The sequence below is a fragment of the Eubalaena glacialis genome, chromosome X, assembly GCF_028564815.1.
Source record: "Eubalaena glacialis isolate mEubGla1 chromosome X, mEubGla1.1.hap2.+ XY, whole genome shotgun sequence".
NCBI classification, from domain to species: domain Eukaryota; kingdom Metazoa; phylum Chordata; class Mammalia; order Artiodactyla; family Balaenidae; genus Eubalaena; species Eubalaena glacialis.
In genome coordinates, this window is record NC_083736.1 from 95337081 (window position 1) to 95409169 (window position 72089).

The 72089-nt window shown below is 38.2% G+C and overlaps 3 protein-coding genes and 1 pseudogene across 4 annotated transcripts; 2 read left to right on the plus strand and 2 right to left on the minus strand.

Moving 5' to 3' along the window:
• Positions 1–1078: 1078 nt before the first annotated feature.
• LOC133081968 (nucleophosmin-like) lies at positions 1079–2279 on the minus strand (annotated as a pseudogene).
• Positions 2280–22599: 20320 nt separating this feature from the next.
• TCEAL7 (transcription elongation factor A like 7) lies at positions 22600–24258 on the minus strand. The gene is made up of 2 exons (XM_061179082.1): positions 24204–24258; positions 22600–23155 (listed from the first exon to the last, which is right to left on the minus strand). The coding sequence occupies exon 2, from the start codon at positions 23139–23141 to the stop codon at positions 22839–22841; it is 303 nt and encodes a 100-aa protein (XP_061035065.1). The 5' UTR covers positions 23142–23155; positions 24204–24258; the 3' UTR covers positions 22600–22838.
• Positions 24259–46704: 22446 nt separating this feature from the next.
• Positions 46705–48460, plus strand: LOC133082110 (protein BEX1). 2 transcript variants are annotated; one of them, XM_061178560.1, is made up of 3 exons: positions 46705–46777; positions 47418–47495; positions 47829–48460. In XM_061178560.1, the coding sequence occupies exon 3, from the start codon at positions 47834–47836 to the stop codon at positions 48218–48220; it is 387 nt and encodes a 128-aa protein (XP_061034543.1). In that variant the 5' UTR covers positions 46705–46777; positions 47418–47495; positions 47829–47833; the 3' UTR covers positions 48221–48460. The 2 variants fall into 2 exon arrangements, with proteins under 2 accessions (XP_061034543.1, XP_061034542.1); XM_061178559.1 differs by lacking the exon at positions 46705–46777 and adding an exon at positions 46855–47009.
• Positions 48461–68174: 19714 nt separating this feature from the next.
• Positions 68175–71062, plus strand: LOC133082312 (transcription elongation factor A protein-like 3). Its single transcript, XM_061178857.1, is given in 3 exon segments — positions 68175–68202; positions 70248–70680; positions 70683–71062. Coding segments are annotated over 2 exon segments (618 nt in total). The 5' UTR covers positions 68175–68202; positions 70248–70274; the 3' UTR covers positions 70895–71062.
• The last annotated feature ends 1027 nt before the right edge of the window (positions 71063–72089 follow it).

The window sequence follows — 72089 nt, forward strand, 5'->3', positions numbered from 1 at the left end:
TGGTGGTGCAGTGGTTAAGAATCCACCTGCCAACGCAGGGGACATGGGTTCAATTCCTGGTCTGGGAAGATCCCACATGCCGTGGAGCAACTAAGCCCGTGTGCCACAACTACTGAGCCGGTGCTCTAGAGCCCGTGAGCCACAACTACTGAGCCCACGCACTGCAACTACTGAAGCCCGCGTGCTCTAGGGCCCACGTGCCACAACTACTGAACCCGTGTGCTGCAATTACTGAAGCCCGCGCACCTAGAGCCCGTGCTCCGCAACGAGAAGTCACCACAATGAGAAGCCTGCACACCACAACAAAGAGTAGCCCTTGCTCACCACAACTAGAGAAAGCCTGCATGCAGCAACGAAGACCCAACACAGCCAAAATTAATTAATTAATTAATTAATTTTAAAAAAAGAACTAAGTACACATCCCCAGAAATTCCATTCACAGGAATTTTTTAAAAATAATAATACATGTAAAAAAGTATCCAACAAAGTAGGCCTTAAGGAAAGAAATATTACTAGGGATAGAGATATATTTTATAATGGTAACATAGTCAATATAATATGAAGGTACTAAAATTCTAAATCTGTATGCTTCTAGTAACATTGCTTCAAAATATACAATACAAAAATTATCAGAAATAAAGGGAGAAGTAGAGAAATCTAAAGTAAGTGTGGGACATGTAAATATACCTCAGTAAAAAATTGATAGAAGAATCAGAAAATAATATCAGTAGAAGTATTGAAGATTTAAGCAACTAGAATAACAAATTTGACCTAATTTACACACATAGACCAATACAACCTACAATTGCAGAATATAAATTCTTTTCAAGGCAAATGGGACATTTGCTAAAATTGACCTTCTACTAGGTCCATTAACCAAGTATCAATGAATTTCAAAGTATTGGAATAGTTCAGAATATGTTCTCTGATGACAGATGAATAATAAAGCTAAGAATTAATAACAAATAGATAACAACAAGAAAATCTCAAAGTGGAAATTAATCAGTACATTTCTCATGAGTAAAAACAGAAAATCAAATTTAGCATTATTTTTTTTCTTTTTTTTTTTTTTACTGTATTAAAATACTGAGTTTATTTCACATGTATATTTTTGTCTCCCCACCATTTCCATTTGTCTGACCACCACTACTACTATGTCCTATCATAACATTCCATACATACTTAAAACCAAGCAAAGGGTAGAGTTCCAACTTTAAAAACTAAACAGGCATTTTGGACAACACATTCTTGGCAATGGAACCTGGACAACATTTATCAGACACGGTAGGGAAAGTTCTCACTCTGCATTATAAAAAGGACAGCCAGATATCAACTGTTACAGAAATGAAATAAGACGGAAAAATTTAACAAACTGTTTAAACTATTTTCTTAAAGAGACCTCCTCCACTGCAGAGATCTTGAATAGCCTCCTGGTCAGTCATCCGGAAACAATTCTTCACATAATTGATGAATTTGGCTTCCACTTTAGGAAGGGAACCACCTTTTTCTATACTTGCTTGCATTTTTGCTTTAATGTCTTCTACAGAGCTAGGTCCTTTCGGTGTTTTAGGAGTTTTTTCCTGTTTTTTGAAGGATTCTTGACCTTTTGATCTTGGTGTTGATGGTTTTGAGTCTTTTCCATTCTGGTTTGATTTTTGTGCATTTTTGGCTGGAGTATCTCGTACTTATTTCTTTACTGGAGCTTTTTCTTCAGCTTCCTCATCATCAAAGTCATCATCATCATCATCTTCATCATCATCGTCGTCGTCATCGTCATCGTCATCATCATCATCTTCAGCAGCAGCAAGTTTCACTTTTTTCTGTGGAACCTTGCTACCACTTCCAGGGGCAGAACGCTTTCCAGATATACTTAGGAGTTTCACATCCTCCTCCTCTTCATCTTCTGACTCTGCATCTTCCTCCACAGCTACTAAGTGCTGTCCGCTAATATGCACAGGCCCTGAACCACACTTCAACTGTAAGACCACAGGTGGTGTTATTTCAAAGCCCCCAAGGGAAACCGTTGGCTGCACAGACATTTTCAAAGTTGCCAGTGTTACTTTAATTGGACTGCCTTCATAATTCATCGCCTCTGCTTCGACAATGTGCAATTCATCCTTTGCGCCAGCCCCTAAACTGACCATTCTTAAAGATAACTGGTGCTCATTTTCATCATTATCCACCTTAAAGTGATAATCTTTGTCGGCCTTTAGTTCACAACCAAAAAGATAGTTCTGGGGCCTCAGGGGGCTCATGTCCCTGTCCATCGAATCTTCCATGGGTTGGTGGCACGCACTTCGGTGGGAGAGAAAGTGGAAGGAGATAAAAGACTACCGTTCGAAGGAACAGTCGCACAGGACGGAATCAGACCAGGGAAAAAGCTAGCATTATTTTTAATTGAGTGATAATGAAAACACAGCATATGAAAACCTGTGGGATGCAGCTATCTGTGCTTAGTAAGAAATTCTATATCCTTAAATGCATATATTAGAAAAGAAGAAAGGCTGAAAAATATTGATGATCTAAGTTTGCTTGTCAATACATTTTGGAGAAAACACCAACAAAAATCTTAAGGCACAATTCTTAAGGCAGGAAATAAGAATAGAAACTAATGAAAGAGAAATGAAACACACAAAAGAAAGAAACAGACAAAATTTTAGTCTAGGTACATACTAATAAAATCAAAACCCTCTAACAAAATTGATCAAGATAAAAAGAGAAGACACAAAGTAAATGTCAGGGGTAAAAGAACAACAGTACATATTCTACAGATTTTAAAAAAGAGAATAAAAGGATAATATGAACAATTTCATACCATTAAATTTAAGAATTTAGATTAAGTGCATGAATTTATTAAAAAACAACTTACCAAAAGGGAAAAAAGAAGAAATAGAAAATCTGAACAGTCCCATATCTATTAAATGAATTGAATTGCAAGTGAAAATAATGCAATATATCCACTTCGGTGATGACAGCGGGAGGACCTATGAAGACCCACTTGAGAGCTAAATGAACAGAGCAGGAAAAAACTATAAAAACATTTAATGTCTCTAGAAATTGTCCTAAGGGAAAACAGCAAATGAAGAAACATTTATTTCAAAAAATCTACTAAAACTTGGTAAAAATAGCAAGGATTTCTGGCATTTGAATCAGGACCTGCTCCCTCCTTCCTTTCTGTCCCTAGCTCAGCTTAAAGGAAACTCTACTCTGGACAGGCGTGGCCAGGAAGGCAGGATTCCCTTTCCCCTCAGCTCCCAATCAAGGCTTATGATATCTTCACTGAGAGGGCAGGCCACCAGCATTTCTCATTCCCTCCAAATCAGAGTTGAAAGGCTAAGTTCTTGGTGAGTATGGCCAAGAGGTCATGGATTCCCTTCTTCTAACCAGTCACTACCCATAGGGCAAAGGCTCTACCCAACAGTGGCAGACCAAGAATATAGTGGTCCTGATTGCTCTCACTCCAGCTTGCTCTTAGAGCAGAGGTTCCAAGCTAGGAGAAACAAGCCAAAAAACCGAAGAGCCTACTGCCCTGCCTAGAGTAGCAGCTCAGAGTCTTTGCCCAGAGAAGGAAGCAGTCCTTAAAAACAGAGGGCTCCTAAGTTCTCCCCAAAAGGACTGGCTTAATGTGAAACATAGTCTGGGGAAGATCAAGCTTAAAGGTACTCTAGAAAACAATATCTTCCCTTAATTAAGAACAACAAGTTAAATCATAGGCCAGCTGGTACACCAGAGAGAATCAGGGAAAGAGTTAGTAAAGAAGAATCCATATATACAATGGAATATTACTCAGCCATAAAAAGGAACGAAATTGAGTCATTAGTTGAGATGTGGATGGATCTAGAGACTGTCATACAGAGTGAAGTAAGTCAGAAAGAGAAAAACAAATATCGTATATTAACGCATGTATGTGGAACCTAGAAAAATGGTACAGATGAACTGGGTTGCAGGGCAGAATTTGAGACACAGATGTAGAGAACAAACGTATGGACACCAAGGGGGGAAAACTGCGGTGGTGTGGGGATGGTGGTGTGCTGAATTGGGCGATTGGGATTGACATGTATACAGTGATGTGTATAAAATTGATGACTGATTAAAAAAAAAAAAAGAAGAATCTGCTGGGGGTCAGAATAAACATCAAAGACTGGCCTCAAAAACTACTCCTGACTGAATTTAATTTGATCAGACTGTTCAGCATATTATGCCCCAAGGCTTTGTTGAAAACAACAGAGCACTCAGTCTATAATTAGTGGAGCCTAACAGGCCAAGTGTAATACCAAATGAAGCAGACAGTTTAATACCGAGATTAAAGAAAGAGACAGTCAAAAAGAGTGTTGGTAAAAACCAACTGTAATCCTAGGATACCTGTGCATGTCCCCAAGTTTGCACCATCTGAGGAGTGACACCAGAAGGTTCACATAGTAGGGAAAATGGGCCAAGTCACAAGACAAATGAGTAAACAACAACCAAAGCAAGGAGTAGGAAAAAGGGGGAGGTGAATCAGTATCCAAAGATGTAAAAATAAATTAAACTATACAGATTTCAACAAAAATTACAATATATGCTGTCAAAGAAAAATTGCACTGGACAGAGTTAAATATCAAAGGAAGACATTTTTCTTGAGATTGAACTCAACTATAAATACAACAATGACAGCAGGGGATTTATAATCAAAATGTAGGGAGAGGGAGTCACTAGATTAAAAATTAACAAAAGTAACTTGATTAGATATCAAGAGTGAGGGGAAGAGGAACTTAATTGAATTTGAAGTATGGGAGGATTCTTGCTAAACTGGCTTAGCAGGATTCTTGCTAGAACTGGGCTCAGCAGGATTCTTTACTAAAACTGTTCTTGACAGCCCAGTCAAGAAAACTCAAAGGATCCCGATTAGACGCAAGAGGGAGGGGATATGGGGATATATGTATACGTATATCTCATTCACTTTGTGATACAGCAGAAACTAACACACCATTGTAAAGCAACTATACTCAAATAAAGATGTTAAAAAAAAAAGAAGGGAGTCCTTGTCGGTACAAAGAAACAGGCATATGAGACCCACATACAGGAAAGAGGACCAAAAAAGGTATAACACATACAGAAAGAAATGGTAGAAGCCCTTCCTTATCAGTAATTACTTGAAAGGTAAATGAATTAAACTCTCTAATCAAAGAGCAGAGATTGGCAGGATGGATAAAAACCATGATCTAACTATATGCTGTCTACAAGAGACTCACTTTAGGTTCAAAGACATATATAGATTGAAAAGATAGTAAAACATATTTCATGCAAATAATAACCAAAAGATAGCTGTATATCTATAGGATTATTAAACAAAATAGACTTTAAGATAAAAAAAGTTACAAGATACAAAGGACATTATATATTGATAAAAAGTTAAATTCATCAATAAGATATAAAAATTATAGGCATATATGTATGAAACAACAGAAGCCCAGAATATATGAAGCAAACATGACAGAATTGAAGGGAGAAATAGGCAGTTCTAGACTAATACTTGGAGACTTCAACACCCCAGTTTCAGTAATGGATATCACATCTAGACAAAAGACCAATAAGGTTAGAGGTCTTAAACAACTCTATAACTCTATAAACTAACTAGACCTAGCAAACATATAGAACATGACACACAACAACAGCAGAATAAACATTCTTCTTAAGTGCACATGGAACATACTCGAGGATAGGACTTCATTTAGGCCACAAAACAAGTCTCAATACATTTGAAAAGATTAGGGTAATACAAAGTATCTTCTCTGGCCACAATTCAATGTAAAAAGAACTCCTACAACTCAACAAGAAGACAAGCAAATTAAGAATGGTGAAAGGACTTGAATCTCCAAAGAAGATATAATAACGAGTGACCTATAAGCACATGAAAAGGTATTCAACATCATTTAACACAGCAAAATACAAAGTAAAAGTAAAATGAGATACCACTTCACACCCACTAGGATATCTATAATAATAAAAAAAAAGGAAAATAACAGGTCTTGGCAAGGATGTGGAGAATTGGAACACTTGAGCATTGCTGGTGGGAATGTAAAATAGTGAAGCTGCTATGGAAAACCTTTGGCAGTTCCTCAAAAAGTTAAACATAGAATTACCATATGACTCAGTAATTCCATTCTTAGGTATATCCCTAAGAAAATTGAAAACAAGGACACAAACATATACTTGTTCATGAATGTTCGTTGCAGCATTATTCACAACAGGTAAAAGGTGGAAACAATTCAAGTTCCCACCAAGAGATGAATGTGTAAACAAAATGTAGTATATGCATACTATTGAATATTATTCATCCATAAAATGAAGCTCTGAAGCATGCTAACAACATGGATGAATTTTCAAAACATCATGCTAAATGCAATAAGCCAGACACAAAAGGACAATATTGTATGATTCCACGAATATAAAATATTCTAAAATAGACAAGTTAGTTGAGCTGGACGGTAGATTGGGGATTACCAGGGATGGGGGGAAGGAGGGAAATGGGGAGTTATTGCTTAATGGGTACAGAGTTTCTGCTTTAATTGATGAAATAGTTTTAGAAATAGATAGGAGTGATGGTTGCACAACATTGTAAATGTAATTAATGCCACTGATTTGTACACTTAAAATGGTTTAAATGAAAAGTTTTATTTTATATATGTTTTACCAAAATAAAACCCAAAAACTACAGGGATGACATGATCTGAAAATCCGTTGTTACTATGTTGCTTCTCTCAGTATTCAACCTGTTGATTGAATTCTTATTAGGATTCACTTTCGGCCATTAGCTCTCTTAGGTGCTTTACTTAATTTGTGTTTATTTCTTAGAGAAAACTGAAGTAAACAGTGAACGTCAGTTTTAAATGAGACTAGAATAAGATTTTACTTGAAACAAAAATCAATTCTATTTCTATTTCGCATCAATGAGCACACTGAAAATAAAATTAAGAAAAAATCCATTTAAAATAGCATCAAAAAGAATAAAATATGTTGGAATAAATTTGAAAAAAGTGCAAACTTGTACTCTGAAAACTACAAAATATTTTTGAAAGAAATTTCAATACAATTTTTATCAAAATCCTGCTACCATTTTGTATAAATTGATAAACGATCCTAAAATTCATATGGAAATTAATGGGATCCCAAATAATGAAAACAGTCTTGAAAAAGACCAAAGCAGGAGAAGTCCACTTTATGATTTCAAAACTCTCTACAAAGCTACATAATCAAGACAATGTGATACTAGCATAAGGATAGACATAAAGATCTATGGGACAGAATTGAAGATCCAAACATAAACCCATATATTGATGGTCAATTGATTTTAGATAAGAGTGCCAGAGTGCCAAGACTATTCAATGGGGGGCGGGGGGAACAGTGTTTTTTTTTTTTTTTGAGGTGAGGTTTATTTATTTATTTATTTTTGACGGATGGATGTCCAGTTGTTCTAACACCATTTGCTGAAAGGACTATTCTTTCTTCATTCGCACCTTTGTCAAAAATCAATTGATCATATTTGTGTGGGACTATTTCTGGACTCTTTATTCTGTTTCAGTGATCTATTATCTTTCTCTTACCAATACCACACTGTCTTGATTACTGTAGCTTTGCATTAAGTCTTAAAATCACATAGTGTGATTTCTCCAACTTTTTTTCATAATTGTTTTGGCTATTCTAGTTCCTTTACCTTTCCATTTAAATTTTAGAATCAACTTGTCTATTTTTATTTAAAAAGTTCTTCTGGCATTTCGATTGGATTTGCATTTAATTTATAGATCAATTTGGAGAGAACTGACATCTTTACAATGTTTAGTCTTCCAATCTATGAATATAGTATGGGAACGGTCTTTTTAACAAACAGTGCTTGGAGAACAGATATCTAGAAGAATGAAGTTGGATACTTACCTCACACCATATATAAAATTTAGCTCAAAATAGACCGAAGACCTAAATGTAAAAGCCGAAACAATAAAACTCCTAGAAGAAAACAAAGATGTACATCTTTGTGACCTTGGACTAGGCAATAGTTCTTTAGATATGATCTCTAAAGCACAAGGATCAAATGAAAAAATAGGCAAACAGGACATCATCAAAATGAAACTTTTGTACTTCAAAGACAATCAGAATGTGAATAAACAACCCACTCATTTATAATAAAAAAAAACCTCCTATTCAACTAAAAACAGTAGGTAACTTCCTTAATGTGATAAATAGAACCTTAAATAATAATTAATAAACCTTCAACAACCCTGATACTTTAATGGTACAAAATGGAGGGTTTACCCCTTGATAGCATGGTGGAGACAAAGATTCCTTTCATCACTTCTACTAAAAAAATGCGTTGTAAGTCATAGCCTATACAGTAAGGTAAGAAAAAATGTTTAAGAATTGAAAAGGAAGAAATAAAGCTGTCATTATTTGCAGGCAACATGATTGTTATATACAAAATCCAAAAGAATCTACAGACATAATATATACATTAATAAGTAAATTTAGCAAGTAGCTGGGTGCAATGTCAATATTCAACATTGAATTGTATTTCTATGTATCATTAACAAACAATTAAAGAAACAAAAATTTACCATTTACAATTGTGTAAGAGAATATTAAATACTTGGGAGTAAATCTAACAAAGATGTGCAAGACCTCTACACAGTAAACTACAAAATATTATTGAGAGAACTTAATGAATACTTATGTAAATGAATACATAAATGCATAAATAGACAAAATGTGACAAACTCCTCAAATTGATGTATCCCAATGGAAATAACAATATTTACAAAACATCCAGCTATATCAAAAATAAAAAATAATCAAAGAAAACTTTGATCCTCTTTCCTAATCTATTTTTCATCTCTTATCACAAGTAGCTGATTTTGTCCATATTTCCTCAATTTAAATTTTTGAAAACAAAAATTTTATTTCACCAGCTTATCCCCAACCACACTTACAAAAAACGTTAGTCATTTTTATGTTTATTTTACTCATTTAAAAATATTTTATATTTCCTTGAACCAAAAACATCCTCAATTGTAAGCTGCATCACTTAATTTCAATACTCTTTTCAGGATAAACAATATAAGGGTAAACATTCCACGTAAAATACATTCCAACTTCAGAAATGCTAAAATATGAAAAACCTGCAAGCCTTAGAACTCATAAACAGAAGTTAATTATGTTCATTCTTTGAATACAATGTTCAAACAACAGTGAATAGTTTGATTTGTTTCTCTGTACCCTTTCTGTGTATTATTATAATTAATATTTTTGACATTATCTATAGGGTTTCACAACACTTATTTGCTCTTTCCATTCCTTTTCTTGTCTCCAGGACAACAGGGAGCTAGTACCTGAAAGACTTTATGGGACTAGAAATACTTCAACACAATTCAGTTGTTCATTATGGGAGGGCTATGTCACCAGTGAATGCCAGTCACCAATTTCCCTTCACTCTATCCCTACCCTCTTATTTCACTCTCCCCCCATCATCACATCACACATTTTTGTCTTTGCCAATCTGAGAGGTCAAAAGTGTTCTCTTCTCCTTGTGGCATTCATTTCCCTTTCTCTGTTTAACAGAAAGGGACTACAGTTTCCCTTATGGCTACTGGACATTGGCACAAGTTCTCTGACATATTTTTTTTCTTTCCTTTGCTCCCCAGGCATAGATCTCCTAAGTCCACTTCTTTCCTCAACATTCACTGATATTCATTTATCCTGTGTTTTGAAAATGCATGAAATTAATACAGAGCAGCGTGTCAAGATGGGATGAATAGACTTTAAGGAGGGATTTTTCTTTTTAATATTTTTTCTTTCTTTCCCCTTTTCCCATAAACTTCTCTTATTCTGATAATCAGAAAAGTTAATAAAGGTTTTTTTATTTGACAAAAGAAAACATTCAAGGTAGGAAAAAAATACGTTTCCTAAAGAAAATTATTTGTTTCAGTAGAAATACAACGTTACCTTTATTGCACTAATTTGTACCAAGTACAAAGTGTGTTTGTTTGGCTACATACATAATGAAAGTTTTCAGCGTTTTAAAATAGATGCTTCTGATCTGGAGCATGAGTATACTGTCCCCTTCACCCACACCCCACCCTAGTTCATTGGGCCTTTCAACCATCCTCCTATTCAAGGGGCCACAAAGACCAGAGTTTACCATTCTCTGATTACCAGGAAAGCTCTGTACTACCGCCTCTATCCTCGCTAGGCCTGCCTGTTCTCTGCCTTTATTCACAGTGCCCAGGTGGAAGCTGCCCTGGACCCTGTCTACTCTCTCCCACATGGATTATGCAGTCTGCTGCACCTTTCACCCCCAAATTACCATTTCTAGAGCCCTGGGAGGAGCCTAGGCTTACTGAAGTGTTGCTTCCTACCGGACCATCTTCCCAGTGGCCTCTCAACCAGACAGGTCATTTTCCAAGGAACTCTTACCTTCTGACCAGATTGATTAACCTAGACTGGGTACTCTCACTGGAGAAGTCTGTAGACTACCCAAAATTGCATCCAAGTTCCCTCTGAGTGTGTGTGTGTGTGTGTGCGCACGTGTGCACACATGTTATAAGCAGGGTTATATGCACTTTTGTAGGGAGGTCGTTCTAGTCAAAATATGTAGATATGAGGTCCATGGAGGTTATATAACATGCTTAAGTTCACACAGCTAAATGAAGAGTCAGATCTGGTATTTATATCCAGGTTGTTGGACTACATGGCATGTGGTCCTAGACATTAAGTTCTGTTGCCTCCCAAATGGTGTTTCTTAAGATCCTGTTATATTTTCACTTCTCTGTTTACAGTGTATCAAACAGCCCCACCTGGATATCCCATAGACATCTCAAACTCAATCTATCCAAATATGATCTTGCCATCTTCCCCTTGCCCTTATAACTTTCCTTACCTGATTCCTCCTCCTTTTCTCATGAACCCTATGGTGATTGGTGCCAACATACAAACAATAACTTCTCTCTCATCCCATACAATCAATCAATCCACAAGTCCTGGAGAATGTAACATTTGGGGGGATATGATTCCATTTGTGTATAATTTTTTTAAAGTAATATTAAAAAGCATTTTTTAAAAGAAAAATTTTAGGGCTTCCCTGGTGGCGCAGTGGTTGAGAATCTGCCTGCTAATGCAGGGGACACGGGTTCGAGCCCTGGTCTGGGAAGATCCCACATGCCACGGAACAACTGGGCCCGTGAGCCACAATTACTGAGCCTGCGCGTCTGGAGCCTGTGCTCCGCAACAAGAGAGGCCGCGATAGTGAGAGGCCCGCGCACCGCGATGAAGAGTGGCCCCCGCTTGCCACAACTAGAGAAAGCCCTCGCACAGAAACGAAGACCCAACACAGCCATAAATAAATAAATAAATAAATAATTAAAAAGAATTAAATCTTAAAAAAAATGCTGACTTCCATCTTAAAAAAAAAAAGAAAAATTTTAGTTCACAACAAAATTGAGAGGAAGGTACAGAGATTTCCCATATACCCCTTGCATAGCCCCCATCTTTATCAACATTACTCAACAGAATGGTATATTTGTTACAATTCATGAACCTAAATCAACACGTCAAAATTACCCAAAGCCCATAGTTTACCTTAGCGTTCACTCTTGGTGTTGTGCATTTTATTGGTTCAGAAAAGTGTATAACATCTATCATTATAGTATCATACAGAGTATTTTCACTGCCCCAGAAATCCTCTGTGCTCCACCTATTCGTACCCACCCCCAACCCTTGGCAACCACTGATTTTTTTACTGTCTCCATAGTTTTGTCTTTTCCAAAATGTCATGTATATAGTTGGAATCATATAGTATGTAGCCTTTTCAGATTGGCTTTCTTTCACTTAGTAATATGCATTTAAGTTTCCTCCATGTCTTCATGGCTTGATAGCTCATTCCTTTTCAGCGCTGAAAAATATTCCACTGTCTGGATGTACCACAGTTTATTTATCCATTCATCTAGTAAAAGTCATCTTGGTTGCTTCCAGGTTTTGGCAATTATGAAAAAAACTTCTACAAACATCTGTGTGCAGGTTTTTGTGTGGACATAAGTTTTCAGCTCCTTTGGGTACATATTAAGGAGCATGATTGCTGGATCATATGGTAAGAGGATGTTTACTTTCATAAGAAATTGCCAAACAGTCTTCCAAAATGGTTAAACCACTTTTCAGCCCCACCAGCAATGAATGAGAGTTCCTGTTGCTCCACTTCCTTGCCAGCATTTGGTGTTGTCAGAGTTCTGGATTTTGGTCATTCTAATAAATGTGTAGTGTATCTCATTGTTGTTTTAATTTGCATTTCCATGATGACATATGATGTGGAGCATCTTTTTATATGCTTACTTCCCATCTGTATCTCTTCTTTGGTGAGGTGTCTGTTAAAGTCTTTGGCCCATTTTTTAATCAGGTTTTTGTTTTCTTATTGTTGAATTTTAAGGGTTCTTTGTATATTTTGGATAATGGTCCCTTCTCAGATGTGTCTTCTGCAAATGTTCTCTCCCAGTCTGTGGCTTGTCTTCTCATTCCCTTGAATTGTCTTTTGCAGAGCAGAAGTTTTTCATTTTAATTAACTCCATCTAGTCAAGTATTTCTTCCATGTATCATGGTTTTGATATCATATCTAAAAAGTCATTGCCATGCCCAAGGTCACCTAAGTTTTCTCCTATGTAACCTTCTAGTAGTTTGATAATTTTGCATTTTACATTTAGGTCTGTGATCCATTTTGAGTTAATTTTTATGAAGGGTGTAAGGTCTGTGTCTACAGTCATTCTTTTGCATGTAGATGTCCAGTTGTCCCAGCACCATATTTTGAAAAGACCATCTTTGCTCTATTGTATTGCCTTTGCTCCTTTCTCAAAGGTCAGTTGACTCTATTTATGTGGTTCTATTTCTGAGCTCTCTATTCTGTTCCATTGATCTATTCTTCTATTCTTTTGCAAATACCACACTATCACGATTACTGTAGATTTATGGTAAGTTTTGCATTTGGGTTGTAGTGCCAGTCCTCCAATTTCATTGTTCCTCAATATTGTGGTGGCTATTCTGGGTCTTTTACCCCTCCATATAAACCTTAGAATATTTTGTGATGTCCACCAAATAATTTGCTGGGATTTTGATTGAGATCTAACTTTTTTTTTTTAATTTTTATTTATTTGTTTATTTATTTATGGCTGTGTTGGGTCTTCGTTTCTGTGCGAGGGCCCTCCCCAGTTGCGGCAAGCGGGGGCCACTCTTCATCGCGGTGCGCGGGCCTCTCACCATCGTGGCCTCTCCTGTTGCGGAGCACAGGCTCCAGATGTGCAGGCTCAGCAATTGTGGCCCACGGGCCCAGTCGCTCCGCGGCATGTGGGATCCTCCCAGACCAGGGCTCGAACCCGTGTCCCCTGCACTGGCAGGCAGACTCTCAACCACTGCGCCACCAGGGAAGCCCCGGAGCTAACTTTTTAATATGCCTCTAGAACTAGTTTTTCTATCCAACTCTTCTACCACTACACACATTTAAGCTACCACCATGTTTCCTGTCTAAATAAATAATGCCAACATACTTTTAAATGCCAAATCAGAAACGTGGGTATTATCCTTTCCTTTTATTCCCTCACTTCCCTCAATCTCATCAATGACCAATTCCTTGAGAATTCAGCCTTCTAATTATCTTTCGCCTCTGCCTACTTTTTCCCAAACCTACTGCCTGTTATTGCCATGGTTCAGGTTCAAGATACCCAGTTATATTTTTCCTGGAATACCGTGAAAGTTTACTTGCTGGCATTCCTACATCATATATTGTTCCTGTTTAATGGATTCATTTTTTTCAAATATGAAATCTTATAAAATCACTGCTATTTAGTATCTTATTTCTTCTTCCTCCCATAGTCTTGTGAGATAGGTACTTTTAAGAGGATGATGTAGTGGGGTAGAAACCTCTACCTTCTCCAGGATAAAAAGGAACTTTGAGTTACTTATTTACATATAAGTTTTTAGCAGCTCACAGCCTTGTTACCATGGAATGCTGAGAGGATAGACAATAAGTACACCTTTGGATTATTTAGAAGATAGGAGTCCAAGATCTTATGTGGGACAACTACTGTAAAAAATGAAAATTATGCATAAATTCCTTTATATAAATTAATTTCAATTTCAATTCAAATTACAAGGAATCTGTTTTGGAACTTGAAAATGTTGCTCAAAAATTCCTCTGAATTATAAATACGCATACACAAATTACAAATATACATATACATACAAATACACAAATTGATGAAAACAAATAATAAAAGCAAACTGTACTGCCAGATAAATTAACAATAAATTTTTAAAAGTGACTGCCCAAGAATAAAGAAAATAGCTAGGGAATAGCATTTGAAAGTTGACACAGATCTAGAAACAACTTGGCTTTTAGAATGTAATAAAGATAGCCTTTCAAATCCATATGGTCCTCAGTCCCAGACTTCTCAGCCTGAAGGACAGAAGTTCACTGCCATTCTCATCCTCATCAGGGGGTGTCATTAAGTGAACCTACATATATGCATTATATAGTATGGCCATTAAAATGTGAATGTGTAGAAGCTGATAAACTGGTCTCATCAATTCATAAGAAGGACACACAGAATGATAAGTAGATTGGGTGCTAGAATCCCAGCCTTGACACACTCCAGCGTTAAAAAGTATTACATAAAAACTTTGAACCTCAGTTTCTTTATCTGTAAAATTAGCATAACATCTATAACATAGTTTTAAGTCCATGGATCTAAATGTAGAAAACACTAACGCAAAGCACTTTATTTCTAACATTGAGATAGGTTTAAGAGGACACAACTGACCTGTTGGAAATGGTGTTCTGGCTAAGTAGGTAAAACACATTGACATGAGCATATTTAGAGAACGATTATGGACTAAAATGTGAAGGTCAAAAACAGTTTAGAGAAAGTGGCAGTCTTCAAGAGCTGGGGTAGTCTGAAAAGACTACAGATCAAAAAGGTTTTTAACACAGTCCTGGTGATGTGAGGGGAATAGACAGCCTTATGCATTGCTGATGCTACTGTAAATTGGTACAAACTCTTAGGAGCAAAATTTGGAAATATTTCTAATAATTAAAATGCATATAATTTTTTATTGAAGTGAAACTCACATAAAATAAAATTAACTATCTTAAGTGTACAATTCAGTGACATTTAGTATACTCACAAAGTTGCACAACTGTTACTTCTATTTAGTTCCCAAACATTTTCATTACTCCCAAAGGATACCCTGTACCCATTAAACAGTCACTCCCCATTCTGCCCTGTCCCCAGCCCTGGCAACAACTAATTTGTTTTTTGTCTTTATGTATTTACATATTTTGACATTTCATACAAATGGCATCATACAATATGTGACCTTTTATGTTTGGCTTCTTTCACTTGGCATAATGTTTTCAAGATTCATCCACGTTGTAGAATGTATCAGTACTTCATTCCTTTTTAGGAGTGAGTAATAGTCCATTGTATGGGCATAACAGATTTTGTTTATCAACTCATCATTTGATGGATATCTGGGTTGTTTCCACCTTTAGGCTATTGTGAATAGTGTTGCTACGAACATATCTGTACAGCAGTTTGTCTGAGTACCTATTTTAAATTCTTTGGGGTTCATTTCTAGGAGTGGAATTATTGGATCATACAGTAATTCTGTTTAACTTTTTGAAGAACTGGCAAACATTTTTTCTACAGGGGCTGTAACATTTTACATTCCCACCTGCAATCTATAAGGATTACAATTTCTTCATGTCCTTACCAACACTTGTTATTTTCAGTTTTACGGACTAGAGTCATCCTAGTGGGTGTAAGTGGTATCTCATTGTGGTTTTGATTTCCATTTCTCTAATGACTAATAACGTTGAACATATTTTAATGTTACTTTTGACCAACTGTATATCTTTTTTGGAGAAAAGTCTACATTAAAGTCCTTTGCTAATTTTTTAATTGAGTTGTTTGTCTTTTTGTTGTTGAGTTGCAGGAGTTCTTTATATATTCTAGATACTAGACCCTTACCAGATATATGATTTATAAATATTTCTTCCATTCTGTAAGTTGCCTTTTCACTTTCTTGGTAGTGTCCTTTGATGCACAAATGTTTTTAATTTTGATGACGTGCAATTTATCTATTTTTTTTTTTTTGCTCATGCTTTTGGTGTAATTTTTAAGAATCCATTGCCAAATACAAGGTTATGAAGATTTGTTCCTATGTTTTGTTCCAAAAGTTTTATGATTTTAGCTCCTATATTTAGGTCTGTAGTCCAGTTTGAGTTTATTTTTGGATATAATGTGAGTTGGGGTCTAACTTCCCTCTTGTGCATGTGGATATTCAGTTGTTTCATCACTACTTGTGGAACAGCTTATTCTTTCTCCAATTGAATGGACTTGTCACCCTTGTCAAAAATCAATTGACCATAGACATATTTCTGGACCCTCGGTTCTATTCCATTTATCTATATATTTATCCTTATGACAGTACTACACTCTTCTGATTTCTATAAATTTGTAGGGTTTTGAAATAAGAAAGCGTGAGTCTTTTTACTTTGTTTTTTTGCCCAAGGTTTCTTTTTTACCTATTTGGGATTTCTTGCAATTCCATATGAATTTTACTATTAGCTTTTCCATTTCTGGAAAATAGATTGTTCTTGTTTTGATAGGAATCACATTGAATCTGTAGATTGCTTTGGGAATTATTGCCACCTTAACAATATTAGGTCTTCTAATTCATGAACATGGGGTATCTTTCCATTTACTTAGGTCTTATTTAATTACTTTCAGTAGTTTTTTAATTTTCAGTGTACATATATTGAACTTCCTTGGTTAAATTTATTCCTAAGTATTCTGGTCTTTTTCATGCTTTTGTACATAGAATTGTTCTCTTAATTTCATTTTTGGATTGCTCATTGCTAGTATATAGAAATACAACAGAATTTGGATGGCTGATCTTGTGTCTTGCAATTTGCCAAGTTCATCTATTAGCTCTAGTAGCCTTCTTGTATATTCTTTGGGATTTACTATATATAGTATCACACCACCTGCAAATAAAGATACTTCTTTTTCAATTTGGATTTGATTAATGTCTTTTTCTTGCTTAATTTCTCTGGCTAGAACTTTCAGTACAATATTGATGAAAGCAGGCATCCTTGTCTTATTCCTGATCTTACATGGAAAGATTTCAGTCTTTCACTGTTGAGTATTATTTAGCATTGAGTTTCTCATAAATGCCCTTTATCATGTAAGACAATCCTCTTATATTCTTAGTTTGTTAAGTGTTTGTATTACAAAACAGTGTTGGAGTTTGTCAAATGCTTTCTTTTGCATAAATTGAGATGATGTGGTTTCTTCCTTTCTTATATTAATGTAATATGTATTACATCAATTGATTTTCATATATTGAATCACCCTTTCATTTTGTGCATAAATCCCAATTCATCATGATGTAAAATCCTTTCAATATTCTGCTGGCTTAGTTTGTTAGCATTTTGTTGAGGATTTTTGCATCAATATTCATCAGGACTTTTGAGGTGAGGTATATGTTTCTGGCATACACTATGGTAAATAAACAAACAAGTAAAATTATGCACATACCATATGACCCAGCACTTCCACTGCTTTGATTTACCTAGATATATATACACACATGCTCAGAAATGCATAGATGGAATTTTACTGTGGAACTGTTTGTAAGAGTCAAAATGTTGGAAATAGCCCAAGTCATCAAAAGGGAAAGGTCAAATAAACTATCCTCAAAAAAAAACTACATAGTCATTAAAAAGAATGAGATTCTTTATTGAAGCATCTCCAGGAATATTGTTAAGTAAAAAACAGTAGGACAGTAAATGTAATTTTATAACATTTAGTTAAAATGTATAACAGAAATATATAAATTTCTAGATGGATAGCTGTCAAGCTGTTAAGTGTTTAATTGCGGGGAGGGGTTTGAAATTGTGTTAAGGTGTAGTTAAAGCAGTATATTAAGATGAACTAGGCTATCTCAGTGACTTTAAATGGTTTATTACTCCTTCATGTCAGTTCAGTGAGAGTTATTGGCTCTACAGCATAGCTCTGCTCCATTGATTATTTGGGTATCTAGCCTGCATTCATCTCACAGTTATGTGTTCCAGATGGCACACATGGTTTCCAAGGTTACTGAAAAGAGTGTGGAGAGGTCACCCCGCAGTGTTTATAAGCCTTAGATGTGTCTTATATTACATTTGATGGCCCCAACATATGTGCAAGGGAGGCTGGGAAATGTAAAAGAACACGAAATTTTTTGGTTTTTTGGCCCCGCTGCCTGACTTGCTGGATCTTAGTTCCCCGACCAGGGATTGAACCCATGCCCTCTGCAGTGAAAGTGCAGAGTCCTAACCACTGGACAGCCAGGAAATTCCCAGAACACGTACTTTTTTTTTTTTTCAATACTTTGCAACAGTTACAATTCTTTCTACTTATCTTCCTTTTCTTTTTTTTTAAAATTTTATTTATTTATTTATTTATTTATTTATTTATTTATTTATTTATTTATTTATTTATTTATTTATTTATTTATTTATTTATTTATTTATTTATTTATTTATTTATTTATGGCTGTATTGGGTCTTCGTTTCTTTGCGAGGGCTTTCTCTCTAGTTGTGGCAAGTGGGGGCCACTCTTCACTGCGGTGCACGGGCCTCTCACTATCGCGGCCTCTCTTGTTGCGGAGCACAGGGTCCAGACGCGCAGGCTCAGTAGTTGTGGCTCACGGGCCCAGTTGCTCCGCGGCATGTGGGATCTTCCCAGACCAGGGATCGAACCCGTGTCTCCTGCATTGGCAGGCAGATTCTCAACCACTGTGCCACCAGGGAAGCCCCAACACGTAGTTTTTGATCAAGCAATCTTACTTTCCAGAATCTATTCTATAGAAATAAAAGCACCAGTAGATTGAATATCTGTACAAGCATGGTCATTGCAGACAGCAATTCTTTTAGTGGGCAAAATATAGAAATAGTTTGAATGTTAATTAACAGGGGAATGGTTTGAATAACATAAGTTATAGTCATACTAGAGAAAGTAGATTGATTTGCATTTGTATTTACTGACCTTTGGAAAGTCCTATAAGACTTCCAAGCTGAAATAAAGAGACACAAGGTAAATGTGTAACTCAAAGTCATATGAAGACATAAACAATAATGGTAAAGGTAGCTACATAGCTAAATAAAAAAGCAAGTAGTTTTGCATATTTGGTTTATAACTCCTCTTTTTCTTCTATGTGACTTAAAAGACAAATGCATAAAACAATAATTGTAAAGTTATGTTAATATGCACACTCACCATAGACCCTGTTTCAGGTGAGCTGTGCAGAAGGAGTCTTCTTGTAATCAGAGAGCCTACTGGTTTATAATTCATAATTAAGAGCTGCTGAAAGTCATAATGTAACATCATAATATTTAGTTAAAATGCAAAACAGAAATATATAAATTTCTAGATGGATATCCATAAAACTGAGAAGTATTTAATTGTGGGAAGGAGGTTGAAATTGGATGTGTGGTTAAAGCAGTATATTAAGATGAACTAGGTAATTCATTATTTGTGACAATAGCAACATAAAGATATATAATGTCTTTATTTAACAATTATTCCTGGAGAGGCTTCAATATAAGAATCTCATTCTTTTTAACTACCATGTAGTTTTCTTGGTATAGCTAGACCACAGTTTATTTGACCTTTCCCTTTTGATGACTTAGGCTATTTCCAATATTTTGGCTCTTACAATGTCACAATAAACATCCATCTAGGCGTTCTGTGCACATGTGTACATATATCTCTATTGTAATACAAAGCAGTGGAATTCTGGGTAATATGGTATGTGCATATTTTTATGGGTTTGTTTATGTTTTTCCTTTCCATTTGTAAAAGCTATTGGGGTATTAGAGATATTTTCCTGTTATCTGTTATGATATTGCAAATATTTTTCTCCCAGGCTATTTCTTGTTTTTGGATATTTAATATTTTTTTCCTTTACAACTTCTGGATTTTCTTTCATGTTTAAGAAGATAATCACATTACAAGACTATATAGTTTTCCTCTTAATTTTCATTGCAATATTTTATTTCTGTTTTTCACATTTTCATCTTTAATCCACCTGGGATGTATTTTTGTGTATGTGGCTAGTAGGAATATACGTTCATTTTCTTCTGATTGGATAGTCCATGTACTTGATTCTTAGGTTAAAATACCTCCTTGAAAATGTGTAAAATCTTTAAATAAAAATGCTTATAGCTAAATATTTGCTCACTGCTGTGATTATTTCCTTAGGACAAAGTTCAAGCAGTAGAATTTGGGAGTCATGGAGTATGCAGAGTATAGAGCTTTTGGTACTTACTGTGAATAGAAGCAAAAAAAATGAATATAGCAATTTACTCTCTCATTGAGTATGAAAATGCCTACATCCTCAATAAAACTGAGTATTGTAAGTAAACATTTGTCTATTTGATAGGTAGATAACAACTTGTTTTTATTTTATTCATTTTTCATTTGTCTTTTTGCCTTCTACTAAGGTTGAATAATGCTTATTCTCCACATAGATTTACTTGATGGGTACCCTCAATTTTCAGGCTATGGTACCAACCATTTTGACTTTCGGGAGCCCTTAATTACGAATTGTAAACGATTAGGCTCTTTGGTTATAAGGCGACTCCTTCTGCACTGCTCAGCTGAAACAGGGTCTATAGTGAGGATTTTTGAAGCAGTTTTGAAGAACATGATTTCATGGGAACCCCAAAATGAAGATTCCAAGGCCATATGCACAGAAATTCTGACTTTGTAAGAGTATGTGTGTGTATGGGGAGCTATTTGTCATAAATTTGTATTTGTAATAAGCACTCTAGAAGATTATAATGTCAGGAGCTGACTTTTTGAGAGACATCAATTAATTATACAAGGTTATAATAGTTTTATAGACTGAATTTGGGGAATAACCCCTTTCTTATTGGGTTCTTTTTGAAAATGTAAGTTATAGTTTCTAGAGAAATAGATTATTTCCAATTTTATGCAATCAGAAGTAAAACTGGGCCAAGAACACTAGAATTCTAATTAAGTAAACATTTATTAAGTACCCACTATGCGTAAGTCACAGCAGTAATCAAAAGAAATATAATGAAATGATAAAATATAATGAAATATAATAGTCTTTACTTTGAAATGGAAAATGCAAAAAGTCCAGTTAAGAAATAATGCTTAAGTATACATATATACATATACATAAAACGATATATGTACATACATACACTAAAAGGTATAAATACATATATTTCTATATATGTGTATATATTTATATATATAATATGTGTTATACATATATTAGTCTTACAAAGAATTTTCATATGTTTCAGGATTGGAAGGGATGGAGAGAAGGGGATTGTTTCCCTAGATCTATTTCCTGCATTACTTTGTGCAATTTACACATGTCTCCTGAGAGTCTTCTGAACCTGTAGGGCAGGCCTGACAGGAGCCTTCAGGGAGAAATCATCCCACAAGAGAAAGAAGACAAAACCTCAGTTCTTAGACATCGAGCAGCAACTCTGACTATAGCATGACATTTTTGCTCAAATTTGAACCCTGGTCCAACCCCCAAAATAGACTCATCATGTCTCACTCCTATGGAGGAAGTGTCCTGTGGCTCAAAATGGAAAGGGCTGTTTTACTAAAAACTCTGCTAAACACTGTGGCCCAAGCAATCCTGGAACAGTCCCCACCTGTGTTAACCATCACTGTAAAGCAGAGAGAGAAGCTTCAGAAGACAGAGTGGGGGTTCAATGCACTGGGGACTCCAGGAAACTCAGTGGGGCTTTGGCACTCAAGGACTCCAGTGCACCACCAGCAGCAGGGCCAGCAGAGAGCAAAGGGCCCAGGAGAAAAGGCAGCAGTGCCCAGCAGGCCTGGCAGGACCCAGGGGAGCCAGGGGTGGGGCTCAACAGCAGAGGCCTGGCATGGAAGTCCCCACCTCCCTGCCTATTGGACTTGTTCCTGAGCGCAGGTTGAGTCACGCCAGGACCCTCCCTCCCTCAAAACTGATGTTCTGTAGTGGGTTGGTGTTCTATATGCATAGGTGGGAACAAGAGCCCACCAAGCACAGCTCAGAGTCACCTCATTTCTTCTCCACAGCAGCCCTGTGAGGCAAATGTTTTCCCATGAAAAGACTGAGTCTTAAGCAAGTGTATCTACACTAATTGCCAGTTTTATTTCTCTGGCTAAGAGATCCAGAGATAATTTGAAGTTTACATTTCTTTCTTATAGTTCTGCTATTAAGAGTTTATTAAGTGTTTCATTGCCCTTCAAAGGTGATTGACAAGTTCTTTTATTGTGTCTGTTTATTTTAGTTTTTTTGTGACACAAGTAATACACACATATACACACATTTATATTATTCATTTTTTTGGAAAATGGGAAGATGCAAATAGGCAAAAAATAAAATAAAATACAGATTACAGAGATTCACTTAACCTTTTGGTGTATAATAATTCAGACATTTTTTGCATTATGACATGTATAAATGTACATATAAGATATATATAGACATATCTATATATATCATTTTGCAACATATTATTTTCACTTTACAATATACAATGAGCATCTTCCCATGCAAACGAATGAAACAATCCTATTAAATGAGTGAGATTGGGTTAAAAGATGAAATGGTAACGAGTCATATGTAAATCAAAGGAACACTGAAGGATTGGAATAAAATAGTAGCAAATATTTAGCAAGAAAACGCAGACAAAAGGAACCAATGTTGCAATATTAATAACAGAAAATAGTTGAATTCAGGGGAGAAATACATTAAATGGGATAAGGACGGTCCCGAGAATGCCTATGGTTAGAATGCAGAGCCCTAAATTTCTTTCTCAGACCCCTTATCTCTTCCAAACACCTTTCCATCTCGTCTCCCTCTCTTGTCATTTCTTCATCCTTAAAATGCCTATAGTCTATGTCCTCTTTAAATTCCTCGAGAGACTGAAGCAACCTTTGCCTAAAATTCCCTTCTGTTTGCTGGCGTTCGAATTCTCCATAGGGGCGTTCTTCCTCCCTCTTTGGCACGCTGCACTTGGGCTTTCCTTCATTTTCTTTGCAGGATTTTTGCATGATGTTGTGGTTTCCTGCTTAAGTCCAGGGAGAAAATGTAGAGTAAGATTGCTTCATTTCTTTTCATTCAAGATTGTCAGTTTCTCTCTGAAGCTAGATACTCGCCTAATCTCCCACCCCTGCTTCACTGGTCCAGCCCTCCGAAGTTCGAGATGCACCCCCTCCCTCCCTTACCCCTTCTCCGCCTCCTTACCCCTTCTCCGCCTCCTTTCCCCTCCCTCAGCAGCCCACCATTTCTTCAGCAGACGAGGCTAATGGCCTCTCTGATGGGCGGCAGGAGGGGAGCAGACAGGGAGTTGAGCTGTGGGGCCGCAAATTTTACCCAGCTCTCGCCCTTCCTAACTCCCACCCTCAGAGACCCCCGTCTGAGTGCTTCCCTCCCTGAGACGATTCGGGATAGTCTCCTCCTCTTTTACTTGCCTGCAGATGTCTGTGAACACAGACCCTCAGACCTGCAGACAGAAAGGAAGGGGCGGGAAGGAGGGAGTTCTCTGTGGATCGACCAGCGCCAGAGACAAGACACACGTTATTATCTTGAATCTAGGATCCTTATCACCGTTGTCGCCCCAAATTTCCTACCTCCTGTTTCCCCTCCTGTTCTTATCCCTTCCTACCGAATCTCTGCCCCCAACCCCCACCCCTCACCCTCAGGCCTAGTCCTGCAAGGGCCCTGTCCCCTCCCTCCCCACATCCCTCGCAGGCTAGCACTGAATGAGGCGAACTATTTTCAAGTTATCTCTAAATCTCTCTGTCTCCACCTCAGGATTCCAGCCTTTCTCCACGCACCAGCCCACACCTCATTTCCTCCAGCGGAGTTGGGAAAAGAGAAGAAGGATAAAGGGAAATCTTGCTAGTCTGAGAGAAGCTGATTATTTCTAAACTACACTAAACCTCTGGGTGTCTCTCAGGAGACTTCCACCTACTCCAGCCCCACCCCCCTTCAAAAATATAATTATCTCCGACGAGTTTGCACGGGTTTGGAGAAAGCAATCCTAGACATATTCCAGGCACTAGATTCAGCCACTACCACCCCAAGAGTCCCAGTGGTTCCCTCACACCAACCTTCAGGGATTTAAAGAATTTACGTCCTCTTTGTCTTGGCCACAAGCACGAACACCTGCAGGGCAGTAAGGAGCTGGTACCCAGAGGAGAAAGAAGCCCGGGAATATGAGGACTTCACGTCAGCTCCTGATCACGTGAGAATTATGTCATCCTCCAACTCTGGTCCCCACTTTCCCCTCCCACCAGCTGTGCTGCAGAAATGGAACGGCTTACCAACCTCCCACCACCCCCCACCAGGCCCTGTCACTCATTTTTGTCATTGCTAATTCCAGAGGTCAAAAGTGGCCCCTTCTCCCTGTAGTTGGAATTTGCCTTTCTCTGATTACCAGAGAAGGGCTGCATTTTCCCATAGTCTATTAACAATTGCTACTTTTTTAATGGTTGTGTGGAGAGAGAGGATTATTCATCCTCTTCTAAAATACAAGAACAGAAAGGTAGCAGTCTTCCCTCCACCCACCCTCTCCCCAGTCACTAATAGCCACCATTTTCCTTGCACTTCAGTTCTTGCAACCAAATTGGAGGGGGTGGGGTAAATTAAGGAAGGAAGTAATGACTGGGATTGTGGTTTTTACTTTCATTCTGATAATTTCCTATTCGTTTCCCCTTTTCCCCCATAAACATATTATATTCTTTTAATAATCAGAAATACGGTAACAGTATGTACATTTGGAAAAAAGATTCAAGATAGGAGGATAAAAAGACCCAGCCACCTGTTTCTGTTGCTGAGTCATAAGATAAATATAGACCCTCCAAGCAGACACATTTTTGGAAGTTTAAAATGTACAGGGCAACTGGAGGCTACCTTTTTGAGGCACTCCTGAGCATGTGAGGCCTTTTCATTAGGTGAGCTCCTGAGTCCATAATCCTGCATACCTAGATTTTCAGATCTCAAAAGTCAGTCATAAAATTTTACTACTTCGATCTCAGTATCATGCCCTCTGTCTCCCAGTTTGTATCATGCCCTTGTATTTCCCTCAATACTGTGTTTAAAAGATCCCACCTTTGCTCAACACTCTTATTTAGAATCCAGTAGTTTTTCATTTCTCCCACACATCTCTATCCTATTTATGTTTCCTTAGACCTTACTCAGCCACACTGGGGAATTAGAAGCACTAACAGAAACTGGCCCCATTTAGTCACTTATCACACAAAACTTTTTGTTGCTAAGGCTTTTGGTACTAATCTAAGTGAATCTGTTGTTGATTGGTTAGCTTGAAATATATGCAACAGAAAGAAGGATATGTTCTTTTTTTTAACTTTTTTTTTTTTAATTTTTTTTTTTGGCTGCACCGTGTGGCTTGTAGAATTTTAGTTCCCTGACCAGGGATTGAACCGGGCCCTCTCAGGCAGTGAGAGCACGGGAGTCCTAACCACTGGACCACCAGGGAATTCCCAGGGATGTGTTCTTAGTATTTGTTTTTAGGAAAACAGTGGCTCATTATAAATGCAAAGTTGCCACTAACCACTTTGAAGTAAATGGTTCCAGAAAATATTTAAGAAGAGAAAGAGAAGAGATCTTAAAAAGAGTAGAGCATTGTTATCACAGTTATTAAGGAATGGTTAGTTGTGATAGAAGCAAAAGATTTGTTGTTGGGGTGGAGAAATCCTGAATCCTCTGTAAATGGATTTTCATGCAGATCGTTAGATTTATGTGTTTTTTTTTTCCAATTTGAAAGCAGTCATTCTTTATTAACTGACCAGATTACAAAAATGATGGCAAATACCATAGTTCATCCTTCTAATAAGCCTGCTTTTCTGGTCTTCCCTGTTGCCAGCATCTCCACCTTCTGTAAAATGCGTGGTCTTTTTCTTCATTGTCTTCATGACTGACAAATACCAAGTGCTCCAATAAGTGGCAGGTCTCAATGATTACCTCCAAAGTATCTCAGGAATCCTTCCAATTCCCACTCTGGCTTCACTGCCACTTCCCAAAGGCAAGCAGCCATAAACTCCGACCACTACAACAACATTTACTGGCCTCTTTACCTTACATCTTGCCACCTTCCAATAAAATGAAGATTCTAAACAACAGATATGATCATGTCACTGCCCTACCTTATTTTACTTCATTCTCCAAAAATTCTATTAGATCTGGACAGCTTTGGTTTATCTAAACATTTCACAGAATACATCTCCATTTATAAGTAAAAGCTGTTATAAAAATACATGCAAATGCAAGCAAAGTAAGATATTGAGTTAGATTTAATTTGTTTCCCTACTATTGGTTGATGGGACTCATAGGTGAGGACAAAGAGGCATTATGTATCATGAAAAAAAAGTCCAATAATTGGGACCTGATACCTTCATAAGACCTTACCAAAACCCGCCTAACCCGTGTATCTACAACAATGTCCCAGTCCTCCTTCTCCCAAATCAGTGTAAGGAGACAGGTAAGGGTGACAGGCAAAGAATTGTGGTAGCCATAGACTTTGTGGGGAGTTCAGTGTCATTCATTATAACAACAATAACAACAACAACAACACCAATAGTACTTCATACTTATATAATACTTGTCATATACCAGGCACTCTTCTAAGCACTTTACATATACTAACGGAATTACTATTCATTACTACTCACAGTGCTATTATTAGCAAACTAAGGAGTACAGAGGTTAAGTAGCTTGCCCAAAGTCACACAGTAAATAGTGGAGATAGAATTTTAACCAAGGTATTCTGACTCCAGGGTTGGCACATGGTGAAAGTCAATTCTACCCCTTTCTCGTGGGTGAAAGGAAGAGCATAGTTCTTTCCTCTTTTAAACCAAGTGGAGGTGGAAGCTCTAAGAGAATTACATACAGAGAGAGGTCTGCAAGAACAAGGTACTGGTGTACGGTTCTTAGTTAGATCACTGCTTATTCTGTTGATCCAAAAGAGATAGCAGGGTGAAGATAGACACATAGTGTACTCTCCCCTTTGCTATGGCAAGGAGGGGTGAATTTTCCTGTGTGTTAGGTGGACACCAGGCTGACTTGCTGGTTCCTTTTCCAATATGGCTTCACACAGGGTGAGGGGATTCTATAAGCAAATAGTCCTAGAATTGTGCAAAATATGCTCAAATAAACCAAATGACAAATGATGGAAAAACTTGGATTAGGCATATCCTCCTGCCTTGAAGAACTAGATAACTGGGCAAATACATCAAACAACTACAAATGTTTTTAGACTCTAGACAATTGGCAGCACAAGGGTGTGGTCCCTGAGAGAAGAGAAGCAATCAAGATGAGCCCTGTGATTGCTTTGGATTTTGACTAAAGGCATCCTGTGGATTGTGGCATAGAGAGGAGGAGCATTTGCCTTCCTGAGTTGACAAGAAAGAGATTGGAAGTAGAGGTGGCTGAAGTTTGTGAGGAAGAATACCAGAGATGATGGATTAGTACAGAAAAACATTCTCCAAAAGTCTTTTAAAAGTTTCCCTTGAGCCTGTTGCTATATATTAAGCTGCACATACATAAAGTGAAACTTCATGAGGCTGGGCAAAGAATGACAAGTGAGTTACAAGCCAGACACAAAAGGCCACATATTGTATGATTGTATTTATATTAAATATCCATAATAGGCAAGTCCATAAAGACATAAAGCAAATGAATGGTTTCCAGGGGTTAAGAGAGGAGAGAATGGGGAGTGAATGCTTAAGAGGCCTGCGGTTTCCTTTTGGAATGAAGAAAATATTCTGGAGCTAGATAGTATTGATAACTGTACATTTGTGAGTGTACTAAAAGACACTGAATTTTACAATTAAAAATGGTTGAGGTGTGACCAACATGGTGGAGTAGGAAGACCCTGAACTCACCTCCTCCCACAGGCACACCAAAATTACAACTATTTACAGAGCAACTGTCTATGAGAATAACCTGAAGACTAACAGGAAAGATTTTCCACAACTAAAAATATAAAGAAGGAACTACAATGAGACAGGTAGGAGGGGTGGAGTCATGGTATAGTAAAGACCCACACCCCTGGGTAGGCAACTCACAAATGAGAGGATAATCACAATCACAGAGGGTCTCCCCAGAGAGTGAAGTGTCCAAGCTCCACATCAGACAATCACAGAGGGTCTCCCCAGAGAGTGAAGTGTCCAAGCTCCACATCAGACTCCCCAGTCTAGTGTTCCTGCACTAGGAAAGCAAGTTCCCAGAAAATCTTCTTTGAAAGCCAGTGGAGCTTGTGTATGGGAGAGCTAGAGGGCTGTGGGAAACAGAAACTCTGTTCTTAAAGGGTGCACACAAAATCTAACAAGCTCTAAGTCATAGTGCCTGATTTGGACCCACTTGCTGATCTTGGAGAGCCTCCCAGAGAGTCAGGAGACAACTGGGACTCCCTCTGGGCCATAGATGCTGGCAGTAGCCATTTTGGGGAGCTCCTTCTACCACAAGGACACTGGTACTGGCAAGCACTATTTTGGAGTCCTCCCTCTAGCCTATAGCAACAGGAGCTTACCCACCCACCAGCAGGCTGGCACCAGTCTCGGGCCCTCCAGCTGCACAGCCAGCTGCCCCAAGACCCAGGCCCACCCATGAGCAGATTGGCAACCATGACAAGAGGCAGAGCCTGGCAACCAACTGGGCTGGGGGCCAACCCAATCTACCACTGTGCCCACAGTAGTCTGCTCCACCACAATAGAAGAGCCCATGTAGCCCACATAGGGGACATCCTTGGAGCATAGAGCTCTGGTGATGAAAAGGGAGTGTGGTACTGGGCCCAACAGGACATCTCCTACATAAGGTCACTTCTCCAAGATGAGGAAATATAACCAACCTGCCTAATACATAGAAATGAGCACAGAGAATCAGGCAAAATGAGGAGATAGAGGAATATGTTTCAAACGAAGGAACAAGACAAAACCCCAGGAGAAGAACTAAGCAAAGTGGAGATAAGCTATCTACCCAATAAAGAGTTCAAGGTAATGATCATATAGATGCTCACTGAATTCAGGAGAATGGATGAGCACAGTGAGAATTTCAAAAAAGAGTTGAAAAATATAAAGAATCAAACAGAGCTGAAGACTACAATAACTGAAATAAAAAATACAGTAGAAGGAATCAACAGAAGACTAGATGATACAGAGGAATGAATCAGAGAACTGGAAGACAGAGTAGTGGAAATGACCCAAGCTGAAGGGAAAAAAGAATTTTTTAAAAATGAGGAGAGTTTAAGAGGCCTCTGGGACAAAATCAAGTGTACTAGCATTCACATCTAAATACATAAAGCAAATATGAACAAACACAAAGGGAGAAATTGACAGTAACACAATAATATTAGGGGACTTTAACACCCCAATTACATCAAAGGACAGATCATTCAGACAGAAAATCAATAAGGAAACACTGGCCTTAAGTGACACATTAGACCATATAGACTTGATGGATAGATGTAGAACATTCCATCCAAAAGCAACAAAATATGCATTCTTTTCAAATGCACATGGAACATTCTCCAAGACAGATCACAAGCTACACCAAAAAACAAGTCAATAAATTTAAAAAGATTCAAATGATATCCAACATCTTTTCTGACCACAACAGCATGAAAGTAGAAATCAAGTACAAGAAAAAAAAACCCTGCAAAAACCAGAAACATGTGGAAGCTAAACAATATGCTACTAAACAATCAATGGGTCACTGAATAATCAAAAAGGAAATAAAAAAATACCTGGGGACAAATGAAAATGGAAACACAATGATCCAAACCTAATGGGACACTGCAAAAGCAGTTCTAAGAGGGAAGTTTATAGTGATACAAGCTTACCTCAGGAAACAAGAAAAATCTCAAAGAAACAACCTAACCTTACATGTAAAGCAGCTAGAGAAAGAAAAACAAATAAAACCCAAAGTTACTAGAAAGAAAGAAATAATACAGATCAGAGCAGAAATAAATGAAATAGAGACTAAAAAACCCAAGAAAAGATCAATGAAACTAAGAGCTGGTTCTTTGAAAAGACAAACAAAATTGATAAACCTATAGCCAGATTCATCAAGAAAAAAGAAAAAGGGCCCAAATAAAATAAAAAAAATGAAAGAGAAGTTACAACCAACACTGTAGAAATACAAAGGATCATAAGAGATTACTATGAACAATTACATGCCAGTAAAATGGACAGCCTAGAAGAAATGGATAAATTCCTATAACTGTGCAATCTCCCAAGACTGAATCAGGAAGAAATAGAAAATATGAAGAGACCAATTACCAGTAATGAAACTGAATCAGTAAAAAACAAAAAACAGAAAACTCCCAACAAACTAAAGTCTGGGACCAGATGGCTTAATGGGTCAAGTCTAACAAATATTTAAAGAAGAGTTAAAACCTATCCTTCTCAAACTATTCCAAAAAATTAAAGAGGAAAGAGTACTTCTGAACTCAGTCTATGAGTCCAGCATCATCCTTTGTCTGATACCAAAATCAGACAAAGAGACCATAAAAAAAGAAAATTATAGGCCAATATCACTGACAAACATAGATGGAAAAATCCTCAACAAAATATTAGCAAACTGAATTCAATAATAGTTAAAAGGATCATACACCATGATCAAGTGAGATTTATCCCAGGGATACAAGGATGGTTCACTATCTGTAAATAAATCAATGTGATACACTACATTAAAAATTGAAGAATAAAAACATATGATCATATCAATAGATGCAGAAAAAGCTTTTGACAAAATTCAACATCCATTTATGATAAAAAATCTCAACAAAGTGGGCATAGAGGGAACATACTTCAACATAATAAGGACCACATATGACAAACCTACAGCCAACATCATTTTCAATTGTGAAAAACTGAAAGTATTTCCTCTAAGACCAGGAACAAGACAAGGATGCCCACTCTCACCACTTTTATTTGATATGTATTTGATATATTCCAATAAAATATATTTTTTGTTGGAAGTCCTAGCTACAGCTATTAGACAAGAAAGCAAAAGAAAAGTAATCAACATTGGAAAGGAAGAAATAAAATTGTTACTCTTTGCAGGTGACATGATACTATATATAGAAAATCCTAAACATGCCATGATAAAACTATTAGAACTAATAAATGAAATCAGTAAACTTGCAGGGTACAAAATCAATATACAGAAATCTGTTGCATTTCTATACACTAACAATGAACTATCAGAAAGAAATTAAGAAAAACAATCCTATTTACAACTGTATCAAAAAGAATAAAATATTGATACCTAGGACTATATCTAACCAACGAGGTAAAAGACACCTACTCAGAAAACGATAAGATGTTGATGAAAGAAATTTAAGATGACACAAATGGAAAGATATTCCATGTTCATGTATTGGAAGAATTAATGTTGTCGAAATGACCATACTCCCCAAGGCAATCTACAGATTTGATGCAAGCCCTATCAAAATTTCAATGGCATTTTTCACAGAATTAGAACAAATAATTCTAAAATTTGTATGGAAACATAAAAGACCCCAAATAGCCAAAACAATTTTGAGAAAAAAGAACAAAGCTGGAGGTATCATCCTCCCCCTTTCAAACTATACTACAAAGCTACAGTCATCAAAAACTGTATGGTACTGGTACAAAAAACAGACACATATATTATGGAAGGGAATAGAAAGCCCAAAGATAAACTCAATCTTATATATGGTCAATTAATCTACAACAAAGGAGGCAAGAATATACTATGGGGAAAAGACAGCCTCTTCAATATATGGTGTTAGAAAACTGGACAGCTATATGCAAAAGAATCAGCTGGATTACTTTCTCACACCATATACAAAAATCAACCAAAGTGTATTAAGAATTTAAATGTAAGAACTGAAACCATAAAACTCCTGTAAGAAAACATAGACATTGAGCAATTTGATATTGGTCTCAGCAATATTTTTTTGGATATAGTCTCCTCAGACAAGGGAAACAAAAGCAAAAATAAACAAATGGGAATACCTCAAACTAACAAGCTTATACACAGTGAAGGAATCTATCAACAATACCAAAGGCAGCCTACTGAATGGGAGAAGATATTTGCAAACAGTATATCTGATAAGTGGTTAATATTCAAGATATACAAAGAACTCATATAACTCAATATCAAAAAAAAAAACAACCCAATTAAAAAATGGACAAAGGACCTGAATAGACATTTTTTGAAAGACATACAGATGGCCAACAGACACATGGATAGATGCTCAACATCACTAATCATCAGAGAAATGCAAATCAAAACCACAATGAGGTATCACCTCACACCTGTCAGAATAGCTATTAACAAAAAGACAACAAATAAGTGTTGGAGAGGATGTGGAGAAAGGAGAAACCTCGTGCACTGTTGGTGGGAATGTAAATTGGTACAGCCACTATAGAAAACATCATGGAGGTTCATCAAAAAAAAAAAAAAAGTTTGTTGTCTTAAGCCCCTAAGTATTGGGGTTATTTGTTATGTTGCAATACTAAACACAAACAGTAGAATAATATAAAGGAACAAACTGATGCAGGCAATAATATGGATGAAGCCAGGCACAAAAGAATATGTACAATATGATTCCATTTATACAACATTCCTGAGAAGGTAAAACCTGTCTATAGTAATAGAAATCAGTTTATTTGTTTCCTGGAATAAAGTTTATTGGGGTACTAACTGCAAAGGGGCCTGACTTTCTGAGGTAATGGAAATGTTCTATATCTTAAATGCGACAGTGATTATGTGGGAGTATACACTTTTCAGTACTCACCACTCATTAGAAATGTATTCTTCATATGTGTACAATTTAATGTCTGTAAATTATATCTCTAACAGTTGTTAAAAAGTGATCAAAACAAGATCAACACAAGGTGAACCTAACGCTTCTGCAAAACAAGGAAATCAATCTGGACTGTGAAAGGCTATACAGGAGCCCCTCGATTGTCATAATTTTGTAGCAGTTTTATCCTAGATGGACACTGCCTGCAGATTGAGTGAAAACCACAGTGATATTTTGAATAATTGCATGCAATTGTAGAACAAAGAAATGCAGGACTAGTTATATAAACTGGGAAATCACTGAGTCAATTCATGTGGTAGAATTCTTAACAACCCTGATCTTGTTTATTATGAGGTCATTAGGAGACCCTGAAACCTCACTATCACTACCCTTGTTATCATGTTATGATTCTTGAAACTCATGTAAAAAAAGAAAGCTTGTAAGTTTTAAAGCATTTTTATTATAAAATATAACCTAGAAACATTTAAAATGTACAGGGCAGTGAAATATTGTGAGGTGAACACTCCTGTAACCATAATTCAGATCAACAAATAGAACTTTTTCAGCTACCCCAGAAGCCTCATTAGATGCCCCACCCTAAATGAAACTTCCCATTTCCCCCCTGAAAGTAACTGCTATCCTGGCTTTTATAGTAATCACTGTCTTTGGTTTCTTTATGGTTTTATCTTCCAAATGTACATAGCTATATACTATGGTTTATTCTTGCTCTTTAAAAAAATTTGTTTATTTAAAGTCTCCATTAATGTATGGCTTTTTCCTCCATCTCTTTCTTTTCCTTACAAATTATCTATGGAAGAACTTGGGCTGTTTCACTTGTAGGGTTTCTCACAGTCTGGAATTTGCTAACTACCTACTTCTGGTTCAACCTGATCCTCTTTCCTCTAATCCTGCAAATTTGCAGCTATATCTAGGAGATTAAAATATTGACTCCAACAGTTTGCCCTTACCCAGTTGATATCATTTGGTGACTACAGGTCTATGGGGGCCAACTTGACTTTTAGGTCTTCTGTTGATATTTTAGATCGTGTTTGATCGTGTTTAGATCGTGATATTTGAGATCGTGTGCCTTTAACATTAATTAACCCAACCTACCATATTAACTTGTCTAGTCACTCTGTCTTGAAATTTCAGAGCCTTGTCTGACTCTCACCCACTTTGATAGCCAGTAAGCCTCCATCTTTCTTTATTGTGACAGCTGAACTTATTATGCTGGTTTAGGCCCTTCTGAGCTTGCATCTGAACTGTTATGGCACACTCTCCTCTGGTGTTCTTCCCTCCATTCTCTCTCTCTCTCCTTTTGAGAGGTTTAAGTAAGGCGTCCAAGGTTATACAGCTGGTTAGTGTTGAGTCTGGGAACCAATCCAGGCTTTAGAATGAAGACTGTCTCAATATAACCCTATGTCCCCTCCCATATTCTCCATTCAATTTCTTCCCTTTGTTCACGGTTGAGTCAATAGGTATTTTGGGGACCTCCTCAGATGCCCGAGCCCTTCCCTGTGTGCTCTGAATGATAAGGGCTAGGTCTCAGAGGAGGGTACTATGCTGGTGAAAGATATACTCTCTCTGGGTAGGCCAAATACCCCTACATATGAGGCCATTTGGAGAAAGCTAAAGGAAAGGGTGAACTGTCAAGGTAATAGGAGCTTGGAGATAGCAATGGCCAGGTTGGCTCAAAATAGAGAAAGCCTTGAGGAGGAAAAGAACCTTGACCTGGGCCTCAGAACATGGGCACGACCTAGAAGTAGGGTGGGAAAGAGGAGACCTGTCTGACTGAAGCCAGGCCCACTATGCTTATCACTAATTACTCTGGCCTGTCTCATGCTGCCTTGTGAGTACAAGTCTACTTAGTCCTCCTTTAGAGGTACTTAAGTCTATTGATGGTGTCTATGGTCTCAAAGTGGGTTCAGTGCAAGCTCTTTATGACACAAAATCAGGAGGTCTGTACTCTACACTCCCCCAAGGGCTTTCTCACTTATTTCCAGGTAATGGAATATGAATTTCTCCACCTTTCTGTATAGAACTCAGGCATTTACATTTAAAATATGGGCACCCCTTGAGCCCACAAATTCATTCCTAGGTATCCATCCTAAGGAAATAATCAGTGGTGTTCACAAAAATTTAACTATGACAAAGCTATAGTAAATATGGATGATCAGGGTCTCTGTACACCACACGGCTATTCACCCAGTTGATTTTTCTTAGACATAGAGAAAACTTTGTTTTGCACTAAATGGAATTGTGTGTGGATATAGTATCTCAGATGATCAACGTTACCAAAGTTTGGCTGATGATTGTTAACTTTATTGCCATCACTTCTTTTACCCAAGACTGCTAATTGCCCCCAGTGACAATTTTCCCTATCTTCCTCTAAGTAACAGGATTTCCTTTCCCAATGTTTTAGAAGAACTCTTGATCGCCCAACAAGAAATTAACATTCCCTAGCCTCCTTTGTAGCCAAGTACTGTATGTCTTTTGTTCAAGTTCTTTGCAATAGAATATGAGCAGATGTGGAACGTGCAACTTCTGTATCAATTTTTAAAAGGGAATTGTTTGCCTACTACTTTCTCTTTCCTCCTTCCTGTGTCCTAGAACTCAGACGAAGTATAAGGACAACACTCTAGGAGATAGCAGAGCAACAGAATAGAAGGCACCTGACCTCATACAGCAGACAAATTCACCTGCCCAAAAGTCCCTTCCTATCTCTGGACTATTTTGTATGAGAGAAATACACTTCCCTCTTGTCTGAACCATTGTATTCTTGGGGTCTCTATTACAGTGGCTTATCCTGTATCCTAAATAAACTGTGAAGGGAGTGATAGATTTTCCATGTGAAAAGAAAGGATTTCTCCATATCACTTTTTTCTGAAGCATGGAAAAATGAGGTTAAAATTGTGCATGTTTCCTAGTTTGTTATTTGCTATGCTTGTTTCTGGTGGTTTTATGTACAGAAATTGCTTGTTTTAATATTGATTGTATAAGAATATTCAGAAATAAGGACTGATTATATTTTATCAACTACATTCTATGTTTATATGTATACATATGCATATAGATATATAATACAATCCCATTGAGCATATTGTTTCTAATCTACTTTTCTATTATTTAAAGTGTAAACCATGAAAGGTATTCTTTATCATTAAATACACTTTTACAGCGTACTTTTACTACTTAACAGAACTCAATTATGTGGATAGGCAATAACTTGTTTAAGCCCAATAACCTATATTTGTATACTTTGTTTCTTCTATTGTTTTGCTTTATTTGTTTTATTACAAAGAACATCTTTATGTGCAAATCTTTCCACACATGTATGATTTTTTTCTGTAGAACAGAATGCAAAAAATTAAATGACTATATGAAACAATATGAACATTTCTTTTAATAATTCCTGTCAAATAGCTCTCCAGAAAGAATGAACCAAATTACAGATAAACAACAAGGTCCTACTGTAAAGCACAGGGAGCTAAACTCAATATCCTGTGATAAACAACAATAGAAAAGAATATGAAAAAAATGATATATGTATAACAGAATCACTTTACTGTACAGTAGAAATTAACACAACATTGTAAATCAACTGTACTTCAATAAAATAAAAATTTAAAAAAGAATGTACCAAATTATATACCCACCAATAATGTGAGAATTTTTTTGAGTTTAACAGTTTACTATGAGAGGAATGATGTAAGTTTGTTCGGCATTTAGGGAACATTTTAATAGAAATAAAATACATATGTAAAAGTGCCCGAATCATAAATATGTAGCTCAATAAACTTTTACAAACTAAAACCATTTAACAAACACTCAAAACAAAAAACCCAGAACATTAACAACACTGTAGAAATTCCATTCCAGTCATTTACCCAAGACTGCCACTACCCTGAATTCTAGCATCATAGATAGTTATGATGGTTATGCCTATGTTTAAATACATACAAACCCATATACATTATTCTTTTTCACTCTGGCTTCTTTATCTCAATATTATGTTTGTGAGATCCATTTATATTATGTGTAGTTGTAATTTGTACATTTTTTAACATCTTTATTGGAGTATAATTGCTTTATATTGTTGTGTTAGTTGCTGCTGTATTACAAAGTGAATCAGATATACGTATACATATATCCTCATATCCCCTCGTGCTTGCGTCTCCCTCCCACCCTCCCTATACCACCCCTCTAGGTGGTCACAAAGCACCGAACTGATCTCCCTGTGTTATGCAGCTGCTTCCCTTTAGCTACCTATTTTACATTTGGTAGTGTATATATGTCAGTGCCACTCTCTCACTTCATCCCAGCTTACCCTTCCCCCTCCCCGTGTCCTCAAGTCCATTCTCTATGTCTGAGTCTTTATTCCTGTCCTGCCCCTAGGTTCTTCAGAACCATTTCGTTTTTTTAGATTCCATATATATGTGTTAGCATATGGTATTTGTTTTTCTCTTTCTGACTTACTTCACTCTGTATGAGAGACTCTAGGTCCATCCACCTCACTACAAATAACTCAATTTTGTTTCCCTTTATGGCTGAGTAATATTCCATTGTATATATGTGCCACATCTTCTATAGCCATTCATCTGTCGATGGACACTTAGGTTGCTTCCATGTCCTGGCTATTGTAAATAGAGCTGCAATGAACATTGTGGTACATGACTGTTTTGAATTATGGTTTTCTCAGCGTATATGCCCAGTAGTGGGATTGCTGGGTCATATGGTAGTTCTATTTTTAGTTTTTTAAGGAACCTCCATAGTGGCTTTATCAATTTACATTCCCACCAACAGTGCAAGAGGGTTCCCTTTCATCCACACACTCTCCAGCATTTATTGTTTGTAGATTTTTTGATGATGGCCATTCTGACCGGTGTGAGGTGATACCTCATTGTAGTTTTGATTTGCATTTCTCTAATGATTAGTGATGTTGAGCATCCTTTCATGTGTTTGTTGGCAATCTGTATATCTTCTTTGGAGAAATGTTGATTTAGGTCTTCTGCCCATTTTTGGATTGGGTTGTTTCTTTCTTTGATATTGAGCTGCATGAGCTGCTTGCTAATTTTGGAGATTAATCCTTTGTCAGTTGCTTCGTTTGCAAACATTTTCTCCCATTCTGAGTGTTGTCTTTTCATCTTGTTTATACTTTCCTTTGCAGTGCAAAAGCTTTTAAGTTTCATTAGGTCCCATTTGTTTATTTTTGTTTTTTTTTTCCATTTCTCTAGGAGGTGGGTCAAAAAAGATCTTGCTGTGATTTATGTCATAGAGTGTCCTGCCTCTGTTTTCCTCTAAGAGTTTTATAGTGTGTGGCCTTACATTTAGGTCTTTAATCCATTTTGAGTTTATTTTTGTGTATGGTGTTAGGGAGTGTTCTAATTTCATTCTTTTACACGTAGTGTCCAGATTTCCCAGCACAACTTATTGAAGAGGCTGTCTTTTCTCCACTGTATATTCTTGCCTCCTTTATCAAAAATAAGGTGACTATATGTGTGTGGGTTTATCTCTGGGCTTTCTCTCCTGTTCCATTGATCTATATTTCTATTTCCATGCCACTACCATAGTGTCTTGATTACTATAGCTTTGTAGTATAGTCTGAAGTCCAGGAGCCTGATTCCTCCAGCTCCGTTTTTCTTTCTCAAGATTGTTTTGGCTATTCGGGGTCTTTCGTGTTTCCATACAAATTGTGTTTCCATACAAATTCCATACAAAATGTTTTGTTCTAGTTCTGTGAAAAATGCCAGTGGTAGTTTGATAGGGATTGTATTGAATCTGTAGATTGCTTTGGGTAGTATAGTCATTTTCACAATGTTGATTCTTCCAATCCAAGAACATGGTATATCTCTCCATCTGCTTGTATCATCTTTAATTTCTTTCATCAGTGTCATATTTTTCTGCATACAGGTCTTTTGTCTCCTTAGGTAGGTTTATTCCTAGGTATTTTGTTATTTTTGTTGCAATGGTAAATGGGAGTGTTTCCTTAATTTCTCTATCAGATATTTCATTGTTAGTGTATAGGAATGCAAGAGATTTCTGTGCATTAATTTTGTATCCTGCTACTTTACCAAATTCATTGATTAGCTCTAGTAGTTTTCTGGTGGCATCTTTAGGATTTTCTATGTATAGAAGCATGCCATCTGCAAACAGTGACAGTTTTACTTCTTCTTTTCCAATTTGTATTCCTTTTATTTCGTTTTCTTCTCTGATCGCTGTGGCTAAAACTTCCAAATCTATGTTGAATAATAGTGGTGAGAGTGGGCACCCTTGTCTTCTTCCTGATCTTAGTGGAAATGGTTTCAGTTTTTCACCATTGAGAATGATGTTGGCTGTGGGTTTATCATATATGGCTTTTATTGTGTTGAGGTAGGTTCCCTCTATGCCCACTTTCTGGAGAGTTTCTATCATAAATGGGTGTTGAATTTTGTTGAAAGCTTTTTCTGCAACTATTGAGATTATCTTATGGTTTTTCTCCTTCAATTTGTTAATATGGTGTATCACATTGATTGATTTGTGTATATTGAAGAATCTTTGCATTCCTGGGATAAACCCCACTTGACCATGGTGTATGATCTTTTTAATGTGCTGCTGGATTCTGTTTGCTAGCATTTTGTTGAGGATTTTTGCATCTATGTTCATCAGTGATATTGGCCTGTAGTTTTCTTTTTTGTGTGACATCTTTGTCTGGTTGTGGTATCAGGGTGATGGTGGCCTCGTAAAATGTGTTTGGGAGTGTTCCTCCCTCTGCTATATTTTGGAAGGGTTTGAGAAGGATAGGTGTTAGCTCTTCTCTAAATGTTTGATAGAATTTGCCTATGAATCCATCTGGTCCTGGGCTGTTGTTTGTTGGAAGATTTTTACTCACAGTTTCAATTTCAGTGCTTGTGATTGGTCTGTTCATATTTTCTATTTCTTCCTGGTTCAGTCTCAAAAGGTTGTGCTTTTCTAAGAATTTGTCCATTTCTTCCAGGTTGTCCATTTTCTTGGCACATAGTTGCTTGTAGTAATCTCTCATGATCCCTTGTATTTCTGCAGTGTCAGTTGTTACTTCTCCTTTTTCATTTCTAATTCTGTTGATTTGAGTCTTCTCCCTTTTTTTCTTGATGAGTCTGGCTAATGCTTTATCAATTTTGTTTATCTTCTCAAAGAACCAGCTTTTAGTTTTATTGATCTTTGCTATTGTTTCCTTCATTTCTTTTTCATTTATTTCTGATCTGATCTTTATGATTTCTTTCCTTCTGCTAACTTTGGGGTTTTTTTGTTCCTCTTTCTCTAATTGCTTTAGGTGTAAGGTTAGGCTGTTTATTTGAGATTTTTCTTGTTTCTTGAGGTAGAATTGTATTGCTATAAACTTCCCTCTTAGAACTGCTTTTGCTGCATCCCATAGGTTGTGGGTCATCGTGATTTCATTGCCATTTGTCTCTAGGTATTTTTTGATTTCCTCTTTGATTTCTTCAGTGATGCTTTGGTTATTTAGTAGTGTATTGTTTACCTTCCATGTGTTTGTACTTTTTACAGTTTTTTTCCTGTAATTGATATCTAGTCTCATAATGTTGTCAATGGAAAAGATACTTGATACGATTTCAATCTTCTTAAATTTCCAAGGCTTGATTTGTGACCCAAAATATGATCTATCCTGGAGAATGTTCCATGAGCACTTTAGAAGAAAGTGTATTCTGTTGTTTTGGATGGAATGTCCTATAAATATCAATTAAGTCCATCTTGTTTAATGTGTCATTTAAAGCTTGTGTTTCCTTATTTATTTTCATTTTGGTTGATTTGTCCATTGGTGAAAGTGGGGTGTTAAAGTCCCCTACTATTACTGTGTTACTGTCGATTTCCCCTTTTATGGCTGTTAGCATTTTCCTTATGTTTCGAGGTGCTCCTATGTTGGGTGCATAAGTATTTACAATTGTTATATCTTCTTCTTGGATTGGTCCCTTGATCATTATGTAGTGTACTTCTTTATCTCTTGTAATAGTCTTTATTTTAAAGTCGATTTTGTCTGATATGAGAATTGCTACTCCAGCTTTCTTTTGATTTCCATTTGCATGGAATATTTTTCCATTCCCTCACTTTCAGTCTGTATGTGTCCCTAAGTCTGTAGTGGGTCTCTTGTTGACAGCATATATATGGGTCTTGTTTTTGCATCCATTCAGCCAGTCTTTGTCTTTCGTTTGGAGCATTTAATCCATTTACATTTAAGGTAATTATCAATATGTATGTTCCTATTATCATTTTCTTAATTGTTCTGGGTTTGTTATTGTAGGTCTTTTCCTTCTCTTGTGTTTCCTGCCTAGAGAAGTTCCTTTAGCATTTGTTGTAAAGCTGGTTTGGTGGTGCTGAATTCTCTTAGCTTTTGCTTGTCTGTAAAGGTTTTAATTTCTCTGTCGAATCTGAATGAGATCCTTGCTGAGTAGAGTAATCTTGGTTGTAGGTTTTTCCCTTTCATCACTTTAAATATGTTCTGCCACTCCCTTCTGGCTTGTAGAGCTTCTGCTGAAAGATCAGCTGTTAACCTTATGGGCATTCCCTTGTATGTTATTTGTTGTTTTTCCCTTGCTGCTTTTAATATTTTTTCTTTATATATAATTTTTGATAGCTTGATTAATATGTGTCTTGGTGTGTTTCTCCTTGGATTTATCCTGTATGGGACTCTTTGCAATTCCTGGAATTGATTGATTATTTCCCTTCCCATATTAGGGGAATTTTCAACTATAATCTCTTCAAATATTTTTTCAGACCCTTTCTTTTTCTCTTCTTCTGGGACCCCTATAATTTGAATGTTGGTGCATTTGATGTTGTCCCAGAGGTCTCTGAGACTGTCCTCAATTCTTTTCATTCTTTTTTCTTTATTCTGCTCTGTGGTAGTTATTTCCACTATTTTATCTTCCAGGTCACTTAACCATTCTTATGCCTCAGTAATTCTGCTATTGATTCCTTCTAGAGAATTTTTAATTTCATTTATTGTGTTGTTCATCATTTTTATTTGCTCTTTAGTTCTTCTAGGTCCTTGTTAAACCTTTCTTGTATTTTCTCCATTCTATTTCCAAGATTTTGGATCACCTTTACTATCATTACTCTGAATTCTTTTTCAGGTAGACTGCCTATTTCCTCTTCATTTGTTTGGTCTGGTGGGTTTTTACCTTGCTCCTGGTGCCTGTGTTCTGGTGGATGTGCCTGTGTTCTGGTGGATGTGTTCTGGTGGATGAGGCTGGATCTTGTCTTTCTGCTGGGCAGGACCGAGTCCGGCCTTGTCTTTCTGCTGGGCAGGACCAAGTACAGTGGTGTGTTTTGGGGTGTCTGTGAACTCAGTATGATTTCAGCCAGCCTCTATGCTAATCGGTGGGGTTGTGTTCCTGTCTTGCTAGTTGTTTGGCGTGGGGTGTCAGTACTGGAGCTTGCTGGTTGTTGAGTGGAGCTGGGTCTTAGTGTTGAGATGGAGATCTCTGGGAGAGCTCTCGCCGATTGATATTACATGGGGCCAGGAGGTCTCTGGTGGAGCAATGTCCTGCACTTGGCTCTCCCACCTCTGATGCTCAGGCCTGACACCTGGCCAGAGCACCAAATCCCTGTCAGACACACAGCCAGGTCTGTGGAGAGTTTCTTGACTTTTGGGAAGTCTGAGGTCTTCTGCCAGCCTTCAGTAGGTGTTCTGTAGGTGTTGTTACACATGTAGATGTATTTTTGATGTATTTGTGGGGAGGAAGGTGATCTCCACGTCTTACTCCTCTGCCATCTTGAAGGTCCTCTAATTTGTACATTTTTATTGCTGAATAATACACTGTGTTAATACACAATTAACCTGTACATTTTCCTGATGAAGAACATTTGAGTACTTGGTAATATTGGGCAGTTTAAAAAGTGCTATTATGAACATAGGTGTAAATGTTGTTTGGTAAACCAATGCACACATTTTTATTATCGGTGAATCTAGAGTGAGAGTGCTGGGTCATAGAGTATACATATGTTTACCTTTATATATTCTGCCAAATAGTTTTCCAAAGTGATAGTACCAGTTCTAATTGTACTTGTAAAACACTTGGGGCTTCCCTGGTGGCGCAGTGGTTGAGAATCTGCCTGCCAATGCAGGAGACACGGGTTCGAGCCCTGGTCTGGGAGGATCCCACATGCCATGGAGCAACTGGGCCCGTGAGCCACAATTGCTGAGCCTGCGCGTCTGGAGCCTGTGCTCCGCAACAAGAGAGACCGCGATAGTGAGAGGCCCGCGCACCGCGATGAAGAGTGGCCCCCGCTTGCCGCAACTAGAGAAAGCCCTTGCACAGAAACGAAGACCCAACACAGCCAAAAATATAAATAAATAAATAAATTAATTAATTAAAAAAGAAACACTTGATATTTTCTGTCTTTATTATTTTAGACATTCTGGGTGGTGTTTAGTGGTATCACATTTTGGTTTCAATTTGCATTTCTCTGCACACTAATGAAGTTGAACATATTTTCACAAATTTACTAAACATTTGGATATTCTGTTTTTTGAGTTGCTGTTTTAAAGTGTTTGCCCGTTTTTCTATTGGATTGTCTTTTTCTTATTCATTTTTGAGAGTTCTTTATACATTATAGATACAAATCATTTCTCAGATATATGTGTTCCAAAAATCTTCTCCTAGTTTGTGGCTTGCTTCCTTATTCTTTTGATATGTCTTTTGATGAATAGAAGTTTCTGATATTAATAAAGTACAATTTATAATCTTTTTTATCCTTTGTAATTAGTCCTTTTTGTGCCCTCTTTAAGAACACTGCCTATTCCAAAGTCATGAAGATGATTTCCTGTGCATTTTGCATTAGAATGACATTTTTACCTTTCCCATTTAGATCTGCAATCCTCTGGGAATTTATTTTTGTGTGTTACTTAGGTGGAGTTAACAAATATTCATCACACATGGATATTTATTTGACCTGCTATGACTTTTTTTTTTAAATCCTTTCTCCACTTCACTGTCATCTTTGCCATAAATCAAGTGACAGTATGTGTAGGTATGTTTCACAGGTCCATACGTGTGTGTCTGTGTCTGTGTGTATACACATATATGTTAATTTTTGAGACAATGTCATACTATTTATTCACTATAGCATTGTATTAAGTTTGGTATCTAGTATGGAAACCTTGGAGCTCTCTTCTTCAAAGTTGTCTTGGCTATATTTGGCTCTTTCTTTGCATTTTCATATACATAGTTGGAATCTGCTTGCCAACAGAAAAATAACCTGCTGGGATTTTTATATGGATTGCATTGAATTTATATATCAATTTGGGAATAATTGACCACTTGAAAATATTGAGTCTTTCAATCCATATTTCTATACTTATTTAGGTCTTCTTTAATGTTTCTCAGAATTATTTTATAATTTTCAGTGTAGAGGTCTTATAAGTATTTAATTAGATTTATTCCTAGATAATTTGATTTTTAATTTCCTTTACTGGGGTATAATTTACATACAATAAGATACATACATTTTAACTATACAATTCAATGATTTCAACAAATGTATTTTCCAGTGGAGTCACTACTCTGTCAAGATAGAGAACATTTCCCTCAGCTAAGAAAGTTCTGTTATGCCCCTTTTACAGTCAGAAAAATCACAACCTTCAAGCCAGGCAAACATTGATTTGATTAAATTTATATCAATATAATTTAGTTTTGCCTCTAACTTTATATAAATGGAATCACACAGAATGTACTCTTTTGTGTCTGGTATCTTTCCCTAAGTATAATATGTTTTGAGATGCATCTCTGTTATTGCTTGTACCAGTAGTTTGCCTCTTTCTATTGCTTAGTAGTATTCTAATTCATGAAAACATCAAATTTGTTTCTCTATTCATTTCTTGATGGACATTTGGATTGTATCCACTTAGGGCCTATCATAAATGAAATTGCTATGAACATTCCTGTGCAAATCTTTTGAGGAAATGTTTTAAATTCTGTTTGGGAAAATTCCTAAGAGTGGAATTTCTGGGACATATGGTAAGTGTAAGTTTAACTTTTCAAGAAACTGTTGAAGTCTTTCAAGGTGGTTGAACTTCTTACCAGCAATGAATGAGAGTTCCAGTTGTTCCATATCCTCAAAAATACTTAGGATTGGGGACTTCTCTGGTGGTACAGTGGTTAAGACTTCGCCTTCCAATGCAGGGGATGCGAACTAAGATCCCACATGCCTTGTGGCCAAAAAAACCAAAACGTAAAACAGAAGCAATTTTGTAACAAATTCAATAAAGACTTAAAAAAAAAGTGGTGACGTAAAGACATGGATAAGAGACTACTATTTAAAAAAAATACTTAGGATTGTCTGACTTTTAAATATTAGCTACTCTGATGAGTGTGCAGTGATATTTAATTCTGGGTTTTGTTTTGTCTTGTTTTTTACATTTTCCCGATGATTAATGAGATTGAGGATCTTTCCATGAGCTCATTGGTAATTTGCATATGTACTTTTGTGAAATTTTTTAATTGCATTGTTTGCTTTCTTATTTTGAAATTTAAGAGTTCTTTATATATCTTCTGGATACAAACCTTTTGTTGGTTACACATATTATAAGTATTTTCTCCCAGCTTCCCACTTCATTTTCTTAACCATATCTTTCAAAGAGCAGACATTTTTTTTTTTGATAAGCCCAATGTCTGTACATGCCACTACTACACTACCTTTACTACTACATCATAAGTCTGGAACTCAGATAATGCAATTTTCCAGATTTGTGGTTTTCTTTTCAAAATTATTTTGTCTATTCTAGGCACTTTACATTTCCATATAAATTTGGGATTAAGTTTATCAGTTTACATGAAGTTGCCTACTGCAAGTTTTATTTTGACTGCACTGAATTTATAGATCAATTTGGAGAGAATTAATATCTTAACAGTACTGAATTTCTTGACCCAGGATCATGGTTTACCTTCACATTTATTCTGACCTTTAGCTTCTTTCAGCAGTCTTTTGTAGTTTTCAATGTATAAGTTTTCTACGTTTTCTTAAATTTATCCCTAAGTATTTCACGTTTTTGGAACCTACCATACATTTCATACACACACAAAATTTCAATTTCCAATGGTTCATTGCTAGCATACAGGAACACAACTGAGTTTTTGTATATCTATCCATAACTACAACCATGCTAAATTAAATTCTTACTTCTACAGTAGGTTTATAGTAGATCCCTTAGGAGTCTATCAATACATGGTCATGCGATTTGCAAATAGGCATACTTATTGCCTTTTGAATCAGATATTTGTTAAGGAGTTTCTGTTGTTGTTTTAGTTCTGAAAAACAAACAAGGCTCTGCTGCACTACACACTTACTGGCTCACCTCATGGAAGGGCCTCATGTATCTAGAGGCCGCTCACAAGAGGAGCCATCAGCTGCCCTGTCCTTTTCCAAATTCTAAAAACGTAGCTGCCTGTAGAGTCTATATTTATATAATGACTTCACAGAAGAGACAGGTGGTTGGTCTTTTTTCCAACTTCAACGCTGTTTTTCAAATAAAAACGATTTACTTCCTTTTTTAAAAGTATATTGACTTTTTTGTCCAAAATAAAAGGAGCAAAACAGAGAGATATTAAGAATTTTTTAAAATCCTCTCTCCTGGGCTCTTTTCTGGACACATTTCTTCTATGCATTTTAATGGAGGGAAAAGGGAGAGATTGGTAGCAGAAAGCACAGCAGGTGGAAGGAGGTGTGTCCTGGGAGCAGAGGAGGGCAAAAGCAAGAGCATTGGTAATGGTCAACGGCCCCCCGCCCCCCGGGAAGATACTGCCCTTCCGTGGCCTTTAGAGAAAGGCCGAGGAACACACAAAGAAAGGAGAGCGTCGGGGCCCAAGCCGGTGATTGGACAAGTGACACGGGGGGCAGGGGGAGGTGAGCACCGCCGGCTCTTCGCGACCCCACGGGGCAGACGAGGGCGGCGCGAAGGCGTGGCGTCCCGCGGTGACGGAGGGCGCACGTGACCGGCCCGCGCCAACTCGAGCGTGCCCTGCTCTAGTGTTAGACCCGGCCGTCGCTCGCTCCCTTCTTGGTCCCTGCTCCCGGTGGCCCTGAGGGAGTGCAGGCCGAGGTCGGCCCCCAAGAGTACGAGGCGCGGGGGCAGCAGGTAAGGGACCCGGAGGGGTCTCCCCAGAGGTGGCGTTGGCGAGCGGACACGGCCTGCGGACCCCTCCCTGGGGGTCCGGTTGCCCCGGGGCGGAGACCGCAGCCCCCGTGTCCACTGCGGCCTGGCGTTTGGCCACAGACAACGGTAGGCCTTCTCTGGGGGCGGGCCGCGCGACCCTGAGGCGACGACCTGCTTCTCGCAACACAGCGAGCTTTTCCGACGCCCCCGCCCCGCCCCGCCCCGCCCCCCTTCTTCTCGGGGTAGAAAATGGTGGTCGGCGCGGGGGCGGCTGAGGATGGGAGCGGGGGACGCTGGGTGGGGGTGGCCGGGGGTGGGAGATGCGGGGCCGAGAAGGGGCCGAGCGTCCGGATGCAGCAGCCCCCCTTCCCCCACCCTTACTCTCTGCAGGTCTGCGAGTGGAAGTGTCGCGGCGGCGCACTTGCAGCAAGAATCGGGAGGAGCAGGAGACCGCGAGGATAGGCCCAGGTCGGTGCGGGGGACAGTGGGCAGGTGGGGGGAACGTGTGGATAGCCCTAAGACCCCCCAAATGCTCCCCCCTACCCCGTCCTCCATTTTGGTGCCTGCAGAGACGTGGGCATGGATAGGCAGGGAAAATGGTGGGTTTTGGGCGAGGGAGGGGGGAGAGCTCGGACTGGGGGCCCCCTAGAGGGCGTAGGGAGCCTCTCAGGTGGGAAAACGAAAATTTGAAGAGCCTTTACATCCGGGGCTGGAAGTCTTGAGAGGTGCTTAGTAGGGCCTCTGTCCTCGGTGCTGATCAGTCCACCCAGAAAATAGTCCCTTCTCTCTTTTGTCTCCTAGGAGCAATGGCGTCCAAAGAGGAACAAGCAGTAAAAAATCTCTACATGGAAAATGCCAACCAGGAGAATGAAAACAAGGATGAAAAGGGGCAGGATGCTAATAAAGGAGAGCCTTTCGCCCTCCCTTTGGAAGCTGGTGAATATTGTGTACCTAGAGGAAATCGTAGGAGGTTCCGTGTTAGGCAGCCCATCCTGCAGTATAGATGGGACATGACTCAGAGGCTTGAAGAGCCACAGGCAAGGATGAGAGAAGAGAATATGGAAAGGATTGGGGAGGAGGTGAGGCAGCTGATGGAAAAGCTGAGGGAAAAGCAGTTGAGTCATAGTCTGTGGGCAGTTAGCACTGACCCCCCTCACCATGACCATCATGATGAGTTTTGCCTTATGCCTTGAATCCTGATGTTTTCTCTGAAGTTAGTAGGGAGACACACCTGCTTCCTAAACTTACATGTTTGTGACGTACCTTTGTTGTAAACCTTTTGGTGTTACTTGTTTCTTGTGGGTCTCCTACTACCAGCTTCTAATTGAATGTTGTGTTTCTGACCCAATCTGTAAGTTTCTGTCAGCAGGAGAGTTTTACCTATTGCATGGAGAGATGTTCTTTATATATTGTGACGTTAATAAAGCAGTTTAAAAAAGCATTCTCTGTTTTTTTCCCTTAAAATCGTTTATATTTTATATATGAATAGACAGTCTAAGGATATATAAAGTAAAAGTATCTTTTTATGGTAGAACTATGAATAATTTTTATTTTCTTATCTCTATTTTCTCGTTCTTTTTTTTTTTTTACCTGCATTGGACAACTCCCAAATGACGCTGATTGGAGTACTAGATCTTCCCAACGTTTTCAGTATCACATCCACAGATAATTTCTTGTGTTATTCACAGAGACGGAAAGCCATGTTCATTGTCTATCAGATTTATCCATTTAGAACTCTCAGAGGGCATCCTCATTTTCAAGATTTGAGGTCCTGGCAACCCACACATTATATCCTCCATGTACTTTTTTTTTCCTTTGGCCGCGCCGCCCGGCTTGTGGGATCTTAGTTCTCAGACCAGGAATTGAACCCGGGCCACAGCAGTGAGACCTCTGAGTCCTCACCACTGGACTGCCAGGGCACTCCCTCTATTTTCTCATTTTTCAAAACAACACATACTACTTAATGAAAGAGCTTGACAACCTGATAAAAGCAACGTGAGCACTTACTAAGCACTTGTGACAGAATCTTGGTTTTAGCTTACCTTGGTCTCTTATTTAGAAGTATAAACCTAATAATGATGAGACATACCTCTTTAAAAATCATTATGTTTATCAGCAAGATGAAGATAATAATCACCTCCCAGGGCTTTTGTGTGCACTTGATGAGGCAATAAGTTTGTAAGCTTTCTTTAAGCTCTTATTCCCAGTGGCATATGCATGACCCAACCCTTTAGATATTACCTTCAGCTATTTGGGGAAGTTCCCAAAGCCAGGTCTTCCCTATACTCACAAACAAGTCCAATAGGCTAAGGGGTAGGTAAGTCCATTCCTCTGTTGTTGTGCCCCATTCTCACCATCTCCACAGGTTGTTGATGTTCAGGAATCCTTAAGGTGAGAAAGTCCCACTATGTCTCTGGAATTCCCAATGAATTCAATCTTCACTCTGTTCTATAAACTGTGGATAAATCCCCTCTCCCCGTTTAGCTTCATGGAAAGACCTTGCCTGTCTGGGTCTTTCTTAGGTGTAGTTCTTTCCCAAGAAACTTCCATAATTCATGAGACTATACAAGATGTGTGAGAGAACAGCTCACTTAAAATTTGAGACAGTCCCTCCTCACACCACCCCCGTGAAACCTATGAATGTGAAAAATTATCCTATATTGAGTTGGTTGCCAGGAGATCATGTCAGTGAATTCAGTGGATACCCAAATGTGGAGATCTTTATGAGAAGACTGATTGGAGGACTCTTGGGTTTAAGTGTTCCAGTAGAACTTGGGAAAAAAAGTTGCCTTGCAGTGTGCTAAGTAGGTGAAATACATATTATGCATATTATTTCTTTTGTGGAAATAAACTTAGAATTCTAGAACAGAAGTTGGCAAACCACAGCCCATGAGCCAAATCAGGCCTACTGCTTATTTTTTTGGCCAATGAGCTAAGAATAAATTTTATGTTTTTTAATGGTTGAAAAAAATCAGGAATATTTTGTGACATGTAGAAATCATATGAAATTCAAATTTTGGTGTCCATAAAGTTTAATTGGAATACAGACATGTTTATTAATTTACATATTATCTATGGCTGGTTTTGGCCTACAGTGGCAGAATTGAGTACTTGTGAAAGAAATGGTATGGCCCGCCTGTAAAGCCTACATATTTATTATCTGGCCCTAACAGAAAAAGTCTGGTAACCCTGCTCTAGAATATAACATCACAATAGCACTTATGAAACCAAAGGGAAAAGTGGCTAGGCAGGTGAAAATGACATGTAACACAGCAAACCACAGACATCATGAATCAGATGCCTAATCAATTTCAAAGCCCTCCTTCCTCCAGGTGCTTGAGACACAAGGTATTACATTCATGTGAGACAGAAGTTTGTAGAGAGAAAGGCTAAAGTTGAAAAGACAGGAAAATTGATGAACTGAGAAGCTTATGCCCTACCAAACTTCTCACTCTTTTTCTTATTTTATTTTTTAGCCACGCCATGCGGGATCTTAGTTCCTGACCGGGGATCAAACCTGCGCCCCCTGCAGTGGAAGTGCAGAGTCTCAACCACTGGACTGCCAGGGAAGTCTCCCAGACTTACCGCTCTCGATTGCCAATATTTGCACCAGCTTCTATGGAAAACAGAAGCATTCTGGCTTTCTTGGCCTAAGGATATTCAGCATTTCCTTCCTGAAGAGAAACTGGAAGCTCATATGTGAGTGAATCCATGGTATACCTTGATAGGTTAGACATGCATATGCCCAGAAAAATGTACATCTCTTCGTATATGAGTAGATTCAAGATGCCCTGTCAACCTCAGAGAATGATGAATTTAGGATTCTAGTCTCTGGACAGAATGCTTTCTGCTAACCAGCTTCCCTTGGCTCTTAACAGAGTGTTTGGATCTGAAAGGGCATCTAAGGGAGTAGTATGTGAGTGGTCAGGCTCCATGTAAAATGCTTGGGCAACAAACAACCAGCAGAAAGTGAGCAAAAGACAATAAAGGAGCAGGGCATGAAGTTCCTTTGAGGAGAACAGCTATATCTAAGGTCTGGCTGCATTTGCCTGTTGACATCATTTCTATGTGTTGAGCCTCCTTTTCTCCCTCACAGTGGCCATTCTCCACAAAAGGGATAGACAAATTCTTCCCATAAATGCCTAAAAAATCTAGCAAAGAGAAGGCAGTGAGATTAGAGAGTGTGCCCTTTGTTATCAAAGAAAAACGGTGTTCAAGAAAGTTTTGAGATGTAGATATGGATTGGGTCATTGGAGTTTTAGCACATCATACATATCTAGTAGATATCTGATGAATGTAAAACTGAGTAAGTATAGATTTAGTGATATTCAGCAAATGATAAACAAGGATACATGTTTGAATCTTTATGTATTTCTAACAAAATTGAAATAATAATGCAGATAATATAACAGTTGACTACAAATAATTACTGAATTTTTTTCTTTAAAAATTCAAATCTATTGAAGGAAATTCAGAAAATAAACTTAAGGGCCACCTTGTGACCAAAGAAAGCAATGCAGTTTGAATTTTCTAGCCAGAGGAAGAGTGCACAGACACTGGACTCTTCCAGGGAGTCGAGATACATAGGAAATGCACTTTGGTTAGAAGTGAAATAAAGCCTTCAAAATTAACCATCATGTGAGACATCAAGCCACATTTATGCTTCAAATGAAAATAGAGTAACAGGGACTGGATTTACTTCCCTAACTAAAACAACTAAAATCAGGACAAAATATATAAAAGAACAATTTTCAGTTGCTGAACATCGGACAGTGGAGGGAAAAGTTCTCTGAGAGAGGGGAAACAACACGAGCCTTCGGATTGCCCCCAACTGTGTACTGTAGGATTTATAACATGTGGGAGTAAAATATATGTCAATAGTAGCACAAAGGCCAGGAGATAGGGAATGGAAGTACACAATCTTAAAGTTCTTATTCTATACCTTAATATCACTTGAAGGTAGGTTCTGAAATGTTAAAAATGTATATTACCAACATATGAGATAAAATGGAATCTTAAGAATACTCATTCAAAAAAATGTTGGAGGGAAAAGAGAACAAAGAACAGATGGGACAAATGTAAACAGATAGCAAGATACTTGATTAAAACCCAAACATGTCAATACCAATAATCACATTAATGTAAATGGTCTAAAGACCTCAATTATAAAGCAGAGATTGTCAGATTGTATAGAAAAGCAAGACACAAATATATACTGCCTATAAGAACCTTAATTTAAATTTAAAGATACAAACTGATTACAAGTAAAAGAATAGAAAAAGATGAACAATCTTAACCAGTCAGAACAAAGCTTGAGTGGCTATATTGATATCAGTTACAATAAATTTCAGAGAAAAGAATAATACCAGGGAAATTATGGTCGTAGAATGTCATTACATAATTTTAAGTGGTGAGTTTGTCAAGAGGACAAAACAATCATAAACATTCACATATTGCAGTGCTTCAAAATACATGAAGCCAAAATTGATAGAACTACAAGGATAAACAGACAAATCCACAATTACAGTCACCTTCTCTAAAATACTGATAGAACAAGTAGACAGAAAATCAGCAAGTACAACACTATGAACCAATTCACCTAGTTGACAATTGTAGAACTTGCCACCAACAACAATAGAATGTACATTTGTTTCACATGCACGTGGAATATTTACCAAGATAGTCCATATTCAGGACCATAAAATAAGCCTCAATAATGTTAACAGGATTCAAATCATAAAATGTATGCTATTTTGAGTACAACAGAATTAAACGAGGAGCTAATGACAGAAAGAGCTCTGAAAAATCCCCAAATATTTAAATTAACATGAAATAATACAGATCTAAATAACTCAAAGAAGAAATCAAAAGGGAAATTATATTTTGAACTGAGTGAAAATGAAAACTCAACATATAATAATTTGTGGGATGTGGCAAAAGTAGCACTCAGGAAATTTTATAGTATAAACATTTATATTAGAATAGAAGAAAGGCCTATAGTTGTTAAGTAAATGGAAATTTCATTTAAAACACTTCCTCTGAAGAAAACTATAGGTCGAGATGGCTTTACTGGTAATTCTACCAAACATTTAAGGATGACATAACACCAATTATATGCCAAATCCTTAGAAAACTGAAGAGGACGGAATACTTCCCAACTCATCCTACGAGGGTAGAATTACCCAGATAACTAACCAGACAATTATATTACAAGGAAAGATAACTACAAACCAATCTCCTTCATGGACATATATGCAAAAATTCTTAACAAAACTTTAGTAAAATCTAATTCAATTATATATAAAAATTACAGTACACCATCATCAAGTAAGGTTTATCCCAAGGATTCAAGGCAAGGTTAATATTTGAAAATCATAATTCACCATATTGACATAAAAGAGAAAAAAACATATGATCATCTCAAGGGAGAATGAAAAAAAATTTGCTAAAATTTTTAAATCTCTTACTGATTAAAATACTCAGCAACCAGATATAGGAGAGACCTTCCTCAACCTGATACAATACATCTATGAAAAACCTACATAATGATGTGTGCCTAAAGGCTAAATGTTTTCCCCCTAAGATAAGAAACAAGGCAAAAATGGACACTTTCACAAATTAGATTCAACACTGTATTAGAAGTTCTAGCCAGTACAATAAGATAAGAAAGAGAAATAAAAGTCATACAGATTGCAAAGGAAAAAAATAGAAAAATCTTTATTCATAGAAAACATGATAGTCCATGTAGAAAATCCTATGTAATATACAAAAACTACTAGAGCTAATAAGTGAGTTTAGAAAGGTTGCAGGATAAAAGATCAGTATACAAATTTAGTTGTATTTCTAGTTTTCCGAGACTGCTGTTAACAAATAACCATAAACTTGGTGACTTTAAAAAAACTGAGAAATTTATTCTCTCACAGTTCAGTACACCAGAAGTCCAAATCAAAGTGTCAGTAATGCTAAGTTCTCTCTGAAGGCTCTAGGGAAAAATGCTTCCTTACCTCTTCCAGCTCTGGTGGCCCTAGGCATTCCTTGGCTTGTGGCCCATCCTAATTCAGTATGCTCTCATCTCAATTCTTAGTTAACTATGTCTGCAAAGACCCTATTTTCAAATAAGGTCACATTCTGAAGTGCTGGGTGAACATGAATTTTAAGCAAAAATATTCAGCTCTCTACAAGTAATGAACAGCCAGAATAAAATTTAAAACACGTCATTTACAGTAACATCAGAAATATGAATTATTTAGGGATAAATTTGACAAAAGATGTGTAAGATCTGCACATTGAAAACTATAAAACATTCATGACATAAATCACAGCAGTTTTTAATAGAAACTGACAATCTGATTCTAAAATTTACATTAAAAAATCCAAAGAACTGAGAATAGTCCAAACAACTTTGAGAAGAGAAACATTTTGGAAAACTTTCACTACCTTATTGCAAGACTTATAATAATGGTGCCATAATCAAAACAGTGTGGTATCAGCATAAATATAGACAAATTGATCAATGGAACAGAATAGTCAAGAAATAGATTCACACATATATGCTTTTGACAAAGATTCCAAGGCAATTTGATGGTGGAATAGACACTCTTTTTGATAATTGATGTTGGAACAACTAGTTCCAATTGAACCTTTATTAATGATCATGATCATGATCACCATCATCATCATCATAATTAGAATAACTTTATCTCATATCATATAAAAAGTTGAGTCAAACTGTGTCAAAGACCTAAATGTAAGGTAAAACATAAAATTTCTAGAAATTTTATGTAAAAAATAGATTTTTTATAATATAATAATATATAATAAATAATTTATAATATAATAAGTAATTTTTTATCTAAAAAATAATTTTATGTAAAACAAAATTTCTAGAAAAAAAATAGGAGAAACTTTTAGGGACTTTGAGTTTGTAAAAAATTTTAAATTAGAATTCAAAAAAACAAACTCTAACAGAAAACAAATCAATATATTGGACTTCATCAAAATGTAACCTTTCTCGTCAAAAGACATTTTGATTCTCAGAGATGGATAGAGACAGATTGTTAGAAATCCTAAGACCTCTCTCTACAACAATAAATAAGGACACAGGCTAAGAGAGTACAAGTGTCTTGCCATACATCTGAGAAGCTGTAGGACCATAGCCAGACCTGAGCTGGATTCAACTTTATTGAACAGCAAAAATCTGACCTGCAGACTTCCAGTTCTGGATAAGATAGAGCCACACCATCCCTTCCACACCTTTCATCTTACAACTGAAAAACCATAGACATATCACAACAAGAAGCATAGGAAAACACTGGAAGATAGAAAGATGAAGATGGACTGCCCAGAGATCTTGGGTTCCAAAGGAACTCAAGAAAAGTTTATTAAACTTTGACCAATGGGTCAAAGAAGAAATCACAAGAGAACTTAGAAAATATCTGAGACAAATGAAAATGACACATCATACCAAAATTTATGGGAGGCAGTGAAAGCAGAGTTTAGAGGGAAACTTATAGCTACGAACACTTACATTAAAAAAGAAAAAAGATCTCACACGAAAAGCTGACTTTACATATCAAGGAAGTAGAAAAAGAATAGCAAATTAAACCTAAAGCTATTAAAAGGAATGAAATAATAAAGATTAGAGCAGAGACAAATATAATAGATAATAGAAAAGCTATAGAGAAAAAAAATGAAACCAAGAGTTAGTTCTTCAAAAAGATCAACAAAATTGAAAAATCTTTAGCTAGGTTGAGTAGGGAAAAAAAGAATATCTATGTACCTAAAATTAACTTACAGAGGGGACATTACTACTAGTTTTACAGATATAAAAAAGATTAAAAGAGAGGACTATGAACAATTGTATGTCAACAAATTGGATAACCTGGATGAAATAGACAAATTCCTAGAAACACACAACCTACCAGAACTGAATACTGAAGAAATATAAAATGTGAGCAGAACAGTAATGAGTAAGGAGATTGAATCAATAATCAAAAAGTTCTCAACAAAGAAAAGCCCAGGACAGGATGGTGTCACTGGTAAATTATACCAAATATTTAAAGAAGAACTAACACCAGTCTTTTTCAAATGCTTCCAAAAAATTTGGAACACTTTATAACTCATTCTATCAAGCCAGCTGTATCTTAATACTAAATCCAGACAAAGACACTACAAGAAATGAAAACTACAGACTAATATCCCATATGAATATTAATTCCAAAGTACTAGCAAATGGAATTCAGCAGTGCATTAGAAGGATTATACACCATGACCAAGTGGGCTTTATTCCTGGATGTAAGTATTGTTCAACATATGAAAATATATTAATGTAATAAACCACATTAAGAGAAGGAAGGAAAAAATATATGATTATCTCAATTGTTGCAGGAAAAACATTTGACAAAATTCAACACTCTTTCATGATAAAAACACTCAGCAAACTAGGAATAGAAGGAAACTACCTCAACATAATAAATGCTTTCTATGAAAAGCCCACAACCAACACCACACTTAGTGGTGAAAAATTGAAAGCTTTTCCTTTGAGATCAGAAATGAGAGAAGGAGGTCACCTTCATCACTTCTACTCAATATAGTACTGGAAGGCATAGCCCAAGCAATTAGGTGAGAAAAAAATCCATACTGTATTGGAAAGGAAGAAGTAAATATCTCTGTTCACAGATGACATGATCCAATAGGTTGAAAACCCTAAAGAGTCCTCAATAAAACTGTTAGAACTAAGAAATGAATTCAGCAAAGTTGCAGATAAATCAATGCGTAAAAATTGGTTGTGTTTCTATACACCAACTGTGAACAATCTGAAAAGGAAATTAAGGGAATAATTTTTTTACAATAGCATCAAAAAGAATAAAATATTTCGGTATAAATTTAAGCAAGGGTGAAAAGCACTTTTACACTGAAAAATACAAAACACAAATAAACGGGAAGACATCTTGTGTTTGTGGAATTGAAGACAGTATTGTTAAGATGTCAATACTAGTCAAAACAATTTACAGGATTCAGTGCAACCCCTATCAAAATCCCAACGATGTTTTACTCAGGTACAGAAAAATCTTATTTTAAAATTCATATGAGGACTTCCCTGGTGGCGCGGTGGTTAAGAGTCTGCCCGCCGATGCAGGGGACACGGGTTCGATCCCTGGTCCAGGAAGATCCCACACGCCGCGGAGCAACTAAGCCCATGCGCCAAACTACTGAGCCTGTGCTCTTGAGCCTGCGAGCCACAACTACTGAGCCCACGTGCCACAACTACTGAAGCCCGCATGCCTAGAGCCCGTGCTCCACAACAAGAGAAGCCACTGCAATGAGAAGCCAGCGCACCACAACAAAGAGTAGCCCCCGCTCTCTGCAACTAGAGAAAGCCCGAGCGCAGCAACAAAGACCCAACGCAGCCAAAAATAAATTAAAAAAAAATTCATATGGAATCTCAAGAGACCCTAAATAGCCAAAACAACCTTGAAATTGAAGAACAAATTTGGAGGACTCACACTTCCTGATTTCAAAACTTACCATAAAGCTACAGTAATCAAACAGTGTAGTTCTGGCATAAAGACACATATAGACCAATGGAATAGAATAGAGTGCCCCAAAATAACTCTCACATATAAGTCAAGTGAATTTTGACAAGAGTGCCAAGATCATTCAATGGGGAAAGACTTCACGCCAGTCACTAAGACTAGAGTCCTGGCAATGCCTATGTGCTACCTTTCCTAAGACACTGACAAATTGGACACAATACATTTATTGCTTTTCTCCCTTTGATTTTAGTGATTTTATTACATGTCCTGAGTTCATAATTTACTTAGCCAATGACCCTGGTTTATGTTTTGCTCTCTGCCAAAAGGTGTACACCTCTATACTCTTATGCCTAAAGGGAAATCTTATAGAGGTTACTACAGTACTATTAATGCCATTATAAAAATTAATGGAGATTATTGCTTTCCTCAGGGGGCAACTACCTCCTAGACCACTCCTCAACCACCTGGGAAGAGGACCTCCCACTCTCTAGCACTTTATCCTACTCTCCCACTCCAACTTTCCACCACTACCTCCTGTCTTACGTCTCTGACCATGAACACAACTACCCCTTCTCCTTGGCTATAAATACCACTAACTTTTTCTATATGTTTTACTAAACTATCAGTTCGTACACTCCAACAACATAACTACTGGACTTGTCACCAAGATTTTTTGTCATAAAATATATAATTCATATTTATAACACTTTTCAAGTCTACCAAAAATGTTGTTAGAGACTCTGAAAACTTCAGATCTGTTTTCTTGGCTAACGCCATATAAATAGGGAATTTGGTTATGGCTGGCCTACAAAGACTCCTCGTTCTTCTATTTGTTTTCCTTCTTTTAATTCTCACAATAAAATGTTTTCTATGCTGTTTAGGGCAACTTATTCCCTACTCTCTGTAAATATCCTCTACTATTTGGGCCACTCAAATATCCCAAATAATTGAACTTAAAACAGATGTCAAGACATCAAGGGGGTAAATTGTAATATATTTTTTTGCAAAAATGCCTTTTATTCATTTGTGTGACTGTGTTATGCACTGCCATCAAAAGAATCTTTACATCTTATAAAGCCATAAAGAAAAACGAACTCACACCATATTAAAAAAATTAACTCAAAATGGACCCAAGACCTAAATATATGAGCCAAAACTTTAAAACTTTTAGAAGAAAACAAAGTGATAAATCTTCACGTCCTTGGATTTGGCAATGGATTATTAGATATGACATTAAAAGCATGAACAACAAAAGAAAAACAGATACATTGCACTTCATGAAAATTTAAAAGTTTTGCGAATCACAAGACACTATCAAGAAAGTGAAGACAATCCACATAATGGGAGAAAATATTTGGAAATCATATATTTGATAAGTCTCCAGAATATATGAAGAATTCCTACAATTCAACAACAAAAAGACAACCCAATTAAAAATGGGCAAAGGAGTTGAATAGATATTTCTCTAAAGAAGATATATAAATATCCAATAAACACATAAGATGCTCAATATCATTAGTCATTAGGAAAATGCAAATCAAAGCCACTTCTCACCCACTAGGATTATAAAAATTAAAAATGGAAATTAACAATTGCTTTGGAGAATGTGGAGAAATTGGAACCCTCATACATTGCTGGTAGGAATGCAAAATGTTGCAGCCACTGTGGAAAACAGTTTGGCAGTTCCCCAAATAGTTAGATATAGAATTACCATATGAGGAGATTAACCAAGATGGCGGAGTAGAAGGACGTGCTCTCACTCCCTCTTGCGAGAGCACCAGAATCACAACTGGCTGCTGGACAATCATTGACAGGAAGACACTGGACTTCACCAAGGAGGATACCCCACGTCCAAGGACAGAGGAGAAGCCACAGTGAGACGGTAGGAGGGGCGCAATCAGAGTAAAATCAAATCCCATAACTGCTGGGTGGGTGACGCACAGACTGGCGAACACTTATACCACAGAAGTCCACCCACTGGAGTGAACGTTCTGAGCCCCACGTCAGGCTTCCCAACCTGGGGGTCCAGCAATGGGAGGAGGAATTCATAGATAATCAGACTTTGAAGCCGAGTGGGAATTGATTGCAGGACTTCGGCAGGACTGGGGGAAACAGAGACCCCACTCTTGGAGGGCGCACACGGAATAGTGTGCGCATCGGGATGCGGGGGAAGGAGCAGTGATCCTGGGGGAGACTGAACCAGACCTACCTGCTAGTGTTGGAGGGTCTCCTGCAGAGGCGGGGGCTGGCTCTGTTTCACCGTGGGGACAAGGACACTGGCAGCAGAGGTTCTGGGAAGTACTCCTTGGCGTGAGCCCTCCCAGAGTCTGCCATTAGCCCCACCAAAGAGCCCGGGTAGGCTCCAGTGTTGGGTTGCCTCAGGCAAAACAACCAACAGGGAGGGAACCCAGCCCCACCCATCAACAGTCAAGTGGATTAAAGTTTTACGGAGCTCTGACCGCCACAGCAACAGTCAGCTCTACCCACCTCCAGAGCCTCCCATCAAGCCTCTTAGATAGCCTCAACCACCAGAGGGCAGACAGCAGAAGCAAGAAAAACTACAGTCCTGCAGCCTGTGGAAGAGAAACCACATTTACAGAAAGATAGACAAGATGAAAAGGCAGAGGGCTATATACCAGATGAAGGAACAAGAAAAAACCCCAGAAAAACAACTAAATGAAGTGGAGATAGGCAACCTTCCAGAAAAAGAATTCAGAATAATGATAGTGAAGATGATCCAGGACCTTGGAATAAGAATGGAGGCAAAGATTGAGAAGATGCAAGAAATGAATAACAAAGACCTAGAAGAATTAAAGAACAAACAAACAGAGATGACCAATACAATAACTGAAATGAAAACTACACTAGAAGGAATCAATAGCAGAATAACTGAGGCAGAAGAACGGATAAGTGACCTGGAAGACAGAATGGTGGAATTCACTGCTGCATAACAGACTAAAGAAAAAAGAATGAAAAGAAATGAAGACAGCCTAAGAGACCTCTGGGACAACATTAAACGCAACAACATTCGCATTATAGGGGTCCCAGAAGGAGAAGAGAGAGAGAAAGGACCAGAGAAAATATTTGAAGAGATTATAGTTGAAAACTTCCCTAACATGGGAAAGGAAATAGCCACCCAAGTCCAGGAAGTGCAGAGAGTCCCATTCAGGATAAACCCAAGGAGAAACACGCCGAGACACATAGTAATCAAAGTGGTAAAAATTAAAGGCAAAGAAAAATTATTGAAAGCAACAAGGGAAAAATGACAAATAACATACAAGGGAACTCCCATAAGGTTAACAGCTGATTTCTCAGCAGAAACTCTACAAGCCAGAAGGGAGTGGCATGATATACTTAAAGTGATTAAAGGGAAGAACCTACAACCAAGATTACTCTACCTGGCAAAGATCTCATTTAGATTTGATGGAGAAATCAAAAGATTTACAGACAAGCAAAAGGTAAGAGAATTCAGCACCACCAAACCAGCTCTACAACAAATGCTAAAGGAACTTCTCTGAGTGGGAAACACAAGAGAAGAAAAGGACCTACAAAAACAAACCCAAAACAATTAAGAAAATGGTCATAGGAACATACATATCGATAATTACCTTAAACGTGAATGGATGAAATGCTCCAACCAAAAAACACAGGCTTGCTGAATGGATACAAAAACAAGACCCATATATATGCTGTCTACAAGAGACCCACTTTAGACCTAGGGACACATACAGACTGAAAGTGAGGGGATGGAAAAAGATATTCCATGCAAATGGAAATCAAAAGAAAGCTGGAGTAGCTATACTCATATCAGATAAAATAGACTTTAAAATAAAGAATGTTACAAGAGACAAGGAAAGGACACTACATAATGATCAAGGGATCAATCCAAGAAGAAGATATAACAATTATAAATATATATGCACCCAACGTAGGAGCACCTCAATACATAAGGCAACTGCTAACAGCTATAAAAGAGGAAATTGACAGTAACACAATAATAGTGGGGGACTTTAACACCTCACTTACACCAATGGACAGATCATCCAAAATGAAAATAAATAAGGAAACAGAAGCTTTTAATGACACAATAGACCAGATAGATTTAATTGATATTTATAGGACATTCCATCCAAAAACATCAGATTACACTTTCTTCTCAAGTGTGCACGGAACATTCTCCAGGATAGATCACATCTTGGGTCACAAATCAAGCCTCAGTAAATTTAAGAAAATTGAAATCATATCAAGCATCTTTTCTGACCACAACGCTATGAGATTAGAAATCAATTACAGGGAAAAAAACGTAAAAAACACAAACACATGGAGGCTAAACAATACGTTACTAAATAACCAAGAGATCACTGAAGAAATCAAAGAGGAAATCAAAAAATACCTAGAGACAAATGACAATGAAAACACGATGACCCAAAACCTATGGGATGCAGCAAAAGCAGTTCTAAGAGGGAAGTTTATAGCTATACAAGCCTACCTAAAGAAACAAGAAAAATCTCAAGTACACAATCTAACCTTACACCTAAAGAAACTAGAGAAAGAAGAACAAACAAAACCCAAAGTTAGCAGAAGGAAAGAAATCATAAAGATCAGAGCGGAAATAAATGAAATAGAAACAAAAAAACAATAGCAAAGATCAATAAAACTAAAAGCTGGTTCTTTGAGAAGATTAACAAAAGTGATAAGCCATTAGCCAGACTCATCAAGAAAAAGAGGGAGAGGACTCAAATCAATAAAATCAGAAATGAAAAAGGAGAAGTTACAACAGACACCGCAGAAATACAAAGCATCCTAAGAGACTACTACAAGCAACTCTATGCCAATAAAATGGACAACCTGGAAGAAATGGACAAATTCTTAGAAAGGTATAATCTTCCAAGACTGAACCAGGAAGAAACAGAAAATATGAACAGACCAATCACAAGTAATGAAATTGAAACTGTGATTAAAAATCTTCCAACAAACAAAAGTCCAGGACCAGATGGCTTCACAGGTGAATTCTATCAAACATTTAGAGAAGAGCTAACACCTATCCTTCTCAAACTCTTCCAAAAAATTGCAGAGGAAGGAACACTCCCAAACTCATTCTATGAGGCCACCATCACCCTGATACCAAAACCAGACAAAGACACTACAAAAAAAGAAAATTACAGACCAATATCACTGATGAATATAGATGCAAAAATCCTCAACAAAATACTAGCAAACAGAATCCAACAACACATTAAAAGGATCATACACCACGATCAAGTGGGATTTATCCCAGGGATGCAAGGTTTCTTCAATATACGTAAATCAATCAATGTGATACACCATATTAACAAATTGAAGAATAAAAACCATATGATCATCTCAATAGATGCAGAAAAAGCTTTTGACAAAATTCAACACCCATTTATGATAAAAACTCTCCAGAAAGTGGGCATAGAGGGAACCTACCTCAACATAATAAAGGCCATATATGAGAAACGCACAGCAAACATCATTCTGAACAGTGAAAAACTGAAGGCATTTCCTCTAAGATCAGGAATGAGACAAGGATGTCCACTCTCACCACTATTATTCAACATAGTTCTGGAAGTCCTAGCCACGGCAATCAGAGAAGAAAAAGAAATAAAAGGAATACAAATTGGAAAAGAAGAAGTAAAACTGTCACTGTTTGCAGATGACATGATACTATACATAGAGAATCGTAAAACTGCCACCAGAAAGCTGCTAGAGCTAATTAATGAATTTGGTAAAGTTGCAGGATACAAAATTAATGCACAGAAATCTCTTGCATTCCTATACACTAATGATGAAAAATCTGAAAGAGAAATTATGGAAACACTCCCATTTACCATTGCAACAAAAAGAATAAAATACCTAGGAATAAACCTACCTAGGGAGACAAAAGACCTGTATGCAGAAAACTATAAGACACTGATGAAAGAAATTAAAGATGATACCAACAGATGGAGAGATATACCATGTTCTTGGATTGGAAGAATCAACATTGTGAAAATGACTATACTACCCAAAGCAATCTACAGATTCAATGCAATCCCTATCAAATTACCAAGGGCATTTTTTTTTTTTTAAAGGAATACTCTTCCTCAGCACCTGGATTTTCAGGGTTTTCTGTGAAGGCCTTGAGCAATGTTTTTTTTTTTTTTTTGAAAGACTTTCTTTCTTTCTTTATGGCTGTGTTGGGTCTTCGTTTCTGTGCGAGGGCTTTCTCTAGTTGTGGTAAGCGGGGGCCACTCTTCATCGCGGTGCGCGGGCCTCTCACTATTGTGGCCTCTCTTGTTGCGGAGCACAGGCTCCAGATGCGCAGGCTCAGTAGTTGTGGCTTACGGGCCCAGTTGCTCCGCGGCACGTGGGATCTTCCCAGACCAGGGCTCGAACCCGTGTCCTCTGCATTGGCAGGCAGACCCTGAACCACTGCACCACCAGGGAAGCCCACCAATGGCATTTTTTACGGAACTAGAACAAATCATCTTAAAATTTGTATGGAGACACAAAAGACCCCGAATAGACAAAGCAGTCTTGAGGGAAAAAAAACGGAGCTGGAGGAATCAGACTCCCTGACTTCAGACTATACTACAAAGCTACAGTAATCAAGGCAATATGGTACTGGCACAAAAACAGAAACATAAATCAATGGAACAAGATAGAAAGCCCAGAGATAAACCCACGCACCTATGGTCAACTAATCTATGACAAAGGAGGCAAAGATATACAATGGAAAAAAGACAGTCTCTTCAATAAGTGGTGCTGGGAAAACTGGACAGCTACATGTAAAAGAATGAAATTAGAATACTCCCTAACACCATACACAAAAATAAACTCAAAATGGATTAGAGACCTAAATGTAAGACTGGACACTATAAAACTCTTAGAGGAAAACATAGGAAGAACACTCTTTGACATAAATCACAGCAAGATCTTTTTTGATCCACCTCCTAGAGTAATGGAAATAAAAACAAAAATAAACAAATGGGACCTAATGAAACTTCAAAGCTTTTGCACAGCAAAGGAAACCATAAACAAGACGAAAAGACAACCCTCAGAATGGGAGAAAATATTTGCAAACGAATCAACGGACAAAGGATTAATTTCCAAAATATATAAACAGCTCATTCGGCTCAATATTAAAGAAACAAACACCCCAATCCAAAAACGGGCAGAAGACCTAAATAGACATTTCTCCAAAGAAGACATACAGATGGCCAAGAAGCACATGAAAAGATGCTCAACATCACTAATTATTAGAGAAATGCAAATCAAAACTACAATGAGGTATCACCTCACACCAGTTAGAATGGGCATCATCAGAAAATCTACAAACAAACAACAAATGCTGGAGAGGGTGTGCAGAAAAGGGAACCCTCTTGCACTGTTGGTGGGAATGTAAATTGATACAGCCACTATGGAGAACAATATGGAGGTTCCTTAAAAAACTAAAAATAGAATTACCATATGACCCAGCAATCCCACTACTGGGCATATACCCAGAGAAAACCGTAATTCAAAAAGACACATGCACCCGAGTGTTCATTGCAGCACTATTTACAATAGCCAGGTAATGGAAGCAACCTAAATGCTCATCAACAGACGAATGGATAAAGAAGATGTGGTACATATATACAATGGAATATTACTCAGCCATAAAAAGGAACAAAATTGAGTCATTTGTTGAGACGTGGATGGATCTAGAGACTGTCATACAGAGTGAAGTAAGCCAGAAAGAGAAAAACAAATATCGTATATTAACGCATGTATGTGGAACCTAGAAAAATGGTACAGATGAACCGGGTTGCAGGGCAGAAGTTGAGACACAGATGTAGAGAACAAACGTATGGACACCAAGGGGGGAAAACTGCGGTGCGGTGGGGATGGTGGTGTGATGAATTGGGCGATTGGGATTGACATGTATAAAGTGATGTGTATAAAATTGATGACTGATTAAAAAAAATAATTAGAATGAAAAAAAAAAAAAAAAGAATTACCATATGACCCAGCAATTCCATTCCTAGGCATATACCCAGGAGAAATAAAAACATACATCCACATAAAAACTTATACAGAAATGTTTAAGGCAACACTATTCACAATAGTCAAAAGGTGGAAACAACCCAGACATCCATCAATGTTTGAATGGATAAACAAAATATGATATAGACATACAATGAAATATTATTCAGCCATAAAAAGGAATGAAATACTGTACATGCTACAATGTGAATGAACCTTGAAAACATTATGCTAAATGAAAGAAGCCAGGCACAAATGGTCAAATATTGAATGATTTCATTTATATGAAATATCCAAAGTAGATAATTCCATAGAGGCAGAAGGTAGATTAGTTGTTGCTAGGTACTAAGGGAAGAGGAGAATTGGGAGTGACTGCTTAATGCGTATGGAGTCGATGAAAATGTTTTGGAACTAGATAGAGGTGATAGATTCACAACATCATGAATGTACTATATGCCACTGAGTTGTACACTTTAAAATGGCTAATTGTTCTGTTAGTTTCTCCTAAGAAATAGACATAGTCCTATTTGAAAAAAGATGTATATGAAAATATATTTTCTAGGCCAGTTGACCTTCTCCCTTTTTTTTATATTACCCCTTTGAGCATCTAATGAAAGTAATGGATCCTATCCTAGGCAAATGTACACACCCAGTAAAAATGTGTATACCCTACCCCCCCCCCACACACACATGCACATTATTTTGAACATAATTCCAGGGGTTTCTTTAGTTAAGAATGCCTGAACCCAAGGAGTAAGTGCTCTCCCTCTAACATAGCTCAGCTGCTATTTGTCTCTTCTCCTTCCTGTCTCATTCCCAAGTAGCTCCTTCTCCTTCTTCTGTCTTTTTTCTGCCTCATAGCTTCTGCTTCTTCATGATGTCAACCTGCTCATGTATCAGGGTTTCTGAGGCTCCTAGGGTACAGCTCTTCTTTTCATAAGTCTACATACTCTACTACCTTCTAAGCATATGCTACCTTGCATATTATTTCAGGTGGTCCACAGACTTCCTCAGCTGAAAACACCTGATCTAGGTCAATCAGTATGGTCGGCCTGTCAGAGTTCCTTAGACACTGGTCTAAATCTGGCTGAGAGAGCACCAGGGTGGGTGTGGACTGGCAGGAAGCAACCCTTCAGCGTGGCTAGGCTCCTCCTAGGTGCCCTGGAGGTAAAGATAATAGAGTTGAAAGACCCAGTAGGCTTCATCTCCTTAGTTAGGTGGTAAGCAGTAGACAGGGTCAAGGAAGTTTCCACCTGGGCACTGGGAATAAGGGTAGACAGCAAGCAGGTCTGGAGGCTCTCCCCCCAACAATCACTTCTACAGGCTTTATGGAAACCCTCTGCTGCAGGGGTCTAGAAGGGATCTGTTTTGGTTTCCAGTTGTCAGAACAGCATTCCCATCTCTGCTGGAGTTGCGTAATCTCTGTGGGAATTTGGGGGAGGGAGGGAAGGAGCCAAAAGCATTTATTGAAGTCACCACCTTGGTCACCTCTCCATGTATATTTTTGGGTAAGCAACAGTCAGGTGCCTGAATGCAAAGGATGAGAGGCTCTGGAAGGTGAGAAGGGGTCGGGACAGCATATTCCTCCCCTCTTGATAGGGCAGGGAAGATCAGACCATGTCGGCACCCCTCAGATCCTCAGCTGCCTTGCCGCACAGCTAAACCTCTGAATGAAAATAGCCATGGGCCAAATTTTCAAGACTGATATTGTGTTAGCCATCATGTTCCAGCAAGTGCACTTAACACTCAGCTATTGTTTGGGAACATTAAATACATGTATTTTCCGTAGAACATGACAGAAGCAGCTATTTACGAAAACTTTAAAAATTCTTTTGTAAGTAGACAGTCAAATCCATTTTCTAGTAAAAATTAATATTAGGAACTTAAGTTGCTCTCACAATTTGGGGATGTTGGTTGTTTCCTCTACCTTAAACATGTTCTTTTTCCCAAATGAAAATAGCTTTATTTAACTTTTTGCTTATAAAAATAACCCACGGTGAGGGAAATAAGTTAAATAAAACTGAAAAAAAATATTTAGAAGAAAATAAAATCCCTATTTCAACTACCTGCTTCCCTACCTACCAATGCACCCTGTACCTATTATGTGAAGGTCTGGAAGACAGGAATGAGCACCAGTGTCAGAGTGGAGAAGTAGATGGAGGGGGTAGGCACTTTGAGATCAAACGAGAGAAAGAAAGAAATTCCTCAGAGATGGATCAGTGGGGCCAGTAGCCCTGGGAGAAGACGCAGCCCCCGATAAGACAGAAGAACAAATACATACCACAGGGAGAAGCGGCCCCATTTGACCTCTGGGATTAGCCACGACCAAAATGAGTGACAGGGCCTCAAGCGGTCAGGGGAGGGTACTGAAGAAGGGTGAGGCGGGAGGGGGCCAGTGAAGGGAAGAAGTGGGCTGACTCCTGAGGCACTTCCTGCAGGAGGGAGAACTAGGGACCCGAGCCCACTGGTGATGTTTCCTTCATGTGATCGGAAGCCGACGTGTACAGAAGTCCCTCTCTTCCAGGTATCAGCTCCCTATTTCCGTGGAGGAAGATAGATTTCAGACTGAGGGACCAAGGGGAAAACTGCCCTATAGCCCCGCAAGGTCGCAGGTCGGTACTAGCCGGAGTGGGGAAGGGGACACTTGAGGTAGGGGTAGTAACAGACAGAGGCTACACAGGATCCGGTCTGCTTTCCAGATGCCACCCTCCTCCCACCCTTATTCGTTTTGGCGCAGAAAATTGTGTGAGTGTTGGGGGAGAGGTCCGGGTACCATCTCTTATTTCCCTGGATAAGTACTGGCTTATGGCAGCAAGAAATGTGAGAAGGAGGCATCTCCCTGAGATGGTCACAAATTCACTGCCTCCTGCGGACACCTGGGGTGGGGGTGGCAGAGGGCAAAGACCAGAGCAGGTCTAGGACTGGATTCTCTCTACCCCTTCCCTGATGCCCATCCATTTGGTGCAAGAGATGGAGGGCTTGGTGGGAGGAGATGGAGAGGGGCCAGAGGATAATAATGGGTACCAGTTGGGATCTCTTAGGAGGCAGGTTATCGGGGGACATCTGACAGAGGAAAAAGGCTAGCAGAGGGGGATGGAGAGGAAATGGCCTGATCCTTCCAGGGTGGAGGGAGGAGGGCAACGCCTGTGAACCCAGGATGGGGAGGGCAGACCCCCTTGCAAAGGGGCCAGGCCTGCTCTTCTCCACCTTCGTCCTTTTTGCAGGGGGGGATGTGGGGGGAGGGGGATGAGGGAGAGGGGAGAGGGAGAGGTGCTACAGAGGAGGGGGACTGAAGTTCAGTCTGGAGACCAGCTCCCTATAGGGCAGGAGTGACTCCTGAACTAGGGAGAGTTGAGAGGAGGTAACATGGACCAAAATTTTTAATGAGTTTGGAAATAATTTGTCTCTTGCATTGCAGGAAAATGTGGTCTTTCTGTGTATGTGGAAAGGGAAGCGGTGGCAGGAATGCTCTGGACATTTCTGCTGTGCTCCCTGACTCTACCATCACCATTTTCAGAATGAGGGATGGGCTCGTTCTATCTGAGCACCCTGGGGTGAGGGTTTGGAAGGCAGAGACCTGAGCAAAGCTGGATATGCCTTCTGAACATCACTGTCCTGAACCTCACAAGGAAAAGTGAGACAGAAATTTGGAAGGAAGATTGGGAAACATAGAAACACTTTGGAAATAATCTCTCTCTGCCATTTCTCAGTGGTTAAAAAAAAAAAGGAGGCTGTTAGGGAGGAGCTGTAGAGGGGGATCAGAGAAGCAAGGGAAAGGGCAAGGGTATGGCAGGAGCTGGGAAAGTATTGACAGCTAGAGTCGGAAAAGAATCAGTGTCCTCATTGCCACTCATTCACTTCTCAGCCCCTCATTCACCATCTGTCTCCTGTCTCTCTACAGGTCTTTGGGTCTGTGGTTGTAGGCACCAACCCAGACAAGGAAAGGAAAGACCTGCAGTATCAGTGCAGGTCAATGGAAGAGGGCAACTGCCCCAGGACCCCTGAGAGTAGGAGTGACTAAAGCCTGAGCAGAAGTTGGGGAGTTCACTACCTGCCACCCCTCCTCCAAGCCTCCCTATTCCGGTCTCAGAATACATGGCCTCTGTCAGGACCCTAAGGGAACCTGGTGCTTTATGGCTGGTGAAGACAGAGGGGAGAACGAGAAAGTGAGAGTTGGCAGGTGTGGCATCTGTGAAGTCCTTGAAGATAACAGAGTATCTCTGATATCTGAGAACTGGCCATTGTCTGGTTGTATCTGCAGTTCTACAAGTCTTACAACTGTAGACAAGGGGAAAAAGAAACTGGCCAGGATTCTTGCAGCTCAGTCTAAGTTGGGACCACCCAGTTAAAACTGTTACCGGCATAGCCAAGGCCGGAGCAAAGTTTAGGGACAAATCTGCTCTTATACACTTGTCAGCACAGCCCACTTAAATGTAGGGAGAAGCACCTGTGGAAGTGTCTGCAAGGTGGGCTCATGTTATCATGTGTGCCAACCTTGCATACACTGGGAAAGAAAGGAGAAAATGTATGGGCGGGAGTGCACCCTGCCCATAGGGGTAGGCCATGAAGATCCTAAATCACAGAGGCAAATACTTATCAGAACCCGTATTTCACCACCTAAGTCCTCGGTCTCCTTTGTCTCCGTTTTGTCTCCTAGGACAGGCAAAGGAGGGCAAATCTCAACATGGAGAAGGTCTACAGAGAAAATGAAGGAAAGCCAGAAAATGAAGGAAACCCAGACAATGAGGGAAAGTCAAAAGATGCAGTAGATACAGAAGATGAAGGAAAGTCAGATGAGGAAGAAAAGCCAGAAGTGGAGGGGAAGTCAGAACATGAGCAGGAGCTCCAGAATGAGGGACGGCCAGAAGACAAGGGACAGCCAGAAGATGAGGGGAAGCGAGAAAAGCAGGGCAAGTCCGAAGCTGAGGGAAAACCACACGGTGAGGGCAAGCTGGAATCCCAGGCAAAGCCAGAGAGTCAGCCGCGGGCTGCCGAAAAGCGCCCCGCTGAAGACTATGTGCCCCAGAAAGCAAAAAGAAAAACGGACAGGGGGACGGACGATTCCCCCAAGGACTATCAGGGCAACTTACAGGAAGGCATCTGGGCAGTGAGGAGATGATGAGAGAATGTGCAGATATGTCAAGGGCTCAGGAAGAGTTAAGGAAAAGACAGAAAATGGGTGGTTTTCATTGGATGCAAACAGATGTACAGGATCCATTCACCCCAAGGGGCCAACGGGGTGTCAGGGGAATGAGGGGCGGAGGTAGGGGCCAGAGGGGCTTACATGATATCCCATATCTTTAATGCCTTTGGCCTTCAATTCTGACTCCTCTGATGAGAATATCGCTGACCCTGCTTTCCCTGGCAGGCATTTGCCAGGCTACGTGCTTTAACCTTAAGCTGATACTTTGCTTTAGGTGTCACTCTCATTACCAGCAGCCTTTTGATCCAACTACAGTGCTCTGTGTTTCAGTAGGGGATTTTCACCCACGTGCATGGAAGAGATGTTCATGGTACACTGTAAAATAACAATAAAGAAAAACACCAGTTTTCAGAACCGCATATACAGCATCTGCCCGTTTTTGAAAAAAACAAAAAACAAAAAAGTTACACAATACATCCATGTACAGGGAAAACTGAAACTGAGTAGACCAAAAGCAAAATAATGGTTTTCTCTGGGTGCTGGTGGTAGAGATTATCCTTTCACCTGTACTTTTCCCCCTAAAATACACAGATTACTTTTGTCATAAAATAAATAATAAAAGATTTGAAACATAGGAAAATACCAAGCAATCAAAATAACTGCTCAGTGAGTTTATGAAGGTAGTGGAGACACTTAAAATTCCTGTTGTCAGGATGTGAAATGATGCGTAAAACACATCATCTCTGGGACTTGCAGCTGGAGGAATCAACCTGGCAGTTATTACAGAACCACTGCCGTAGGGAACAGTCTTGTCATCTGTGAATTGTGGATAAAGCTTGCCTTCCAGGGCTGTGGAGAAGATCCGATGACATACTGAGTGTGTGAACTGTGTTGGGCTGGTTCCTACCCTCTCCCCTGCACTAGCAGGACCAGAACCCCATCAGATGTTTGAGAGAGGGCTGAGGGAGCTCTCACTTGTGTCCATAAATAAATCCAGACAGCTGAGAGGTGGGTGTCACTCTCCCCCAGGTAATGCTGTGTCTGAAGGACACTCTCCCTCTTCTCATGTGTCCTGTACTCTCCTAAGGGCCTCACTGCTGCTGGTGAGCTGAAGTCCTCAAGGTAACAAAGCCCCTTTGATTTCCCTGGAGTCTCTAGTGAGTTACACCCCACTATGTTCCCTACTGAACTATGGAGAAAGTCCCCCTTCTCACGTTATAGTTTTATTAATCCTGACATGAAATGTGGAAAAATGCTTTGTAAAATCTTAATTAATGCATTTTCAGGCATTATAATTAGCCCACTAGACTTGCCTTATTCAAAGCAAAGAATTTATCTTATTCATTTTGGTACCTA

What these genes read in the sequence shown, in the direction of transcription:
- TCEAL7 (XM_061179082.1), bottom strand. Translation starts at nt 23,141, where the DNA reads ATGCAAAAATCCTGCAAAGAAAATGAAGGAAAGCCCAAGTGCAGCGTG.
- LOC133082110 (XM_061178560.1), top strand. Translation starts at nt 47,834, where the DNA reads ATGGCGTCCAAAGAGGAACAAGCAGTAAAAAATCTCTACATGGAAAAT.